This window comes from Polyodon spathula, chromosome 21, assembly GCF_017654505.1.
Source record: "Polyodon spathula isolate WHYD16114869_AA chromosome 21, ASM1765450v1, whole genome shotgun sequence".
Taxonomy (NCBI): Eukaryota; Metazoa; Chordata; class Actinopteri; order Acipenseriformes; family Polyodontidae; genus Polyodon; species Polyodon spathula.
This window is the reverse complement of record NC_054554.1, coordinates 15,302,139-15,374,227: the sequence shown is the minus strand read 5'-3', so window position 1 is coordinate 15,374,227 and position 72,089 is coordinate 15,302,139. Positions and strand designations below refer to the sequence as shown.

General features: G+C 40.4%; 1 pseudogene; it reads right to left on the bottom strand.

Moving 5' to 3' along the window:
- Nucleotides 1–25,683: 25,683 nt before the first annotated feature.
- LOC121296704 lies at nucleotides 25,684–47,083 on the bottom strand (annotated as a pseudogene).
- Between the last annotated feature and the right edge of the window lie 25,006 nt (nucleotides 47,084–72,089).

The window sequence follows — 72,089 nt, the reverse complement described above, 5'->3', positions numbered from 1 at the left end:
TAAGTGGTGGGTTAATGTGCTATTTTGGTCAGTTGTGGTTGCAGGGGTTTCCATTTGGTGTTGACCCTAATAGTGTTCCATTATGGACGTCAACAGTGGAAACTTAATGTTCCACATTGCATGAACCTCAGTTACTGGTTTCTATTAGTATCAACCTGGAATAATTAACAAATGATTCCAGTCAATGGTATTAATACAGTGTACTACAGACCTCAAACTCAGTGATGGGAATAAAGTTATATAGATTCTGTGTGACTAGTGATCTGAAGAGAATTTTTGTTACGTATCTTTCAGATGAAAAACAATATTCTGTTGCCTGTCCATATTACAGTTGATAGAAATACCTTTAATTGATGTATGCCTAGGGCTGTCATTTATAATAGCATAATAAATGGCAATCCAGACACTATTTCAAAACCTGAGCTGTAGGACTCTATAATTTTGTAATAGCCACAGTCAATCATATATTACAATGGAAACATAACTCAGCAATATTCCAAACTGGAGTATACAGTATGACATAATACAATGGAATTTGCTTTAATTAATGCTTTAATGTTGAACTGGAACTCAGAAGCACATCACAGAGGTTAAATACCTTTTATCATTGATAACATTGCAACTGGGGGATCTTCACTGTAGCTATGGCCAATGAATTATCCTACAGAATTAACACATTTTGCTTCAGAGAAAGTTGTATAATACCTGTTGAATAATGTTATGTTAACATATTAATTACATACCACTTTGCAGTTTTCCTCATATACTTAACAAAAAACTGACAACAATTAAAAAAAATTACATTTTGAAATCTAATTTGCAATACTGTACTACTATTATGGTTTCCTCTGAATTTTAAGTGATGTAAAATGTGTGGCCATAGCTGTATATCTATCAAAAAATTATATATATAAACACAGTGCCTATAGAAAGTCTATACCCCCTTTCAAATTTTTCACCTTTTGTTGCCTTATAGCCTGGAATTAAAATGCATTTAAATTGTTTTTTCTTTCATTTATCTACACACCCTACCCCACAACTTCCAAGTGAAAAAAATATTCTAGAAATTTGTAGAAAATCAATTCAAAATAAAAACTGAAATAGCTTTGTTGGATAAGTGTTCACCCCCCTTGTAATAGCAATCCTAAATTTCTCAGATGTAACCAATCTCTTTCAAAATCACACACCAAGTTAAGTGGCCTCCAATGGTGTTAAATTGTAGTGATTCACATGATTTCAGGATAAGTTCAACAGTTCCTGTAGGTTCTCTCTGCTGGGTAGTGCATTTCAAAGCAAAGACTCAACCATGAGCACCAAGGTGCTTTCAAACAAACTCTGGGACAAAGTTATTGAAAGTTACATATCTGGGGATGGGTATACAAAAATATCAAAGGCCTTGAATATCCCTTGGAGCATGGTCAAGATGATTATTAAGAAGTGGAAGGTGTATGGCACCACCAAGACACTGCCTAGATCAGGCCGTCCTTTCAAACTGGATGTCTGAGCAAGAAGGAGACTGATCAGAGAGGCTATCAAGAGGCCAATGACAACTTTGCAAGAGATACAGGCTTTTATGGCCAAGATTGGTCAAAGTGTGCATGTGACAACAATATCCCAAGCACTCCACAAATCTGGCCTGTATGCAAGATGGAGGCAATTGCTGAAGAAAGCCCACCTTGAATCCTGTTTGAAGTATGCAAAAAAACACTCAGGAGATTCTGTAGCCATGTGGCAAAAAGTTTTCTGGTCTGACAAAACTAAAATGGAACTTTTTGGCCTAAATGCAAAGCGTTATGTTTGGCTCAAACCCAACACAGCGCATCACCCAAAGAACACCATCCCTACTGTGAAGCATGGTGGTGGCAGCATCATGTTATGGGGATGTTTCTCATCAGCAGGGACTGGGGCACTTGTCAGGATAGAAGGAAAAATGAATGGAACAAAGTACAGAGAAGTTCTTGAGGAAAACCTGATGCCCTCTGTGAGAAAGCTGAAACTAGGACAGAAGTTCACCTTTCAGCATGACAATGACCCAAAGCACACAGCCAAAGCTACACTGGAGTGGCTAAGGAACAAAAAGATAAATGTCCTTGAGTGGCCCAGTCAGAGCCCCGACCTAAATCCAATCGGAAATTTGTGGCATGACTTAAAGATTGCTGTCCATTAACGCTCCCCAAGGAACTTGACAGAGTTTGAACAGTTTTGTAAAGAACAATGGTCAAATATGGCCAAATCTAGGTGTGCAAAGTTGGTAGAGACCTATCCCAACAGACTCACAGCTGTAATTGCTGCCAAAGGTGTATCCACCAAGTATTAACACAGGGTGGTGGAGACTTATCCAATTATGATCTTTCAGTTTTGTATTTTTAATATATAATTTTTTTCTCAATAAAAACGTTTTTTTCCCCTTAACAGTGTGGACTATGATGTGTAGATAAGTGGAAAAAATCCTCATTTAAATACATGAAACTCTGAGGCACTGACACTACAAATTGTGAATAAAGTTCAAGGGTATGTAGACTTTCTATAGGCACTGTGTGTATATATATATATATATATATACACACACTAAGTGTACAAAACATTAGGGACACCTTCCTAATATTGAGTTGCACCCTCTTTTGCCCTCAGAACAGCTTCAATTCGTCGGGGCATGGACTCTACATGGTGTCGAAAGTATTCCACAGGGATGCTCGCCCATGTTGACTCCAATTCTTCCCACAGTTGTGTCAAGTTGTCTGGTAGTGGATCTCTACTCCAAATAGCTCATTCCATCTTATCCCACAGATGCTCAATTGGATTGAGATCTGGGCAGGACACTGCAGTAAGCTGAATTCATGTTCGTGGAACCATTCCTGGACAATCCTAACCTTGAGGGATGGGGCATTTTCCTGCTGAAAAAAAAGCATTAGCAGATGGATACACTGCTGCCAAGAAGGGATGCACCTGATTGGCCGTGATGTTCAGATATCCTGTGGCATTAAAATGTTACTCCACTTTTATTAAGGTTCCCAATGTGTGCCATGAAAACACCCCCACACCATTACACCACCACAACCAGCCTGCAATGTTGACAAGCGACATGATGAGGCATGTACTCTTCTGGTTTTCTCCATCAGCTTGAAACAGCAGGAACCAGGATTCATCAGGCCAGAAAATGTTTTTCTAATCCTCCAGTGTCCAGTGTTTTTGTTCCTTATCCCACTGCAACCACAGTTTATTGTGTTTTGCTGAAAGAAGTGGAACTCTGTTAGGTCATGGGCTTCCATACCCCATTCCTGTCAAGGTACTACATGTTGTGCATTCTTTTATGGGTCTTTCGACAACAATGTTGTACTGGACTGTCATTTGTCTAACTGTAGCCTGTCTGTTGCTCTGCACAATTCATGTAAGCCTCCTTTGGCCTCTTTCATCAATGGGTCGTTTTCGCCACTGGCCGGCTGTTGGCTGGATGTCCTTTGGGTGGTGGACCATCCTTGATACACATGGGAAACTGTTGAGCATGAAAAACCCAGCAGCATTGGAGTTCTTGACACACTGAAACCGGCACGCCTGGCACCTACTACCATACCCTTTTCAAAGGCACTTAAATCTTTTTACCCTCTGAATGGCACACATACACAATCCATGTCTCCCCTTCATCTACACTGATTGAAGTAGATTTAACAGGTTACAAGGGATCATAGCTTTCACCTGGATTCACCTTGTCAGTTTATTTCATGGAAAGAGCAGGTGTTCCTAATGTTTTGTACACTCAGTGTATATATATATACCTTCTGTGTTAGTATTGAAATAAGAAAACTCAATACAGATAAGAGGCTAGCATGAAAACGTGTTCCAGAGGTAAGATTTCAAAGTAATGTGAACAAGGACTACCCTAAGGCTTACTACAAAGCTTAACATTGCATAATTTGAAAAGAATGAACATAAACTGCATTTTTAAAATTTTACCAGTTAGCAAAAGAAGTCGGATTTGTTTTCTTCAGTTCCTCTTGAGGTCTGCAATGAGGAATCCAATAGAATTTATTTTTTAGCTATGAATGAAACTGCAGTCAATTTAGATCACCTATTTTCAGTACTGAAATGACTGAAGACTGCTGCCTCTTAAGACCAATTAACACAGATTGACAAGGACATTCTCATTCTGTCATTGGAGCTACAGTGCAATAGCTGAAAGCCTTGAGCACCTGGACACACCTCTTCTAATGAGCCATTCATTATTGATTGACAACCCCGAACCATTAGCATGTAGCGGGTCACTACAGAAGTTGACATGGAGCTTTTCCTAAGAGCTAACCAGACAAGAACAGTCTAACAGTCAGACAAGTTGAGTCTTAATCAAGTACTTTCAGCATCAAGCACACCTCTCCGTTTCAAGCCACCAGATGAATGAATTAATGACTGTGTCTGAATGATGGAGGCGAGGCAGTTGGCAGATGTGTTCCTCTAAGTTGTTTCAGACATGACTAGCATTCACAGGAAAGCAACAAGGCTACAAGTATTTCAGGGGAAAAAAATGTGAAGTGTAAACATCTTGAAATGGCCAATGAGCCTTGTAGAATAGGGTTACCAGATTTCCAGAGTAAACAACCGAGTCCTTAGATTAACTCTTACCAATTAAGCATGTGAGACATCTTATATAAAATATGTAAAGTTTATTTTTATTTTTTTAATTACGGTAAACATTATTGGAAATTGAAACATTTCAGCATGAACAAGAAATGCATTTTATTTTAAAATATACTGATGTTTTATTAGACTGTCATCTTTATAAATCACTACTTATCATCACAATATCATTATGATTTAATGTCAATATTAATATATTATCTATATATATATATATATATATATATATATATATATATATATATATATATATATATATATATACACACACACACACACACACACACACACACACACACATACTCTGGCAGGGTAGCCAAAGTGAGGAAACTCAGACTCGGAAAGTGCAGCAAATAAAATACTTTTAATTAAATAATAATCACACAGAACAAAAGGGCACGATGGCCAATTAAAAAGACACACAAAACAATCTATACAATAACTAATAAACAACTTACAACAACAAAAACACTGCTAACACACTCTCACTCACTGCTACCAAACAGGTACACTCACTATCTCACTCACTGCTACCAAACAGGTACACTCACTATCACAAACATTCATCAACTAACACTCCCAACCACTCTCCGTTTATACAGGTGCCTGGACTAATTGATTAATTAACACCTCATTAGTCCAGGCACATTCCATGCATTCCTCACACAAACTCATTTACTCACAGATCCACCCTGTGAGACTCTGTTGCAATAACGCATTGACCCGGAATGGAAACAACGTGGCAGCCGCAGACTGGAGAGGCAGTTGCACTCATTTACTAAGGGGTCATGTCCCCCATCCAGCATAAAAGGGGATGGATAATCGTAATCTGTTCCTTCAGATTGGTTTGTGTTTATGAACGAGAAGGACTGTGAGAGACCCTGTGTAGCAGGGCGGTAGGAAAGTCCCGCTTAAATGTATTGTTTGTTTATTTTTAGAACAGGGTTTCCCCCTCTGCCCCTGTACTGTGTTATTTTGTATTTGTTATTGTTTTGACTGTGGAAACCATGGTTATTGTTTTTGTATTTATTTAGTGTACTTATTGTATATGATGCCGTGTTTTTGTATATGAAACTCATCCTCTGCCAGGAATGATTTAAAACCTTGTGTAGAAGGTGGCCATCTCTCGAATAAATTAAGTGATTAATTTGTTGCTAAATTGGACAGGGTCACCTGTATAAAAAGCTTGCAGCTCTTCATGTTCGGGGTGGTGTGTTCAGAGGAGGAACGGAAGAGTGAGAGGAGAGATGATTTAAAAACCAAAGTGAAACTTAAAGGATTAGTGAAGCGATTGCCCAGCCTGACCTGGTTTTTATTATTTTGTTTTTGTGTCTGTGATTATTTTTTTTCACCGTTTTCTTTTCTGTGCTCTTTGAGCGTTTATTTTTGTTAAACCTTTTTATTTATTTTTGCTCTTAAATAACGACACACAGCGCGTCTTTTTGAACTGCAGTTACCTGACCTGAGCGTGCTTCCTCATTCTGGCCTGACGTCACCGCAACGCCATTTCCTGTCACACCCCATAGACCACTTTTTCAGATCGTGATTATGTTGTTTGTTTGTCTGTGTGTAATTTGTCTTGTTTGTAAATAACTAGATGGCTAACACGATTCCGGAGCTGTCGCTGAGGGCCAGCACAAGCCGGAACAACATTGCACTACTGTCACTAAATAAACTGTATCACCCACCACGAGCCCTACTGCACACATCCAGGACTGGTGACCATGTTGGTATTATTGATGGGCAGATACCTTATTGTTTATTGCTTAGGGTCTAGAAGCACATTATTGTGTACCCCGTGCAGTACACATTGCTGTGTATTGCCGGGGGATTATTATTATTGGTCACCTGGACCTGGGTAAAACTAAAGTGTACTTTCCAAACTGGATTACATGGCTCTGTGTGATTAATTACTGCACTGCATCAATCTTGCACCTGTTCCACTCAGCCACTTTGTCATAAGGAATTATGACAGGAATAAAGCTGCCTGAATGGTAGTGCAGCAAAGTGGTTAACTTGTGTAGGTAAAAGTAATGCAGAGGTGATTAATAGATAGATTGACAATTATAATCCAGGTGCAATGTTGTTTAATGTTTTTTTTTTTTAAATCCAATGGCCAGATGGCAAAACAACAGTAAATGAAGCAATACATCAGCATGTATTGCTTATTGGTAATCCGCGGGTTGGCCCCAAAACAAGAACAGTCCCATTTTTAGTTCACCCACACGTAACACATACACAAACAATTTTTAGTGCTGGACTTTGGCGACAGCTCCAGATTGTGTTAACCGTCCAAATAATTACAAACTGCATTATTAACGGCAAACAAAAACAAACAAAACACTCACATTTCACAATGCAGGTTCATCTTCTGATCATATATAACCATTCACAAAGGAACAGATCAAATCACTACGTCCTCTTTTTATAACGTCACCCATTATCCCTTGGTCAATGAGCGCATCTGCTCCTCCAATCAGCTTATGCCTCGCCATTTTCCGTCCGAGTCACTGAGTTTGTAAACCATAGCTCTGCCCCCTTTTTAGATGGCCAACTTCCACCTCACCCTGGGAACATACTGTTGTGCCATTTAGTCCAGGGTACTCTGTTCGCTTTACACAGTGCCCTTGCAGGTCGGGAGGGAGCTCTAACACCCAGAATCATTCGAGCTCTGTCACATATACCATCGCTTAGAGTGGAGCCAAAGAAACAATTGGCTAAATTTGCTTTTCCAATTACTCCCCCCTCCTGGGAAAAATAATACGCATTTTGGTGGTCTTTCCCTGCACGGTGTACCATGTGGTACATGAAGGGCTGCAATGCCAGATTCTATAGAGTTATCTGGGCATTGCTGTCCTTCATTGTGCTTAACCACTTGAGTGGGGCATGGTCAGTGACAAAATCAAATGAGTGTGCCAGCAGGTAGTATCATAAAGAGTGAGTAGCCAATTTAATGGCCAAACACTCCTTTTCAACCATGGAGTAGATGCGCTCCCAAGGGAGCATCTTTTTATTGAGGTACAGGATGGGTGTTCTACTCCATCTATCATTTGGGACAAGACTGCACCCAAACTAACATCCGACGCATCGGTGTGGAGGATGAATCTCTTAGTGAAGTCTGGAGTGATGAGAGCGGAGTCTCTGCTTAACAGTATCAAACACCCCCTGACATTGTAATGATCACTTAATTGAATTTGGTGCGCTCTTTTTGGTGAGGTCAACTAAGGGATTGACTACTGTGGCATACTTGGGGATGAATCTTCAGTAATAACCGGCTAACCCCAGTAGAGACCTCACCTGAGCCTTGGTTTTGGAGATTGCTGCATACACCAAAGCCTGGACCTTGGTGAGAACGGGTTTCGCCCTTTTATTCCCCATTATAAATCCCAAATAGTGTTTCTCTGTTTTGGCAAATGCACATTTTCTCAAGTTAGCTGTCAGCTGAGCTACCCTTAGAGACTGATGGATGACTGTGACCCTAGCCAAATGCTCTCACCAGGTGGAACTGTAAATAACCATATCATCAATATACGTTGCCACGTATTCATGATGTGGGTATAAAACCTGGTCCATCAGTCTCTGAAAGGCAGCAGGTGCACCATGATGCCTAAACGGCATGGTTGTGAAATCGAACAGACCTTCTGGTGTTGAAAATACATTTTTCTCTTTAGAACTACGGTTTAATGGGATCTGCCGGTGTCCCTTCTTCAGGTCGAGAGTGGAGATAAACCTAGCTGTTCCCAGTCTATTGAGAAGCAATAGCGTTTACCTTACGTAATCAACGCAGAAGCGGTTGGTGCCATCCTTTTTGACCACTATCACAATTGGACTGCACCAGTCACTCCTGGAAGGCTCAATCAACCCAAGTTCGAGCCTTAAGAACATAAGAACATAAGAACATAATAACATAAGAAAGTTTACAAACGAGAGGAGGCCATTCGGCCCATCTTGCTCGTTTGGTTGTTAGTAGCTTATTGATCCCAAAATCTCATCAAGCAGCTTCTTGAAGGATCCCAGGGTGTCAGCTTCAACAACATTACTGGGGAGTTGATTCCAGACCCTCACAATTCTCTATGTAAAAAAGTGTCTCCTATTTTCTGTTCTGAATGCCCCTTTTTCTAAACTCCATTTGTGACCCCTGGTCCTTGTTTCTTTTTTCAGGCTGAAAAAGTCCCTTGGGTCGACACTGTCAATACCTTTTAGAATTTTGAATGCTTGAATTAGGTCGCCACGTAGTCTTCTTTGTTCAAGACTGAACAGATTCAATTCTTTTAGCCTGTCTGCATATGACATGCCTTTTAAGAACGGAATAATTCTGGTCGCTCTTCTTTGCACTCTTTCTAGAGCAGCAATATCTTTTTTAGAGCGAGGTGACCAGAACTGAACACAATATTCAAGATGAGGTCTTACTAGTGCATTGTACAGTTTTAACATTACTTCCCTTGATTTAAATTCAACACTTTTCACAATGTATCCGAGCATCTTGTTAGCCTTTTTTATAGCTTCCCCACATTGTCTAGATGAAGACATTTCTGATTCAACAAAAACTCCTAGGTCTTTTTCATAGATTCCTTCTCCAATTTCAATATCTCCCATATGATATTTATAATGTACATTTTTATTTCCTGCATGCAGTACCTTACACTTTTCTCTATTAAATGTCATTTGCCATGTGTCTGCCCAGTTCTGAATCTTGTCTAGATCATTTTGAATGACCTTTGCTGCTGCAACAGTGTTTGCCACTCCTCCTACTTTTGTGTCATCTGCAAATTTAACAAGTTTGCTTACTATACCAGAATCTAAATCATTAATGTAGATTAGGAATAGCAGAGGACCTAATACTGATCCCTGTGGTACACCGCTGGTTACCACACTCCATTCTGAGGTTTTTCCTCTAATCAGTACTTTCTGTTTTCTACATGTTAACCACTCCCTAATCCATGTACATGTGTTTCCTTGAATCCCAACTGCGTTCAGTTTGAGAATTAATCTTTTGTGCGGGACTTTGTCAAAAGCTTTCTGGAAATCTAAATAAACCATGTCATATGCTTTGCAATTATCCATTATCGATGTTGCATCCTCAAAAAAATCAAGCAAGTTAGTTAGGCACGATCTCCCTTTCCTAAAACCATGCTGACTGTCTCCCAGTACCCTGTTACCATATAGGTAATTTTCCATTTTGGATCTTATTATAGTTTCCATAAGTTTGCATATAATAGAAGTCAGGCTTATTGGTCTGTAGTTACCTGGTTTAGTTTTGTTACCCTTTTTTGTGGATCGGTATTACGTTTGCAATTTTCCAGTCTGTCGGTACCACCCCTGTGTCAAGAGACTGCTGCATGATCTTGGTTAGCGGTTTGTAAATTACTTCTTTCATTTCTTTGAGTACTACTGGGAGGATCTCATCCGGCCCAGGGGATTTGTTTATTTTAAGAGCTCCTAGTCCCTTTAACACTTCTGCCTCAGTTATGCTAAAGTTATTTAAAACTGGACAGGAACTGGATGACATGTGGGGCATGTTGTCAGTATCTTCCTTTGTAAAAACTTGTGAAAAGTAATCATTTAATATATTTGCTATTTTTTTTTCTTCATCTACGATTTTGCCATTTGTATCTCTTAAACATTTAATCTCCTCTTTGAATGTTCTCTTGCTGTTGTAATATTGGAAAAACATTTTGGAATTGGTTTTAGCTCCCTTAGCAATGTTTATTTCTATTTCTCTCTTGGCCTTTCTAACTTCCTTTTTGACTTGCGTTTGCAGTTCTGTGTACTCTTTCTGCGTACTTTCTTTTTGGTCCTTTTTTAATGCTCTGTAAAGTGCCTTTTTTCGCTGAATATTTTTTTTAATTGATCTATTAAACCATTTTGGCAATTTAGTTTTACATTTAGATTTGTCTACTTTAGGGATATAATTGTTTTGTGCCTCTAGTACTACATTTTTGAAGAACAACCATCCTTCTTCTGTGGGTGTTTTCTCTATTTTACTCCAATCTACTTCTGTTAGTCTCTGTTTCATACCTTCATAGTTTGCTTTTCTAAAATTGTAAACCTTAGCTTTAGTCTTTACTTTTGGGGATTTAAAAAACACTTCAAATGAGACCATGTTGTGGTCTGAGTTTGCCAGTGGTTCTCTGACCTCTGTTTTAGTTATTCTATCTTCGTTATTTGAAAAGACTAAATCAAGGCATGCCTCCCCTCTAGTGGGTGCCTTCACAAATTGTGTTAGGAAGCAGTCATTTGTCATTTCCACCATTTCTATTTCATCCTTCGCGCTACCCACCGGGTTTTCCCATTTTATATGGGGGAAGTTGAAATCCCCCATTAGTATGGCTTCTCCTTTGCTACACACATTTCTAATGTCATTGTATAACAGATTATTTTGCTCACCGTCTGAATCTGGCGGTCTATAGCATGCTCCTATTATTATGCCCTTTGAATTTTTGTCCGTTATTCTGACCCATATTGATTCGGTTTTATTTTCTTTGTCCAGGTTTAACACCTGGGCTTCAAGACTGTTTCTTATGTATAGCGCTACCCCTCCTCCTCTTCTGTCCTGCCTGTCTTTCCTATACAGTGTATACCCACAAATATTATATTCGTCCCCATCACTCTCAGACAACCACGTTTCTGTAACACCTTTCATATCATAGTTACCTGTTAGTGCAGTAGCTTCTAGTTCTAGAATTTTGTTTCTGATACTTCTAACATTTAGATAAATACATTTAATGGTTGTCTTACCTGAGTTGTTGTTCTTGTTTTGATGCGGTCTCCCTTCTGTTTTTTTGTTGATTTCTCCCCCCTTCCTTTCTAGTTTAAATGCTTCTGAACCTGCTCGAGGATCTTTTCTCCAAGTAGACTAGTTCCCTTGTTATTTAAATGCAGTCCATCCCGTCTATACAGATAGTCCTCGTTGTAGAATGTGGTCCAATGATCAAGATAGGTGAAGCCTTCCCGTGTGCACCACGTCTTCAGCCATGCGTTTTGATTAATTATTTCCAGCTGTCCATATGGTCCTTTGCAAGGTGCCGGTATTATACCAGAAAATACCACAGTTTTGGTTTTCTCTTTTAATTTCCTTCCTAGCTCTCTGAATTTGTTTTGCAGGGATTTTGGTCTGTCTCTTCCAATGTTGTTTGTACCGATGTGGACGACTACTACCGGGTCATCTCCTGTTCGTTCTAGGAGCCTGTCCACGTTTTCAGTGATGTGCTTGACCGTGGCTCCCGGAAGGCAGCACACTGTTGTAGTAAGGGGGTCCAAACTGCGAATTGAACTTGCTGTGTTTCCAACAATCCAGGTATTGAAGGTAAGGATGTTGAAGATGTTGGGCTGCTAGTATTTCCACATTTCATTATCGAGAGGCAATTACTGTATAGGGAAAACCTTGTCATGGGCACAGGACAGCCTGTAATACAATTATTGGTTCCCCTGTCTTGTCAGCCTGAGGTCATGAAGTCCCCAACAATCATGACCTCCCTTCTTTTTGCTGTCTGGTCACCACTGTCAATAGGGTCCTGGATGTTGTTCCTTTCATTCTCTTGTTGATGGTTCTGTTCATCAAAATTCTGAAGTGACTCAAATCTGTTGGTTGTTTTGATTTCTGGTGGTTGTGTTTGACGAAGTTTCTTTTTTTCCCTGCTTCTGCCTACCTGAACCCAGCTGTTCTGACCTTCTATCTCCCTGGTGGCTTTCAGTCTGTTAGGGGTGATGCAGACTTCCATGAATTGTGGGTGTGCCAGTTCCTCAAGATCCTGTTGCTGTCTCACTTCTTCCAGCTCCATTTCTAGCATACTTACTAGTTTATGCAAATCCTGGATCGCACGGCACTTTACCCACACTTGGTTTAGCTCCGCTGGGTTTTCTCGGATTTCCCACATCAAGCAGGTGTCACAGATTACTGGCTTGAAGACCATGTTGAGGTTTTTTTTTTTTTTTTTAAGTTTAGTTTCTTCTGCAGCCGTCAACCTGCTTTCAAACTGCTTCGAAACCTTGCCCATACCTCTTTGCTAACACCACGTTGTTGACTTTCTGGGATCCTGTAAGGTATCTCTCGCACTGTGCTAATGGGAGTGAGATAATGGCATATTCAACAAGATTAGGTCTACCGGACACATCAGACAAAACATAATTGAACTCCTCAATTAACTTACACAGCTCTGGTTGCTGATCAGGAAGTAACTGTTCCCCCATCAAAATGTTTTTTGTGCTAGAGGTCTCTAGACTGGGGCTTAAATCATCCTCTACTTCGCCTGGGGCTATAAAAAAGGCCTCCATTGCCTGCCAGGTCTTTAATAAATTGATATTATAAATTTCTCTTTCGTTACGGCTCTGTCTAATTTCATTACTCACCTTTCTTATAGCCCGAATCACTTCATATGGCCCCTGCCATTTAGCACATAGTTTCAATTCGGAGGAGAATCGAAAGGTTCAAATCCATGCATTTTTGTTGTAATGCCGCTGTTGCCAGTGCTGAGCCGATTTGAGATTGTCCTGGGCCAAACAACCAACGAAATACAGGCGATCTCTTAGTAAGAGCACATGCTGCACCTCATTCTTGGATGAGCCTTTGTGCTCCTCCCACTCCTCTCTCAACAGATTAAGATGCCGCGAGGCTGTCAGCCGTACTTGAAGGGTGATAAACTGCCGAACTCTGCGGCACCTCTCTCACTGCAAAAAGGAGGTATGGGAAAAGTGATTTCCCAGTGCTTTTGCTCTTGGTTCACAAATTGTCTCAGCATCTGCTTTAAGGTATGATTGAAACATTCACCAAAACCATCCGTCTGTGGGTGATAAACAGATGTCCTGATGGGATGTATTTTTAGTATTTTGTTAACTTGCTGTAACATGTTAGACAGAAAGTTAGTTCCATGATCTGTCAGAATTTCCTTGGGGATCCCTACTCTAGCCATAATCTGCAATAATTATTTGGCAATCGCATCTGAGCTAGTGGACCTCAATAGAACCTGGCGCTACTTACATGTGGCTACATATTTTGACACATCATTATGAAGTTCTACCCGATAAAATCAATATTCATTCCCCTGTTTTGTCAACTCCGAGGTGCCCTGCAATATGGATATCATGCGCCAACTTCATGACCTCAGGCTGACAAGACAGGGGAACCAATAATTGTATTACAGGCTGTCCTGTGCCCATGACAAGGTTTTCCCTATACAGTAATTGCCTCTCGATAATGAAATGTGGAAATACTAGCAGCCCAACATCTTCAACATCCTTACCTTCAATACCTGGACCTGTCCCCAAGCGTGTACAGGTGAGGGGTCATTGTTTTGGCCCCACACTACGTCTACGCTTGAGTGCTACATGTCCTGTATATTGAGATGGGCGGGAGTAACATCTGCCCTAGATGAACTAGTAACCTCCCCCTCTCGGTCACACTGCTTTCCGACCCACTTTGACAGGCGTTTGTTACCACTGGAGCATTCTCCCTCCAAACCGTAGTCTTGTCTCATTAATGCTCCACATTTTTGTATCTGTCTCTCTTTATTGCTTTTTTTTGGATGAAAAAGGGGGGAAAACATTTCAGTTTGAAAGGGAAAAATATTACCAATTATTTCCCTTTCTTACTTCTCTGCCACGTTTATGTGTTCAGTTGAGACTGCCATTATTTTGACCAATTCTTTATAATTTGGCCAGTCTCGACCCAGAATTATTGGGTGCGGTAGGCTTTCCGCCACCCCAACTATTAGGTGCCGTTTTATTGGTCCTACCAACAAATATACTTTTAGGATGGGATATGTCGTCATATCTCCATGGACGCAAGAGATCGTCACCTGGCCTCGTGGATGCATCAACACACCACTCAAAAGAGCTGCCTTAATTAAGGTCTGCCCACACCTGATGTCCACTAATGCATGGGTTTTCACCTTTCTTAAAAATGTATTAACAATACAAGGCCCCTTCTGACCATTTTCCCCTCAATTACCCGCTTCAGATGCTCAATTGCATGTTGCCACGTCACACTCCATTGCCGATGAGCATGGCCAGGCCTGGTGTCCCTGTTGGCTCCATCTAAAACAGATGGGAGGAAGGAGGGAACATTGATTATTTGTCTGTCCTGTTGCTGGTATAACAACAAGCTGGGGCAGCAGCTCTACTCACGCTGGGGGCCAACCTTGACTTACATGAAGAGGAAGCAAAGTTGCCCATTGGGGCTTTAGATTTAGGAGGTCTCGGTCCTGGTATTGCAGGTGGAGTGGAGAGAGGGAGTGGTATTTGGTTGATCCATTGCGCTGGAGCAGTGAGCAGGCCATTCTGTGCAGACACCAAGGAGTCCTCGAAGTCCTCAACGAGTTTCACTGCCTCCTCCAGGGTGTTGGAATTGTGGCCCATATCCACGTTTGGCGCCGACCACATGGCAAAACTGCTCAACCACAATAGCTTCTCCCAACTGTAGGCTTGTTTTCTGGGTGGGTTTGAGCCAGTGCACCATGTGATCATGCAGTTTTTGCGCAACAACCCTGGGGCGTGAATCTGGGGACCTTTCGTACTCCCAGAGCCGTACACGGTGTGTTTCCCCCATGATTTTTAGATGGCACAGAATGGCTTGCTTTACCAGGTCGTACTGAGTGGCTTCCTGATAGGCTGCCTGCGTCTCCCTGATCAGGCTGAGTCCCAGCTTGCTTGCCAGAATTCCTTGGACTATGACGTAATGGTAGCCAGCCACTCAAAAGCAACCAGGTAAGTCTCTGGGTCATCCTCCGGCATCATTTTCTGGGCCCTTTCCTTTGGGGTCATCATCACTGGTCCTGTCATTGCCATGGATGGTATCGCCAGCCCGATCCTCTCGATCAGTGCTGCGTACCGCTTTTCATTTTCCACTTTCCATGATCTGTAGTCTGCTGTCCAGCTGCTCCAGAAGTGCTAACAATGATGCGTGATCCATCCCTGTACTGACACCACATGTGGCAAAGTTATTAACTGCGTGCAGGTGAAAGTAATTCAGCAGTGATTAATAAACAGATAGACAATTATAGTTCAGGTGCAATGTTGTTTAATGGTTTCTAAATCCAATGGCCTGATGACAAAACAACAGTAAATTATAACAGTGGTAATGAAGCAATACAGCGGCGTGTATTGCTTATTTGTAATCCGCGGGTTGGCCCCGAAATAATAACAGTCCTGTTTCAGTTCACCCATATGTAACACAATCACAAACACCAGTCCACAGTGCATGCTCTAGTGCTTGTGATGAATACAGTTCATTAGTGTAAACAAAAATGCAATGTTGTTGATCTGGATTTAGTGCTGGCCTTTTGCGACAGCTCCGGATCATGTTAGCGTCCAAATAATAACAAACAATATAATGGAATTTAAGTTGTGAGTGTAAATGAAATAAAACCAAACTAGATCAGGCCTATATATTTTAACACAGTTTACGTTGGTGGATTTGCTATGCACAGATACTGTAGAATATAAATTATGTTGAAAGATATCAGATTAATGTATTTAGTATCTCCAGGGTTAAACCAGTGCACTCACATAACCATTGACTACTGTATTTTTTTTAAATACACCTTTTACCCAAATGTAAAAACATCTATTTTTAAATTATCTTTTAAGTGTTGTTAAAGTTAAGCAGTTCTTTGAAAACGAAGAATAACGTTCTCTAAAATGTGAAGTTTTATGAGCAGTAAACTGGATTTCATTGAATAAAGTGCCCTTTAAAAAAAGTTATTAACAAAATGTTCCTTAAAACAGTCCTTTATAGTTTTGGAATAGGATGATGATAAAAGTTTGGAGAAGATATTGTGTTCACTGTAGAGCTACAGCTATGGCCAAAATATTTGCATCACCTAGAATTCTAGGAATCAGACATACTAATAAAATAAAAATACCTATATGAACATAATTTATATGTTTCATTTAACATCATGTAATCATAGAAACGAGAACATTATATTTCAAGTCTACCAGAAGCCATAATAGTAGTACAATCATTTTTTTGTTAAGTGTATGGAGAACTACAAAGCGGTATGCAATTCAACATGTTAATTTAGCATTATTTAGCAGGTTTCATTCCACTTATTAGTTCATTTTATAAGATGATGCAAAACATTTGGTCATAGCTGTATGTTGTGTGATAGAAAGACAGAGGACCAAAAAAAAAAAAAAAAAAAAGCAGGGAAGCACGTAATTTTTTTACTTTTGGATTTGCAGAAAGGCAATCCTTGATATTGAGCAGAACTCAATCCTACAGAACAGTATTTGTTTGATTTAATGCTGGGCAGCAGTTTGTTCTCACTTTAAAATAAGTGCCTGCTTGTGATGAGTTAATGTCAGGGAAAGGGTTTAATAAATACGCTTTGTATCGTGAATGGATGTTTACCAGTGATTTAAATTATTAGTTATTAGTACATAATAATATTTAATCAGTAACCCGTTTAAACTGATTGCTTTACAGCAATACTAAATAATTCTGAACTGAGGTTTAAAAGCAGGGTTTTCGTGGGGGAAATGGCTGTTTTCCTGGATTTCTTACATTTATTTCTATTATTTTACCACCACGTCCTTCTGTGGTTGCACAGCAGAAGGTCCAGTGGAAATACGAGTTGTCATGATCATGTGTTGCTACTATTCAGCGGGTATTAATTGCTTCTCTGTCCATTCCTGTTCCTTTTTGTTAAACAGTTAAAGGGAACAGCCTGTCAGTGCCAATCAGCCGCAGCTTGCTCTTAGCCCTGTGAGCACACAGAGGAAAGCTTTTGGATTTCTGTAACACTGTCCATTGACTTGCAGTGGTGTGTGCTATGAGTGAAAGCCTGTCCCGTCACTTAGATCATACTCACTAAGCTCCCACCTATCATGGAAAGAATGTTCAGGAAATGCCAGGGAGCTAAAGACTGAGTTTGTCTGTGTGGACTGAGACAGCCGATACAAAAGGCTGTGGAAAGATATCTATAACAGATCCAGTTAAAGCTGGTCCTGGGTAAACGCTGCTGCTCTTTGTATGGGCTTAAGCACAAAATTGATTACAATACAGATGGACTGAAGCAAAGAGCTGATTGCGTTTGCGTTTGACACGTTTAGGATTTTTTTTGAAAACTGAAATGTTTTTAGGTTTATCGATTTACCCCCCTATCTTTTGCATATATGACTTGAATATTCATAAAAGTTGAGGACTGCTTTAGGAATGTTTTTAGGGACTGGAGGTTTTTAGCAAGTTTATTTAACAGTGCGTTGATAAATCTAAAAAAAATAATAAATCAATAAACCCTGAATGTAATATCTCTAGGGTTTCAGGGACTGGAATACTGATTTAATCAAAAGGTCCTTTAAAAAACAGTTAATCAAAGATACTTTAAAACATTTTTAAGAATAAGTCCCAATAAGAGTTTCTTCTTAACAAGCTTAAATATAGAAAGAAGTTAATTAAAGACAGTTTGTGTGTTAATGCTTTTGTGAGTACTGCCTGAGGATTGTGATTCAAACTAAATTTAAAGAGCACAAGTTATAGTAATGTACAGCTATGACCAATAGTTTAGCATTAGCTAGAATTTTAGGATTGAGACATGACAATAAATACATAAATACATAAATGCATAAATGCATAAATAAATAAAATCTATATGAACCTAATTTAGGTCTTTTAGTTAACATCATGTAGTCAAAGAAACTACAAAATGATATGGAAAACTGCAAAGGGGTATGTAATTTACTATGTTAATCTACCAATATTCAGCAGGTTTCATTCGACTTTATGAAGCAACATTTGTTAATTCCCTGGAGTGATGCAAAGCTTTTGGCAGTAGCTCAGGCTAATAAAGAAAATAGGACAGTATCTTAAAGTACTAAAGAGTGTACAACGGAGGGTTAAAAAAAAGCTCTATGCTGTAATGCTAGAGCCTGTGAGTGAGTCACAGTGTTTTTAAGGTGAAGGGCCATCGTTCTGAGTCATGTTTTTAATCACGTATCTCGCAGAAAGATCGCTGGCATGTTGAGGGCCTTCCTGAAGAAAAGACAAAGAGGCTGATGCAGCAGCACTGAAACGATTCAGTGCACTGCTTGTAACTCCTGTCAAAGACAGTTCAGAAATCAAAACGAATGGCTTGAAAGTCAGGACTGATAAGAGCAGGTTTACTCATGTTGTTACAAGAGGTCTTTCCACCTGTCTTGACAGGAAAGCCAGTGTCAGCTTTGGAACCCTGCATTGTGTTCTGTGTTCATTTACAGGCCTTGGCTGAGGGGGAACCTATCCAGTGTATATGTTAGTCGAGACCAGGGGCCAGGAAAACAAATATACAAACTATTTTCTAAAACGGCAGGACATATTGTGTGCTGGCTTAAAAAGATCTGTATATAATGACCTAGACAGCCCTTACTGAGTTGTGTTGAAATGCCCATGTATTTGTCCCAGTTTAAGGGACATGCAATATAAAAATGAATGTAATTTAAGAGTGAAAGAAAATATGAAATTAGTTACAGAAATTGTGATTAAAGCATAATGTTTTGATTTTACTAAATTAAATAAGTCGTGTTTTATCATTACAGCACAGCCCATTGACAATCTTATATAAAATATGTAAAGTTTATTTTTATTTTTTTAAATTACAGTAAACATTATTGGAAACTGAAACATTTCAGCATGAACAAGAAATGCATTTTATTTTAAAACACACTGATGTTTTATTAGACTGTCATCTTTATAAATCACTACTTATCATCACAATATCATTATGATTTAATGTGTTATAGTTATATAAATGTCAATATATATAATATATATATATATATATATATATATATATATATATATATATATATATATATATATATATATATAAGTATTTCAACTTTCTTTTTTTCCTTCTGACGACACATGTGTTTTCTAGTTATTCTTTTTTCTTTCCTATAAAATCTATGAATTTTTCAATCTTATTAACTAATGTTACAAATGTTAGTTAATAGTCCGGAAAGCCGGGACCCCCCCCCCAAAAAAATAAATAAATAAAAAAAACAATACTTTAAGAGGTTGATAAAAAAAAAAAATAGTAGTCTTTTAAACAAAATTCCAGAATGTTGATGATGTTAATGATCTCAGAATAGAATGTTCATTCCAAATGAACTATTCCTTTACTAATGCAAGTAAAAGTATCATGGATGGTAAATGATGGTAAATGAAGCAAACTGAAGAATGCTAAAATTTCTTTGTATGATGTGTTGTACTTTTTTGGTCATAGGATGATAAGTAAGTACATGTAAGTAAAATAAGTATGTACAAATAAGATGTGCACAATTATTTGACCTTTTTAAGTACCTTATATATATATATATATATATATATATATATATATATATATATATATATATATATATATATATATATATATATTATGTATTTTGCACGTGAATTGTATACAAAACGAAGACGACCTGCTGATTGTGCTAAAAAATTACGTTTTTAATAATGATAAAATTACCTAGTTGTTACTAAAAAATTTTGAGAGGGGGGATCAGACATGACAATCTGGTACAAACTGTGACCATGTGAAAAGAGCTTAAACAGCACCCCATACAGGAAGACTATAGTTATATCACAGGACATTGTGAATAAAATTCATATGGGGCATGTCGTAAATTAAATCCACATAACTGTAGTTAGCACAGACATATAAATAATTGTATCTTAGGCCTGGATTGCTTCTTTCAAAAATAGGAGTTCATTTAAGACTGGAGTAAATATGTCCAGAATGAGTATCCTTAAGTGTATTTATAAACCATATCTGATAAATGTAAAGTAGAAGAATACATGTAATGTATTCAGAATGTTTTTGGCATTAAGTATTGTACTTAATGCAATATACTGAAAATATTTTTCAGGTTTTTTTTTAATTTTTTATATGGTTTAAGCCTCAAATTCAAGTCTGCTTTCATTCACAAATAATATTGTTACTAAGGTTACCAAACAACTCACGATATGACATTAGGAACTATGAATTAAAAGACATCCACTTGACTACATTATCACTTGTGGTCAGTGCGGTATGTGGGGGTCTGACACTGCATTCCCCCGGTGTAGTCTGGCGTTCATAAAGACTCAGTTAAACAACAGGCGTGGAAAGAGGCAGCCTGTTGTTTTGAGTAGAGAACATGCTAATAGAGTATAATTAGGTTTTCCACAAAGCATGATTATACAGGAATCTCAATCCACATTGCCAGATATGCAAGCTTTGGGTGGCCTATTGGTGCTTTCCAGAATCAGTAAAAAAAAAAAAATAGAAATATCTTCATCTGCTTGAAACTATTTACAGAATTGCTTTAAAAATAATATGTCCATTGTGAATGCCATTACTGGCAATTGAAAATAGATTAACTGTAAACCATAATAATAAAATGGCTTTACTCAAGTTACGTTCAAAAGACTAACATAATTTTAAACAAATTCTGTTCATTTATTAAATTCATGTACAGTCAAAGTAATTAATGCGATGCCTTGTAATATTTAAAAATATTAAAATAAAATGAAATACATTAAATGACATTTAGAATCTAAAAACTTTCATGTAATTTATTAAGTTTATTTTTGGTATTTCTAAATTAAGTGAGTGTTTTAAAGTTTTATAGTCTGAATGGATTTTTTTAAATTTTTTAATTTTTTAAAACATATATTTCCAGTTAAAACATCCTTCTTCGAGTCAGGAGTCAAATTAGTAACACATTCTCAGTATATTTTCACATAATTCAAACATGCAAGTAATTCTTTTTCCCTGAGTTTATTAGCTGTTTGATACCCAGATGAGTGCTGGTGTGACTAGGACTGCTGAGTAACTCAATTCCCTAAAGCCCTTCCCTACGAATTGAGTATGTCAGCCCTGATATGAAAACTACCAACCCAATTATATGAACACCTACCCATCTGGAAAAACACAGTGCTGGAGAAAATTGGTTTGAATGGAGCCAGTGAGAGAGGTCTGAAAATGGAAATATGAACCTTTCTGAGATTTCAACCAAAAAATGTACTGCAGAGCCAGGGCTGTCTGAACTACTGTCTGGAGAGCGAGCACTTTTCAAAGAAAGTAGTAATAAGTAATCATATCCAATGTAATGACATGAATAATTCTAAGTCATTATTATAAAAAACTTACAGTTTTGTATCAGTTTTCATTCCGTTGGCCTCCATTTTTAGGAGAGGACATAAATAACGGTATAAACTAGAAAGAAAGAATAATGTATATGTTTCTGATTAGTTTTGTAACATTAATGTAGTTTAAATATTTCTATGAATTTGGGGTGTTAATTGTTGGTTTTTTAGCCAAGTGTTAAACTTTTTTGAAATGGTTTAACCACTGTCATAAATATCCATAATATATGTGTCACCCTAAACTGTCTTCTCCATGTACACTAGAGTGCTGTACACACATGCAGTCTTTTACACAAATACATATTGCAGCAATTTATAAAAAGTGACAGAGAGCTTCTTTTGAAGGCTTTTCTGATTGGTTATGAACATCCACAATGTGTTCAGGTTTAAAAGTGTTTATCCTAATGTCTCAGAAATGAAAGAACCATACTGTAAACACATCTTTTGATCTATTAAAATGTGAAATTCTGCGATTAAATTGAAAGCAGTAGATTTATCAAATAACCACAAATTCAGTTGTTATGACCAGCTAATTGTTTTATTTCCACTTCAATTGGAACTGTGTTGCTATCTGGAGTGGTGGTGGGGTGGGAGGTCATCCAAATGTTGCCCAGGTGCAAACAAAATTAAAGTACCTCATCTGCACTTCAAAAAGCTGATGCAAAAATACCCAAACCCCCACAGAACCAAAACAGTGCTCCCAGCTGCATCACAGTACAGATCAGTCCGGGTTTATCTTCACAAGCTGTCAGAAATCTGAGTTGGGGGTTGTCACCATCAAGGGCTTGCTACCCAAGAATGCAAAGAAACTCTGGGAAAGGATTAACTTATCAGCACTGACTTGAACAGAGCCAGAGAGACACATACCTGACATTGAGCTATGGTATTTTTTAAGTTGTCAAGCTTTATACTGTCAGGGAGCAGAGACATGGACTTGGGTCACGGTTAGAGGTATCCGTCAAAGTTAATACCCTTACCGCAAATTCACAAATGAAAAGAAGAAGTGAAATTAGGGGGCACTTAGGAGCAGACATGTTTTGCTTTCTCATCATGTTGTTAACTGAATAGACAGCTTTTATGAATTCAGAACACAACCAATTTGACTCACATTTGTGAATCAAATTCCAAAGAAAACTGGAATTCTGACTTTAAAGCAAACAGATAAAAAAATAAAAATCTATTCTTTTTATAAACATTTGTCCATAATTTCAGTGCAAACACTGACATGTTGGAAGTCTGGCACCAGCTGTGTTAAGATAACTCTTGGTTTTTTTAGCACACAATTCTCAATCACAATTCTCTTCGTATTAGATGAGAACAATCAACACAAGCATGGTTCACATCAATTTTAGCTTGCTTGGTTTTGGCACTCGGCCTTGCCTTTAGGGGCACCCATGCTCCCTCAAAATCTTTCAGCCTGCACTGAGATAGGGAGGGGGGAGGCCAAAAATGAGTTGGAGGTGGAAGAGGAGATAAATTGTATAGCACGACACAGACTGCAAAGGGGTTACATTTATCTGGCTTATTGATAACTGCTAATGAAAGTTTTCAAGAGTTACACCCTTAGTTCAATGCTTTTTTTTTTTAGATGTACTTTGTTTCCTGCCTGAAATTCTGCATAGCTTTACAGTCCTAGTTTGTGTTGCCAGTTGCTAAATAATCTGTGTATGAGGGGAGATTGAAAACAGAAGTGCTTGAGTTTCCCACCAGTGTGAAGACAGCCAATCTGATAAGGAGGAAACAACTGGCAACCAAATGTTAAAGGAGACTTTTCACACCTTTCTTTTAAAGTAATTGATGACTATTCCCTCTTAATGTGTGGGTGCGAGGCACACATTGGGAGAATTCACATTTGAAAGATGCTTTTGGAAACAGTGGCTTAATTGTCCACATAAAATGCAGGTAGCAGTGTTGACACACTTTAAATTGAGTTTCCTAAATAAACAAAATAATTCACATATTGTCATTTGCTATCTTGTAACACATACCCTCCACCCCCCCACCCCCCCATTCAAGTTATCTATTTCCATTGTAATACTAATAACAACAAAATAATTCCATAAATCATGAACTTATATTAGCTATACATTATAGGTCTCAAATGTGCAGTTTTGAGAGAAACACATTATAGACTACAAGACATTCTGCTACATGAAGAAGAGACTCTTACTACACTTTGCATCCATTTTTCAGTGAGCACCATCTTTAAACAATCAGTCTTCAGCATGTTGTTTAGCATCATGCGATGTGATAAATACTAAAAGATGTTGTTTAAACATGCCACTGACATTAACATTTCCAAATTCTGCTTTGTTGCTTTGATAAAGTTCTACAAAAAACACATTTCCAATATGAAAATAAATAAACTTTCATAAAATAAATACAACTGTAGTGCACCTGTTTGTCATGCTTTTTACCTAAACAGACCAATGCATTTCTAAGCAATTGTCTTTTGTTTCCCAGTATTTATTTATTTGTGTTTAAATTTTTTGGAGTGTTTACAAGAACACCAGAAACGACAGGCCAGCGTAATAGTTGTGGGCATGACATATTATAGTGACATATTTTGATGGTAACACATTGCAGCCTAGATCCACAAAAAAGACAACAGCATTTTTAATAACTTCATGTAAAAAAAAAAGAAAAAAAAGAAAAAGGTGGATCAGCACAAATCATTCAGTGCAACAGGTTGATCAATCATCAGTCCAAATCTTATCACAGTTTAATGAGAGGGACACCGCTTGCTTCCCCCTGATTATTTCTCTTGACAAGATAACAGGAAGGAGCCCCACTGAGCAGATCTGTAATGTCCCATAAAATTGAGAAGAAAATATGGAGAAGAAAAAAAGGGAGTGCCCCTCCCCTTAACCTGCCCAGTCAGCAGCACAGGATTGTGTGCAGTGTGAAATGTGTTTGCGTTGTTTGGCATTAGCTCCCAGAGGGACTATCATTACACAATATTTTTACAAATACTTTCACAGTGTTTTAATTGGCGATGAGTAGTATTCCCTTGTGACTGTTTCTCATGAAACTGGCACTTGTATTAGTTATGTTGGGAATTGAGCACAGTTATTTTGGTTGGGTTAGCCTCACAGAACTAGAATTATCTGGGGACCTACTCTAATAAGGCATTAAACAGTTTAATTAATTCATTTTAAAAGAAAATCATTGATGAAAAAGACAACCACTTCTTCACAAAAATAATTTATTTTAACAAATTATTTTCATTATTCTTATTTTTTATTTTCTCCACATATTTTTTAGAAAATAAAAAAGCACAAACAAAATCTCAAAGTGTTTCGACAGTCTTAATCATAAGTAGACTTAATTTGATACAGAGTGTATAAAAAAGGGGTGTTTTTCTGTATCAAATTAAGTTTACTCATGATTAAGACTCTGTCAAAACATGTTGAGATTTTGTTTGTGCTTTTTTTATTTTCTAGATATGCGCAGAGAAAAGCTAAAAAATAAAATAAAAAATATATAAGCGGTCTTTATTGTCTCAAATTGAAAAACATTCACAGCCAAAAAGTCAATCGATACAAGTATAATATGGTATCCTCCCATCAGAATGTTCAAAAGCAGATCAGTTATCACTTTATCATTGTAGAGTAGAACTTGTAATATTCAGAATCAATTATTTTTTTTGTTTTAAAAAGTTCCTGAAGATACACAACACATTAGATTAGCCCTCTCTTCCACATTGGTGAGTTTCCAATATGGTATTTATTGAATGTACAATAACTTCTCTGTCTGTAAGGGAAGCGTGTGTAGTGTATTTAAACCACTAGAGGGCTCTCTCAGCAAGCTGGATCTCTGATGACAGGATGTCAGGACTGTAACTTGTTAGATTGCTTATAAGCAAATCGTGTTCCGGGTCTTTGACCATTTACAAAATCCAGACATAATTCTTCAGTAAATGTTACAAAATATATTTTATTTAGAAAATTTATTTAATTCATGTTTAAACTGTATTCAGCACCTTCATTCAGATTGCCAATGACCGCTTGCTTCTTCAAAAAATTGTTGCAGAGCTTCCAACTGAGTCCGAAGGCCAGCATGTTGTGTGTGAAGGTTCTGCAGGAAAAAAAAAACAACAATGCTTGCATGTTACTTGTGCTTATACTTTGGATATGCAGATATTTCACAGACAATGCTTCCAAAACAATGACCTAATGTCAGGTGTGTAGTTCCCCCCCAAGATCAATGTGACAAGGTGCTACTTTGGAAAACGTTTGAAATTACTACTCACCCCAGTTGTCCAAATGCAATATTTTCATTGAACCTCAGGCTGTCATGCTTTTCTTCCTGGTTCATGTGACACTACTTCTCCCTGGCAAAGGCACAATCCACAGCTTAGAGCTTAGCTGGGCCACCTACATGGCTACTTTTACTAAGGAGGTGGTGTGGTACAGAGTAAACTGCTAGTAGACAAAGTAGCTGTCGTAGCAAATTCAATCTTTCATCTAAGTTAGCAGTGACTAACAGTAATCTTACACTATTAAGACAGTGGGTGGAGAATATTACAAATATGATTACTTTAAAGCAAACAAAACAACGTACTATTAGGTTAGTCTCCCAGTCAAGAGAAAGAGAGGGAGACAGAGAAAGAAAAAAAAAGAAAAAGAATGATAGAGATTGATAGAGAGCAAACAAACACAGTAGTTAATGTTAGAGGCAAGGTCCCACACAAACAGCTAAATTACATAACCAAATTGAACAAAATGTAGACAAAATAACAGGTATTATTATTATACTTATATAAATATAAGTATTTATTTTGAATGCCTTAAGCTAATTCAAATTCAAGAGATGCATGTCACAGTTACAAAAATCCTCTAAGTGACAGTCTGGAAGTTTTTTTCAGTGGGAGTTAGATTTGAGATAGTTAAAAAAAGAAGGTGGTTAAAATTAAGCAAAGATGTGCTGGTCAGTTTTCAACAAGAGCTTTTATTTCCGGATGATCCTCTAAAGCCATTCATTTTGCCAAAGCAAACAGTCTGTGCCAAAGCCTGCAGCTGCTCGGATATACAAGTTAATTTTGAATTAAAATTAATTTCATATTAATTAGATGTTTTTCACGCCACTCTCAACTAAAGCCAAGCATGATACACTAGATCAGTCATGTTTATCGATATACTTTTATTAGTACTTTGAGATCTAAGGGTAGGTTTTGAAGATACCTTTGTCAACATAGCTCCGCAGAAATAACCATCATAATATATAAACAGTTTATTTATGTTGTGGCCAAATTAGCAAATGGGGACAATATTGTTCAGTGCAAGGGAGATATAATAACCCTGACTAGTTATTATGTTTGTACTATAGCCACAAATACATTTTGTTGATGGTTTTCCAAAAAAAAAAAAAAAAAAAAAAAAAAAAAAAAACAGGCCAACAATGATTCCAAATTATTTTGGAACACCCTCTATAGCATTGAACTACTCAGCTACTGCAAATAAATGTACTACTGCTGCTCCCAATACATTTCAATTAAGATGTAACATATGCTTTGATCATGGTTTTAATGGTGCCACCTTAATTAAAAATAAAATGTAATCCCGGGTCGATTTAACACTGCTAGGCAACGGTAAATGGCAAATGCCACTTTGTATACTTGGTGCTATGAAATCAAGTAGTCATGATTTCAGTGTAGCATATATAGCTTAGTCTTTGAACCACAAACTAAAAACCCCTCTGGTATCAAGTAGAGCTTTTTGTAATGGTCGAAAGAAAGTGAGAGAAAGAGAAAGAGAATTGGTTGAAAAGACTGACCTCTTTTCCTTTTCCTCCCCAGCATATCTCCTGGAGAGCAGCAGGGCACAAGGAAACAAAGGGTTAAAAGATGCATGCAAGAGATGAAAAAAAAGAAAATGGAGGGAGAAGGAGAAAAGAAGCTAATGACAAACACAAGATAGACAGTTCATGCAAAAAGCAAAGCAAAGCATGTCGTATGTGTGATCACTTTACAAGGACAACTTTTCCATAGCAACCTACATCTGGAGCACAACTGGTTTATATTCCACAGACAATGCAGTGCAATGCAATGTTACAGTAAGTACTGTAACGTACTTTAGAGACAAATGTGCCTAAAGGTAGCATAACCCCACCACTGGTTGACCATATACACAGGCTTACTTCTGGGAAAGAACAGATGTATAACTTCCAGCTCCCCAGGCAGCCTATCAGTCTCTCTCAGAGGAATCTCACAGGAAAAGGACTTAATAAAGTGAAAACCAGATGGTGGAATAAACCCAGGGAAAAGCTAGACTTGGTCTCTGGAATAAAGAGCCGAAGACCAGGTAGTTGTAAACTGCCATACAAAAAGATAAGGATATACTGTATACGTATATTACTGTCAAAAAATCAATAAATCCTGACAAAATAGGAAAGATATTGAAAAAAAAACAGGTTACACTAAGACATGTGTGTGCTACATGTTTAGAATTACACAGCACAAAACAATGAATATTTAAACAGTTTACACTCCAGAGAATATGTTAAAATTTAAGGTTATAGAATTGTGTTGTTTATTTAGTGGTGGTAATCAGCAGACAGAAGCAGATGTTTGGTTGAAGCTTCAAAAAGAGCAAAAAAAATCACTCTTCTGATGATCCAGAATGACAGAGGAAAAAATAAATAAAAAAATCAGTAAAAGCACTGAACCTTCTGCTTCTGCAAATATGTTGGTGGCATCGGATGTTAGTACAGTACTACTGCATGATTTGAATTCTGCTGCTCTTCCATGATCGAGCACGGTAAGTGCACATTTCAAGTTTCATTTGTATTTGAATTCTATTAGTGTCTTATATTAAAATGAATGAATTCCATTACATGAGAGTAGCTGTTAAAAATTCATGCTGAGTTTAGAATCGGCTCTTGCCAAGATAAGCACCAACTAAGACATAGTTTTACAGTAAACTAATGTGATCCATTTGCGTCTCCATCCGTTCCGATGACGTAGATGTCCTTATGCCTGTTGTTGATGGCTAAAGTGTAATCCTGGCTCCAGGGATCAGCTTATTTTGCTTCCCTGGTGCATAAGCACACACAACGGCTGTGATGCTGGCTCCAGGGATCAACCACAGTGTGGTCTCCCCAGCACCTCAGCATGACAACTGTCTGGATTGAACTGAGTAGGGTACATCTTAGTGGTCTTCAAGTGGGCATCTTCCATCCTTGGTGTTTCGTCGACTAGCCCACAATACCTCAAAGGGCTTTCTTTCTATTGTGCTTGAAATCCCCAAACAGAATCTTTCTGTCAACCACAGCCAGTTGCTGATCCTCTCTGCTGCTTCAGATAAGTTCTTCACTATGAAACTTATTACCACTGAATCCGACATCTCTGGGAAACTGGGTTTTACTGTGTGCCACAAATCCTCGATAACTTACCTCCACTGGGTAAACCCAGACTCTCCATCCACTTCAGCAGCTAGTTGAACATACCAAAGTCTCTTCCTCTCATACGCCTCATTCACAACATCATCTCATGGCACTGTTAACTCTACAAGATGAACAAGGCATGCTGATCCAGACCACAAGACAATATCTGGTTGAAGGTTAGTTGTGGCAATCTCAGGTTTAAAAATAAGCTGTTGACCAACATCTACCAGCATTTTCCAGTAGCAGCTTCCAGTTGTCCTAAACAAGGCTTGAGTTTAATACCTTTTCTTGGTGGTTGCTCCCCTGGACGGAGGAATGTTGTCCTTTGTGTGTAATGTTTTGATGGAACTGGTGGCAACTTATTGGCCATGTTATGTTTGTCTTCCAATCCTAAGGCCAAACAAGGCAGCACCTGGTCATGGCACCACGCAAACCATCCTTTACTAAGACCCACCTTACATCCTGTCAAAATGTGCCTTAAAGATGATGGTTTAGGTTCTGTGGTGATGGGAGAACATCATATGTTGACCTGATAAGGAAACTGATCCTGTCTTCTTCCATTATCCATAGGTCTCGCCAGCCGATCTTGTGTTGTTCCACACTCTCCCATCTCATCCTTTCTACCTGTTTGCCCTGAGAAACTGCCTTTAAGCACCTCATCCTCTCCTCCTGCTTTTGCACATCATTGACTACCAGCTTCCTCTGTTGAGCTGGGGTTGCCTTGTGCCATGTAGGAGGAGCTGAACTAAGACCAAGACCCCCCTCTTCTATGCTGAACTTGCCCCATGATATCACCAATTCGAAGGGCAGCCTTTGCATCTTCCACGGTTTCATTTGCCGCCCACTTCCTTCCAGTTTTCAACACAGGTGCTGCCTCCCTTATGCATTTATCTCATGACTCTATTAATGTCATTTCCAGTTGGATCTTGGCATACTTAAAGTCCTCTGTCATAGCAGACACTGATAGCTGCATCATTCCTTTACCATAAAGCCCCACTCTGCTGAGGCAACGTGGAACTCCCAACCAGTTCCTGACGTATGAACTGATTAAAACTTCCAGCTTCTTTACTATTGTCAAGGAAACCTCATACACAGTCTGTGGTTACAGCAGCCTTGGCAGTAGACCAAACTGAAAGCACCAGAGTTTCAGTTTGCCCAGTAAAGCGCTGCTGTCTATGCTCTTCAACACTTCTACTGCTTGTTGTCTCACTTCTCTCACACAAGCTGTGTCCTTTAGGTCCCTATCATAACATCTCCTAAGACTTTTCGTTGGCTTCTCAGAGATGCTCCTTGATTTAGTGGGCTTGAATTGCATTCGTGCCCACTCAATGTTATTAGTTAATTTGCCCAATAACCGATTAGTGCAGGCTACTGTTGTAGTCATTGTTGTCATGTCATCCATGTATGCTCGAATTGGTGGTAGTCGCATTCCAGAAGCCAAGCTCTCTCCTCCCACTACCCATTTTGATGCCCTAATAATCACTTCCATTGCCATGGTAAAATCCAGTGGAAAAATGGTGCATCCTGCCATTAACTTCTAGGCATTGTCACGTAGTGCTGAATTCTGAAGTTGAAAAACAAAATTGCAAATCTCCAAAGTAAGCTTTTAGTAAATGTGTTATTGTCATTGGTACACTGAAAAAATCAAATGCAGCCCAAAGTTGTTCATATGGCACTGAACCGTATGCGTTAGCCAAATCCAGGAATGTGACATGGAGCTCCTTCCTCTCCTTTTCAGCTGATTTGTTGCCAGATCACACTGATGTGTTCTAAGCATCCCGGGAAACCTGGAATGCCGGCCTTTTGTACTGAAGTGTCAATGAAACAGTTCTTAATAGGTAAATAGACAATCTCTGAGCAATAATGCTGAAGAAAATCTTGCCTTCCACATTTAACAGGTAAATAGGGCAAAACTGACTGATGCTTGTAGAATCTTTTTCTTTTGGTACAAAGACATCATCTGCTCTGCGCCATTCTCTTGGCACAATATGTTTGTCCCATGCTACTTTCATAAAGTTCCACAGGATTCATAGAACTCCAGAAGCATTCTTGTACACTTTGCACATTACTCCATTAGGCCCTGGAGATGAAGCCTTTGCTTTTTTCACAGCTTACTCTACTTCTTTCCACTTGGGTGAAGGAATCATAAGAACATAAGAACATAAGAAAGTTTACAAACGAGAGGAGGCCATTCGGCCCATCTTGCTCGTTTGGTTGTTAGTAGCTTATTGATCCCAAAATCTCATCAAGCAGCTTCTTGAAGGATCCCAGGGTGTCAGCTTCAACAACATTACTGGGGAGTTGATTCCAGACCCTCACAATTCTCTGTGTAAAAAAGTGTCTCCTATTTTCTGTTCTGAATGCCCCTTTTTCTAAACTCCATTTGTGACCCCTGGTCCTTGTTTCTTTTTTCAGGCTGAAAAAGTCCCTTGCGTCGACACTGTCAATACCTTTTAGAATTTTGAATGCTTGAATTAGGTCGCCACGTAGTCTTCTTTGTTCAAGACTGAACAGATTCAATTCTTTTAGCCTGTCTGCATATGACATGCCTTTTAAGCCCGGAATAATTCTGGTCGCTCTTCTTTGCACTCTTTCTAGAGCAGCAATATCTTTTTATAGCGAGGTGACCAGAACTGCACACAATATTCAAGATGAGGTCTTACAAGGGCATTGTACAGTTTTAACATTACTTCCCTTGATTTAAATTCAACACTTTTCACAATGTATCCGAGTATCTTGTTAGCCTTTTTTATAGCTTCCCCACATTGCCTAGATGAAGACATTTCTGAGTCAACAAAAACTCCTAGGTCTTTTTCATAGATTCCTTCTCCAATTTCAATATCTCCCATATGATATTTATAATGTACATTTTTATTTCCTGCGTGCAGTACCTTACACTTTTCTCTATTAAATGTCATTTGCCATGTATCTGCCCAGTTCTGAATCTTGTCTAGATCATTTTGAATGACCTTTGCTGCTGCAACAGTGTTTGCCACTCCTCCTACTTTTGTGTCGTCTGCAAATTTAACAAGTTTGCTTACTATACCAGAATCTAAATCATTAATGTAGATTAGGAATAGCAGAGGACCTAATACTGATCCCTGTGGTACACCGCTGGTTACCACACTCCATTCTGAGGTTTTTCCTCTAATAAGTACTTTCTGTTTTCTACATGTTAACCACTCCCTAATCCATGTACATGTGTTTCCTTGAATCCCAACTGCGTTCAGTTTGAGAATTAATCTTTTGTGCGGGACTTTGTCAAAAGCTTTCTGGAAATCTAAATAAACCATGTCATATGCTTTGCAATTATCCATTATCGATGTTGCATCCTCAAAAAAATCAAGCAAGTTAGTTAGGCACGATCTCCCTTTCCTAAAACCATGTTGACTGTCTCCCAGTACCCTGTTACCATATAGGTAATTTTCCATTTTGGATCTTATTATAGTTTCCATAAGTTTGCATATAATAGAAGTCAGGCTTACTGGTCTGTAGTTACCTGGTTCAGTTTTGTTTCCCTTTTTGTGGATCGGTATTACGTTTGCAATTTTCCAGTCTGTCGGTACCACCCCTGTGTCAAGAGACTGCTGCATGATCTCGGTTAGCGGTTTGTAAATTACTTCTTTCATTTCTTTGAGTACTACTGGGAGGATCTCATCCGGCCCAGGGGATTTGACATAGGCTCCTGCTTTTTTGAATCTGTATTTCCTCAAAATATCTCTACAGCTCAAACATAGATTCTTTTAATGTATATTTTTCTCACTGGTGAATAACTTTTTTACAAATTTGAATGGGTCTTTATAAAAGTTAGTTCTCGTACACTCCTTTTTGCAACATTTCTCTAGGCACTCAGCTCTGCGCAATGTTGCTACCTTATCTTTTATGACCCTTTTTAACAGATTGAGTGCCTCCTTCTGACTTTGCTCCGCTCTTCTCCATTGCTTCCTCAGCTGCTTCCTTTTTCTAACTATGCGTTCAATCTCCTGCTGTCGTCTAGACTTTCCAGGAATAGTTTGTGCTTTTTCCTTCCTTTTTTCAACTCCAAACCTCTTGCTTCCATATGCATAGATGATGTCCCCAAATTTATTCAGCTTCTTTTCAAATGTTCCACTTAACCTTTCCAAAGTAAAACAGAGATCTGTATTTACTGTGTCCCACGCAGTTTTCTTACTAGCTCTTGGCCATTTTACTCCAGGCTTGTGCCCGTTGAGGTTCTTTTCTCTCTTACGCTGGTTTGTCTGACCAGGTTCACAAGGACCATTAGGTTGATCACTAGTTGGATTCTTGCAAGTCCTCCTCACGTCTATGGCAGAGGTGCTGATATCCTGCGAACAGTGGTTTGCTTCCTGTCGCTGGATTTCATTCGACTGACTTTGTAAGAAGTACTGATCAATGCGAGGCAGTTGTCCCTTCTCCCTCAAGCATTTAATTCTCCCTTGATGAATCTTCAAACCCCTGACCATTGTCGCCTTGCTCCAGACGCAAACACAAACCTGGAGTTCCATGTCTTTGCTAACTGCAAATCTTGAGCTAGTCCTTTGTGAAGTGTTCTCCATTCTCATACCCGTTTCCTTTCCTAAGTCATTAACCATGTTGTCTAACATTGTGTCATCTTCTGCCCCCGCTCTCGCAGACTCTAGGGGTATTTTTCTCTTTCATTTCTTAGAAGCCTTGGGTGGGTGTCTCCAGCATCCTGTAAACACAGAGCTGGATACTGCCGACAAGGGTAGCTAACCCCTGCCAGCCCCAGTGGGGTTTCTTTCCCCCTGTCTGGTGTCTCTCCAGGCTGTCACAAGATCTTCCCCTTGTTGCCAGCTGCACATTCACAGCAGTCAGTGGACATGTCCAGATGTTCATGATTTCCATTACATGAGAGTAGATGTTAAAACTTCATGCTGATTTTAGACTCGGCTCTCATCAAGAGAAGCACCAACTAAGATGCAGGTTTACAGTAAAGTAATGTGATCCATCTGCGTTTCCATCCATTCTGATTATGTAGATAGCCTTCTGCCTGGTGTTGATGGCTAAAGTCTAATGCTGGCTCCAGGGATCAGCTTATTTTACCTCCTTGGTGCATCAGTACACAGAAAATAATACATTTTCCTAATCATTAGCATGTAATTGGCAAGTTATTATTATATTATAATAATCCGTAGTAGCCATTTACAGCCATAAAGATTATATCAGAACTCCCAGAGTTTACAGTCTTATTATGTAAAGCTGTAAGGTTATAAGGTTTGTTATGTACAGGTCACGTGGACATCTTAACTGACTTCACCACAGCACACAAACTGTCAGTTTAATGAAAATGACGGCCAGATTTCAAAATGTTACTGATGAAAACAGACGTGTTAGTTGAAAATCAGGGGTTATATGTGCTACTTTTTCAAGCTATTGTAAACGGTTACAACTAATAACAAATAAAGTACACCAAAGTGTGAAATAAAAAGCCTGTAATTGTATTCCAGATCTCCAGGTAACATGGATACTCCACCTTTGGTCTCATCATGTATCTTGTCACAAGAGTTTATTATTATTATTATTATTATTATTATTATTATTATATGTTTCTTTTTTAACTGCCTGTTTTGTCACATGTGACGTAAAAAGTTATACCCTGCTTAGGGGAGGAGTAATGATTAGCTGTAGTGATTGTGAGAGTAATATGATTAGAAATTAAACCAACATAAAAGATCTGTAAGCCAGTTTTTCTCCTAGTTTAAGTCTGTATTTCAGATTTATTTATTTGTAGCTTTTATTGTTGTTGTGGACTATTTGGCTGTCACTGTTGTTGCTGTTCCGTCTTGATGGCAGTACACTGTGTTTATTCATTATTAGAAAAGGGATTGATTGCAGTCTTCTTATGTGACAGTCAGCACTCTGATTGGCTGACTGGCTGGTGATGCAGTCGTTATCGGCATGAGAAGGGTGTTGGTTCAGTTATACATACCATAATGAAAGATTTCTGGGGGTGCTCCTGCCAAGCACTATATATTAAGTAAAATATAATTATACTATACACTACAGCATAAATGAAATGGGGGGGGGGGGGGGGGGGGGGGGGGGGGGGGGATGACTATATAACATATATATTTTTAAAAAGCCAAGGTGGTACCTACATGGTTTCTTGCAGCTCATCAAACACATTTCAATGTAAAATCAAAATGTAAAGGCTGTAATGAACAGAGATTGAAAGCTGTGTTCCACCCCCAGGTTCATTATGGCAGCTTATCTATCTTGTAGTGGGAGATCTCTTCCTTCTCTCACTGTGGACTACATCAAAGAAGGCAGCGTTCTAGAAACGCAGTGTGTGCCTGTATCGACCAGAGCAGAGCAGTGTGAAATGAGTTTCAATTAAACCAGTGGTTTTCAACCTCGATCCTCTGGGACCCCTGTGTCTGCAGGTTTTCATTCTAGCCGAACTTTCAATTACTTAACTAAACCCTTAATTTAACTAATTAGCTTAACTTGTCCTTTTTAATTGCTTTCAGCTTTTAAACAGTTGGAGATTTCAACTAAACTATAACATGTTGCAAACAACTTGAAATCTGCAACTTCGTAGGTGCTAAGAACAATCAAAAAGGCCTTTTTAAGCTAATTATTAGTTCAATTAAGGGCTTAGTTAACTAATAGAGAGCTCAGTTGGAATGAAAACAAGAAGACACAGGGGTCCCTGCGGAACGTGGTTGAAACGCAACTCAGTTACACCAATACATACATTCTAATAACCATGGCTTTAAAACACAGCATCCTGCATTTAAACAAGTAACAGGTTTTAGAGCAATGCTGTTCTGAATCTCATCAACTGTTCATCCACTGTACAGTGTCCTCATCATATAATAAAGTTAAAGTAACACTGTGCCAGGGCAGAAGCCCTACTGCTATAAATAGTGTGTGTGTGGGTGTAAATGCAAGGTTGTCAGGGATGAGGTTAAATCTGTCCCTGCCAGTAATCACAGGTGTGGCCATTTATTGGGCAATTGTGGCCATGTATTTATTACCATCATTATACAGGTCTCATATTGCCCTATGTAAAATTAAAACTTATTACAGGGATGGAAATAACCCATTCCAGGTTTCAATACAAGCTTGATTAGCCCCAGTGTATAGATAACAAGCTCAGGTGTGTCTGATTAAATTCATCGTGAAACCAGGAATGGATCAAGCCGTTATGCAATGGCAATCTTTTTTCCAGCTCTACATTATGATAAATGTGCATGTGATTTTTTTTTTAATGGTAATTTTCTATTTACTGCATCAGCCACTGAAAATAAGTTAGTCATTGGAAAAGCAGAGCCATAACATAAGGATTTTCATGCGACCTCTAGAAGTAGAGATGTCACACTGTCACAAAGAACCTGGAGTGGGGGACGTCAGACCAGAAACAGGAACCAGGAAATAAACAAAGAGAGGTGGAGTTTGATGGAGCTGAGCGAATGGTCTCGCTCAGCATTTAATAGTGCACAGACAGACAGAAAATAAAAGGTTGCAAGACAAACAAAACACAGGACAAGGCATTGGTAGCCAAAACAAAGAGATGAAACAAAACGGACTAACACTAAACAAACACAGTGAACTTCTATTTGAACTATTATTATTACAATTATTATTACCTCCGTCTCCAATCCCATTCTCCACTCACCAAACACACAACCCAGAGAGAGTGAAAACATGCAGCTTTTATGCAGCTGTACAGAGACTCGATTGCTAATCAATCATTCAATTGGAGTCGCGGTACAACTGCATGTGAATTAATAAAGTGCAATTCACCGTGCTCATATATTATTACTTTTTACTTGCACAAGAAGGGCTGTGCAATCCTCGTGCCTAAATACAAATATACATTTTAAACACTTGTGTTACACAGACCGGTTAATATCCCGTGTACCAATGACTATACACCAACATTAACACACAACAAACAACACAAAAGACACACAGGGGCGGGCACTTTGCCACACACACATTGTCTCATTCAATCAGCTTTTAAGAAGAGAGATCATTGTCCCCGTGTAGATGCCTCTAAAGCTAATGGGGCTCCCTTTAAACCGTGATACACATTTGAAGCAGCCTAAGTTTGTTTGGTTTATAAACAGCAGGAATATGCTTTGGACACTACTGTTGAATTATTACCTATCATCTAAAAATTACACATTTACAATAATCAATGCATCTTTTATGTATGACAATGTATTGTATGAAATGAATAATACTAGGCAAGATTTAGTGGAATTATGTTGTACTTTAACCCAATATATATATATTGGGCTTGGTGGTCTAGTGATTAAAGAAATGGGCTTGCTACCACAGACTCACTGTGTGACCTCGAGCAAGTCACTTAACGTCCTTGTACTCCATCCTTTGGATAAGACATAAAACCGAGGAAGTATTGTAAGTGACTCTGCAGCAGCAGTTGCGATACATAATTCACCCCCTAGTCTCTGTAAGACGCTTTGGAAAAAAGAATCTTTTCTTAATGAATTTATAAATTATATATATATATATATATATATATATATATATATATATATATATATATATATATGTCATATATAATTATTCTGGTGCACTTGAACAAGACCAACTGTACACAGTACTGTCCACCACAGTAATTACTCTCGGTATAGTAGCGATATATTAAAATGGCTGCACAGTGAACTTCATGAACATTTTTTAATGCCGCTTTAAAAGAAAAGTCATTTTGTTTGATGAAGAAAAGAGAAACTGCGGCATCTATGTGTCAGAAGATGGAGACGCAATTGAAAGGCTATGTAATACTATAATATTACCAGTATAGTACTTGTTAAAATTATCAACGTGGGTACGGCTTCAAAATGAACAATCATTTATTTATGTCTTTCTTTCTCTATCTGGAGAAGCACAAGAAACAGGAACACTAAGGTATGTACTGCTTAATGCCATATTCTCCATCACTCTCTGATTCTTTAACTTACTCACTGTTATTATGGTCTGTGTCTGGTTTAACTACGGGAACCCTAGTAGTGTAAACTCCAAAGTCCTAACTCAAACCTAAAATAAACAACACAATTATGTAACACATTTCTTGCACTAATTTTGCTTGAGAACGTGACAGTCACATTGGTCTGGGAAAACAACAAAGTAGACTGAAATAACGTTCAAGGTAATTTACCCTTTCCCAGCTACCATAAACTGCAATGACTGTCACTCAATACTGAAAGAACATATTGTCTTTTCCCATTTGCATTTGCAATATAGTAGGTGATGTAATCTGATGTTTTAGTGTACAGTAATACAGTGTTCCCTGCTGACACCTAAAAATTAAAAAGTAATTTAACTGTTAATTATTGTGTTTTTTTTTCATTAAGAGTTAAATTGAATGGAGGGGCGACTTAAATTCAAGTAAACACAGGGTGTGTGAAAAATTCTAGAAATTTGTAGAAAATTAAAAATAAAAACTGAAATAGCTTGGTGGGATAAGTGTCCCCCCCCCCCCCCCCCCCCCCCCCCTTTTGTAATAGCAATCCTAAATTAGCTCAGGTGTAACCAATCACTTTCAAAATCACACACCAAGTAAGTGGCCTCCACCGATGTTAAATTGTAGTGATCAGGGGATGGGTATAGAAAAATTTCCCTTGAATATCTCTTGGAGCACGGTCAAGACAATTATTAAGATGTGGAAGGTGTATGGCACCACCAAGACCCTGCCTAGATCATGTTGTCCCTCCAAACTGGATGACCGAGCAAGAAGACTGATCAGAGAGGCTACCAAGAGGCCAATGGCAACTTTGCAATAGCTACAGACTTTTATGGCCAAGACTGGTCAAAGTGTGCATGTACGAACAATATCCCAAGCACTCCACAAATAAGGCCTGTATTTTACTGAAGAAAGCCCACCTTGAATCCCTTTTGAAGTATGCAAAAAAATACGCAGGAGATTTTGTAGCCATGTGGCAAAAAGTTTTGTGGTCTGACAAAACTAAAATGCAACTTTTTGGCTAAATGCAAAGCGGTATGTTTGACGCAAACCCAATACAGCACATGACCAAAGAACACCATCCCTACTGTGAAGCATGGTGGTGGCAGCATCACGTTATGGGGATGTTTCTCATGGGCAGGGACTGGGGCACTTGTCAGGATAGAAGAAAAAATGAATAGAGCAAAGTACAGAGAAGTCCTTGAGGAAAACCTGCTGCCCTCTGCAAGAAAGCTGAAACTGGGACGGAAATTCACCTTTCAGCATGACAATGACCCAAAGCACACAGCCAAAGCTACACAGGAGTGGCTAAGGATCAAAAAAGTAAATGTCCTTGAGTGGCCCAGTCAGAGCCCCGACCTAAATCCTATCGGAAATTTGTGGCATGACTTAAAGATTGCTGTCCATCAACGCTCCCCAAGGAACTTGACAGAGCTTGAACAGTTTTGTAAAGATAAATGGTCAAATATTGCCAAATCTAGGTGTGCAAAGTTGGTAGAGACCTATCCCAAAAGATTCACAGCTGTAATTGCTGCCAAAGATGCTTCCACCAAGTATTAACGCAGCGGGGTAGAGACTTATCCAATTATAGTCGTTCAGTTTTGTATTTTAAAACTTTCTTTTCTCAATAAAAAACTTTTTTTATATATAGCTATTTGGTTTAATGGATTTACCTTTTTAACAAAATGATAAGCATCTCATATCTGCAAGATATTTCTAGTTGCTAGTTTTCTAGATTCTTTCAAGAGACTGGATGACACCAGTTAAAAGGAAGATAATTTAGCAATACCTACCAGATCGGCTGCTGTGTTAAATGTGTGTGTGGCAGGCTGGTGAGTGGATAGAGGCCCAGAGACAGTCTGGAGTTCAAAAAAATAACTATTATTATAAACACAAAAATGAAAGGGCACAAGGGCCAAAACAAAGCAATTTAAACACAAATAAAGCAAAAATACACTCACAAAAATAAAGGTTTCCAGGCTATCCAGCCTTCACTAGATCCAAAACACCAAAACACCAAAACACCAAAACACCAAAACACCAAAACACCAAAACACCAAAACACCAATCTACTTCCTCAGCTCCCTCCTCCTAAATGAGAAGCAGAGGCCTCCTTTTATGTCAGGTGGCTGGGCGCTGATTGATCGTTAATTAAACTAATCATCTAATCAACCCCAGCCACCTGAACACAATTAACCCAGGCAGGTAGGGGAATTTAACCCCATCCCTGCCAATTTCTAAAGAGCAGAGCTGTGCTCTGCCACAGTGTGTAAAGTTAGATCTTCTCTCCTTTCTTTTCTTCAGGGAAATGCAGCACCACTGTAAAAACAAGGTGGAAGGTTTAAGCATGTATAAAGAGAGCTGACCTGTCTTAAAGGACATAGCCGCTTCCCTCCCATGCACAGCTACACCCCAAGGGAGCTTCGCAGCTATGCACACACACGCACACACAGAGGATTATGGAGTTAAAAAGATGGACATACCAGCCTTTCTTGGTTTCTTTTCAGGCTGATTCTCACCATCTCTGTTAAAGAAAAAAAAAAACATCAAAACCTCACCTATATGATCTACAACTGTGGCCAAAAGTTTTCCATCAACCTACAGAATTAACAAATTTTGCTTCATAAAGTCAAATGAAACTTGCTGAATAATGTTATGTTAAGATAATGAATTACATAAAGCTTTGTAGTATTCTGTATACTAAAGGAAAAATTGACAAAAATTGAAAAATGTGACATTTCGAAATCTAACATGAAATAGTGTACTACTATTATGGCTTCCAATAGACTTTTGCAATATCAAGTTGTAGTTTATTTGATTACATGATGTTAAATAAAATGTCAAAAGTATGTTCATAAATACACAATGATTTGCAGAAGTCTTCACCAATAATGTGACATTTTGTTGAATTACAGATAATGTATGCACAGTTTTTCAAACAAACTTTTTTTTTTTATTCAAAGCTGCAGTGGTTAAACTGAACACTGTTATATGAGGAGAAGGTTAAATGTCAGCAAAACTTGCAAAGAAAATGTACAAAATGAAATTTACTGGTTGCATAAGTATTCAGCCCTTTAAGTCAGTACTTGGTAGAAGCACCTTTTGCATCAATTGCTGTCTTTTGATTCTTTTTGGATAGGTCTCTACTAACTTTGCACAGTAGGATGGTGAGATTTTTGCCCATTATTCACAGGGGAACTGCTCCAGTTCCAATAAATGTGTTGGGGATTGTCGATGAACTGTAATCTTCAAGTCTTGCCATAAATTTTGATTGGATTCAAGTCAGGACTTTGACTGGGCCACTCAAGAATATGAACTCTCTTCTTGTTCAACCACTCCAGTGTGTCATTGTCCTGCTGAAATGTGAATTTCCTCCACATAGTTTCAGTGTCTTGGCTGACTCAAATAGGATTTCCTCAAGGATTAGCCTGTACTATGCACCATCCATACTCCCCTCTGTCCTGACAAGCTTCCCAGTCCCTGCTGAAGAGAAGCATCCCTACAACATGATGCTACCACCATGCTTGAAGTTGGGATGGTGTTGACTGAATGATGTGCAATGTTAGGCTTGCACCAGATGTAATGCTTGGAATTTAGAATGAAAAGTACAATTTTTGTCTCGTCTGACCACAAAACCTTATTCCATATGTCTGCAATATCATCTACATGCTTTAAGATGAGGCTTTTTTAATGTCTCCTTTCTTGTCACCCATCCATACTGGCCAGCTTTGTGTAGGGACTGGCTTATTGTTGATGTGTCAACGATAACTCTCATCTCAGACACAGAACTTTGCAGATCTTTCAAGGTAATTGTTGGCTTCAGAGTGACATCCTGAACCAGTTTCCTGCTTGCCAGCTGCTCAGTTTGGGAGGGAGACCTGATCTGGGTTGTGTCTGTGTGGCATGATGCATCTTCCATTTCTTAATGATGGACTTCACTGTGCTGAGAGGGATAATCAGCACCTTTTAAATGTTCTTGTACCCTGCTCTGTGCATCTCTAGCACTTTATGCCTGACTTGTTTCGAAAGCTCCTTGGTCTTCATGGTTGCTTTGTTGGATCTCTATGTGAGTTGCAGCTTGAATGTTTTTATATACCTACAAGTTAAACCACTTTGAGTACACACAGTCTGAAATCATTTCACTAATTGTGTTACCTTTCAAACAAATCATTTGCACCTGAGCTGATTTAGGGCTGCAGTAGCAAAGGGGTTGAATATGTATGCAACTGAGATTAATCTGTTTTTCTCTGTAAATCTTATTTATATTCTATATGCATTTTTTAACTTTATCAATGTGGATTAGTTTGTGTAGACTCTACATGTAAAGTCTAATTTGAAAGAGTTGTGGAGTACTCAGGTGCCAACAAAATGTGAACTCTTTGCAGAACACTTCTGCAAACCATTGTATGTATGTATAGATAGATAGATAGATAGATAGATAGATAGATAGATAGATAGATAGATAGATAGATAGATAGATAGACAGATAGATAGATAGATAGATAGATAGATGTCTCAATCCTAAAATTGTAGTTGATTCAAAACTATAGCTATAGCTGTACTGATACGTACCTATAAAAACTATGTAGATAAAATAGGCGTTTATGTTTTTAATGAATTCCTAATTTAAAAAAAAATTAAATACACAAACACATGCCTCTATAAACCCAGTCTCACTAGTATTCTTGATTCAGATACCTACTCCTCTAATAACTTTATTCTTTTACACAACAACGCCACCTGTTGGTACAGTCACTTCTCTCCTATCTAATTACAGTTTACATCGCTCCCTTGACAATCAAACAGCAACATTCAAGTAAAGAATTAGCCCTCTGTTTTCACAAAGTATTTGTTATTGAGTCTATAAAGTGGAGGTTCCTGGAACTACAGCAATTACACAGAACTGCTTGTGACCAGCTGGTTTTTACACTTCTGTTTTAGAGTATGTTTGACATTACCATCTGATTTTTGCCGATGATGCCTGGGGAATGTTTTTTTTTTTGATTGTCTGAAAATCAGACAAACAACAAATATGGCAAACCTGGAAAATGCACAGTAGAAGCATGAAACAATGTTTTGTAGGGCTATGTGGCAAAGTGCCCGCCCGTGTGTATTTTCTGTTATATGTTGTGTGTTAATGTTGGTGTATAGTCATTGGTACACGGGATATAAACGGGTCTGTGTAACACAAGTGTTTAAAATGTATATTTGTATTTAGGCACAAGGATTGCACAGCACTTCACGTGCAAATAAAAAGTAATAATATGTGAGCACAGGGAATTGCACTTTATTAATTCACGTGCAGTTGTACCTTGACTCCAATTGAATGATTGATTAGCAATCAAGTCACGGTACAGCTGCATAAAAGCTACATGTTTTCACATACTTGGGGTTGTGTGTTCGGTGAGTGGAGAACGGGATAGGAGACGGAGGTAATACTTGTGATAAGAATATTAGTTATTAATGTTAGTATTTTTGTATGTTACAACCGTTTATTTTCTGTCTGTTCTGTTCACTCATTAAATGCTGAGTGAAGCCATTCGCTCAGCTCCACCAAACTCCACCTCTCTCTGTTGCTTATTTCCTGGCTCTGGTCTGACGTCACCCACTCCGGCCGTCTTTGTGACACATGGTGTCAGAACCGGGATTACCAGCACCCCCTAGGCGCAGACCAGAGCAGGAACTGCAATTTCTTGTTTAAAAAAAAAAAAAATGTCAGAAGACGCCGTCAGGCTGAGAGACTGGATCCGGGACAATGCTGGGCTGGAAGCACTGTCCATGCCTATAGCCATCCGGGTCCTGTGGCTGATGGACAGAGAGTTATGTGAGGCAAATGAGAGGGAACACACCCCAAACTCCCCGGAGGAAGGTGTGGAGTTGGTCCTCTGCTACCTGGAGGTAGCTATAAATAGAACAGCAGCCCAGGTAGCAGGGTCTCCAGCGCCCTGGTGGGGGGACCTCGAGTGACCAGTGCCCAGACGGGGGAACAGCAAGTGTCCAGCACCCAGACAAGGGGACCACGAGAGTCCAGCGCCCAGACAGGGGGACCGCGGGGATCCAAAGCCCGAGAGGGAGCTGTTCCCATCTCCACCAGCAGAGGGTGAGTGCCTGCTGGTATCACTTCGACTACTGTCACCACCTGGAGGAGAGGAGCAGGTGCTTCATCTGCCGCCATCACCTTCCCCTGCAAGTGAGGGAGAGCCGCGCCAGTCCCCTGCAAGTGAGGGAGAGCCACACCAGTCCCCTGCAAGTGAGGGAGAGAAGAGGGCCAACACCTGCACCCCAGCTTGTCCTGACTCCCTGCCTTGCTTCGCCCAAGTATGCCTGCCTCGCTTTGCCTAAGGATGCCTGCTACGCTTCTCCCAAGGATGCCTGCCTCGCTTCGCCCAAGGATGCCTGCCTGGCATTGCCTGGGGTTGCCTGTCGCTCCTTATCGCTTGGGGTTGCCTGTCGCTCCGCATCGTCTGGGGTTGCCAGCTGCTTCGCATCGCCTGGGGTTGCCTGTTGCTCCACACTGCACTTTGAGCAAGAATTTGGGTATTTTAAGGGAGGAGGTGGCCATTGAGGCCATGTGTGCTTTTCACAAGGGGGGTATATGTGGCAAAGTGCCCGCCGCTGTGTGTATTTTCTGTTATATGTTGTGTTAATGACTGATTAGCAATCGAGTCATAGTACAGCTGCATAAAAGCAACATGTTTTCACATACTCGGGGTTGTGTGTTCGGTGAGTGGAGAACGGGATAGGAGGCGGTGGTAATACTTGTGATAAGAATATTAGTTAAATATCTGCTCACCGTGTTTGTCTGTATAGTCCATTTTGCTTGTCTTTTTATTTTGGCGACGAGTGCCGTGTCCTGTATTTTTGTATGTTACAACCGTTTATTTTCTGTCTGTTCTGTTCACTCATTAAATGCTGAGCGAAACCATTCGCTCAGCTCCACCAAACTCCACCTCTCTCTCTGTTGCTTATTTTAACTGGTCTGATGTCACCCACTCCGGCCATCTTTGTGACAGGCTGTTATTTTAGGCTGTTATTTTAAGTTTAATTTTCTAAACATCAGCAATTTAGTATAAACCCACTTAAATGTTTGGAGTTTAACATATTGCTAATGTTATTGGATGTGTGCAGCATTTCACTCTCTATGGAAGAGACAAAATATTAAATATGAAATAAATTGGCTTACACTGTAGAGGCTAACACATTTAGTCTGCATATATTTAGATGTCATTTTAAACATTTAACGATTGTCGAACATTTAAACTTTTACCTATTAACACTGTCATATTAACAAGCACCATTATTATTATTATTATTAACCCATTCTTTTTGTAGACTGGTCTTCGTAGCTTGCTCTCCAGGCCTCCGAAGAAGCCCTTGACATTTTCTGTCTTGGACGATGTGTTCTTCAGTAGCCGCTCTGCAATGTCCTTTTTGCCTGCCAGCCAGCTGTTGGCAGTTTTCAGGTAAGAGTCGATACCTGCAGCCGGCTTCTCCATGAAGTCACTAGGAGATAGAAGCGTTTTTCCTACAAGGAGACAGAACGTGCAGAGAAAATGACTTTGCTATGTGCTTGATCTCAAACAAATTACTAGAACCAGTGATTTTAATTATGGTTTTTTTGTTGTTGTTGTTGTTATAGTTATGATTTTTTTAAATTTTAATTACAGTTATTAGTTTAATGTTAGTTATAGTTATTATTACATTTAACTAAATATAATTGTAGTTATTATTTAGTTATTATTACAGTTAACAGAGTTGTGATGACCTTAAAATCTGCTGAGGTAAAAATAATTTGGGTCATGCCAGGCTCTGCACATCTTCACAGTACACTCCTTACGATAGCCAACCACAAAAATGTACTGATCAGAGATTATCATTTACTAGCCAAGGCTTGCTGTACAGCCCTCCACACACTTTAACGCTAGTCAAATAGATTCTGTATGCTAGTAAAAAGTAGGCTGTTCAGTTTGATTTTTACTTAACAATTTACAAAAGCTATATTTAGGTTTTTACACTAAACTAACTTATAGAAAAATAATTAAACCATTTAATTTGCAGTTGTAAATGTTTAAGTAGAACCTCAATACCTGTTGAAAACAAGGCATATAGAAGGGTTAAATATGTAAGCAACTACCTGAATCAATGATAACCATGAACAAAAAAATAAATAAAAAAATAAAAACTATGAATAAAAAATAAAAATAAAACATTTGCCTTTTCTGTACAATGCAAAATGTGCCTGGCTCACCGGCTTTCCAAGACATCTGGAGAAATCATACTGTAGAGCCATATTTATAAAGCATTTATCTTTTTTTCTTATTGGAAAACAACAAAAAGAAGTTGTCGTGTCAGATAAATCTTTCAAGTGCTAATTTAACAGTCCCAATAGGAAGTCCAGATTTACTTTGATTTTTGTTGAAAATGCTTTATGAATATGGACTATACTGAAACAAAAACGGATATCAAATTGTACATTTTCTATAGACTTACATTACCATTCCATATTCATATAACAGCTGTAACGTAATATAGCACTCGTTTTGTTTGATTAACTTTGATTAAATAATTTACTGGGTTTTTTAAATCTATTTTTCCATTCAAACAGAGAATGGGTCTAATCGACCTTTATGCTTAAAAAAAAAAAAAAAAAAAAAAAATCATATTCAACATGCAACAAAGTCACGGTTACCAACATTCTAACTGAAATACGTTTGGTCACAGTGGAGCTATACGTATAGATCCTACACACATTTAAAAATTGTCTCAAATAAACTGCACCACATAAAAAGACTTTTATAGCAGAAATTTACAGGTAAAAATAATATGCATAGAACAGAACTAACTTGCAGTTATTATTTGGAGTCTGAGGTTTACCCCGCTTCTGCTTCAGCACAGCTGGACTCAGAGTCACTAAACGAGACAAACAGACCTGCTTCATCCTGCCGTGGAGACTTCAGCAGTCGGTCAGGGTATTGTGAATAATATTCATTAAGTGTTTCACTCTTGCGCCCCATTCTAATATCAAACTAGTAACTGTCACTGAGTACCTATAGCAAAAACTTACCTACACCTTAATCCAATAATTTAAAAGTAGGTTTTGAATGGTTCTGTAGCTGGCAAATGATTGATTGACAGTCATTTAAACAAATGAAAGCATTCTAGCTCTGCTTCAGTCAACAAGATCTGTCAGAACAGGACTGCCCGTCACTCCCACCACCACCAGCAGGGGAGGAGCACCTGCTGGTGCCACCTTCACCAGTAGGGGAAGAGCGCCTGCTGGTGCCACTTCCGCCATCAGGGGAAGAGTGCCTGCTGGTGCTTCCACCGCCAGTAGAGGGGGAACAGCCGGAGCTGCCTCTCCCTCCAGCTTCAGCAGAGGGGGAACAGCCGGAGCTGCCTCTCCCTCCACCACCAGCAGAGGGGGAACAGCCGGAGCTGCCTCTCCCTCCACCACCAGCAGAGGGGGAACAGCCGGAGCTGCCTCTCCCTCCACCACCAGCAGAGGGGGAACAGCCGGAGCTGCCTCTCCCTCCACCACCAGCAGAGGGGGAACAGCCGGAGCTGCCTCTCCCTCCACCACCAGCAGAGGGGGAACAGCCGGAGCTGCCTCTCCCTCCAACACCAGCAGAGGGGGAACAGCCGGAGCTGTGTCTCCCTCCAACGCCAGCAGAGGGGGGACAGCGGGCGCTGTCTCTTCCTCCACCACCAGCAGAAGATGCTGGAGGTCCCTCCCAGCCTCTGTACCGGCTGCTGAGGGGAGTGCGGAGACAAGCTGCCCAGCGGCTAAGAGGCACAGCACCGCCCAAGGATGCCTGCACAGCACCGCCCAAGGATGCTCCGACCCCTTCACTCTGGGATGCTGGGGTTGCCTGCCTGCCTGCCCGCATCGCCTAGAGAAATTCTCAGTGTGCTTCCTCCTAGGGATGCTGGTCCGCCGGCGCCTAGGGTCACTGTTGGCCCGCCGTCGCCCAGGGGGAAGGTGCTGCCATCCCGAAAGTTAGAGAGGATGGAGCTACCGTCCAGAGCGCCAAAAGGTCCAGCATTGCCAGCGCCACCAGGGGGTCCAGCGTCGCCAGGGGGTCCAGAGGGTCCAGAGGGAGCCAGGCTGCCGTTCCCGCCTCCACCACCAGAGGGAGCCTGGCCACCGTTCCCGCCTCCACCACCAGAGGGTTCAGTCCCGCCGGGAGGACGCCAGATGGGGAACAAGATATTCCACCTTGGCCGCCCCCATGGACCACGGACGTCTCCCCATCCTAGGACCGGACAAAGAACTTTGGGACTTGAGGGGGGAGGTGGCCGTTGGGGCCATGTGTGCTTGGCACAAGGGGGGGCATATGTGACGGGGGACTGCCCCGTCTATATGAATGTGTTTAGAACTGGCAGGGAGGGGGTTAAATTCCTCCCTGCCAGGAAAACATGTGAGAATGTGGCTGGAGCTCTAATTGAATGATTAGTAATTATTGATTAATTGGGCTCCAGCCACAGGGGATAAAAGCCAGGGGAGAGGCGCTGGCTGGAGTGTGTTTTCTATTTGGAAGTTTGCTTTGTGTTGGAGAATTATTTTTTTTGGAAGAAAGGAGTGTCTTGTTTAAAGACTTGGAACCTGACCATTTATTTTTTGTAAGTTCACTTATTATTTTTGTTTGAACCTCTTTCTGTTGGCCCTTGTGTCTATTTATTTGATTATTTTATTTAATAAAGAACTTTATTTTTTTTTTACTTTACATTGTCTCTGAGCCTCAGCCCTCTGTCATCCTGTCACACTGAGACATACAATAAGTGTGGTGACATCAAGTAGAACTCAGATTCCATTGACAACAATTGACATTCACACATGTCAGAAATATAAAACAATCGTTTATTTAAGGAAAAAATGGGGTGCACAACTAATCTAATATTACAGAAAGGAAAGGCTATATAGGTTAAAGATATTCATGAATAGTAATATGCAGTTCATTGATTCCATAGTCAAATGATTACAACGACCATAACAGTATTAGCATACATGGTTAATATACTAATATTGAATATGACTTATAACACAAAGTGTCTACATTGCATTAGTATTTTCAATAGCTGTTTCTCGTTGTAATCGATCATGTCAAAATGCACGAGAATTATTTCAACTTCCCATTCAGAACGGAATCCAACATTTTAGTAACTAATTTAGCAAATTAGTTTTACTGTGTTTATTGAGTTTAGACGTGATGTACCAAACTAATAATATGTTATCAACCTCAGTTGATTATATATTCAAATTAACTCAAATGGGACAATGATGAAATTATCTGCATTTACGAGGCAACTCCTTTTGAGCTGCATATTTCAAACAAACATAGTACATTTCTTACAATCTAAAACAGGAAGTTATATTCTATTCCTAGAACAGTTTCCACTTAACTTGATAGCATTTGCTTCGGTTACTTTCTCGAGCCATAAAGTATTTAATATTAGACATGTTGAATACTTATCGATTTCCATATACAGAAGTCAGTCTGTGTCGATGAATACTGCAGCTCTTCGGATCCACAATTTCAATGTAGACGGCACTTTTCTGTATGCATTATTGCATAAGCTCGCAATACAAATACTGTAGTTCTTTTCAAATGGAGATCAGCTTCTTGATCTCCAAGGCTTGCAGAATTTATAAGTATGCACGTCTATAAAGAGGTATGTGAAAAATATAGCGAACAAGGGGTGAGGCTTGGCTGGAGATGCAGTACTGATGTCCTTTTGCTATGCAGGTCCTTTTAAACCTACTTTACTCTGAAAAACATTTTAAACAGCGTGTGTAAAATAAACAGCACTTGTGAAAATAAATTGGACCTGACGTGCCAGACAAGCGCGAAGGAGACAAGCAGTAAAGAGAAATTACATCTTTAATTGATTTAATCAGTAAACACAGGACATTAGGAAAACACTGCAGCTCACAGTCAAACAGCCGTGTGTATTTCTGATAACAAAAAAGCTGAAACTTGGAGCAGCTGATTCAAATTCAGCGCCGTTCTGAGACACGGGGGAGGGGCGAAACCAACAACACAGCTATAAACGAGGCAACCTTCCCAGCAATAGCGAGTGGAAGCGACAGTGTGGGAGAAGTACAGGCGTGGAAAAGTGCAGAGCAGTTTAGAAGCAGTTTGAAAGCAGGCTGACAGCTGTAGAAGAAACTAAACTTTCAAAATTTTGATGAGCAAAACCAACATCAAGAGAACGAAAGGAACAACATCCAGGGCCCTATTAACAGTGGTGACCCTACAGCAAAAAGAAGGGAGGTCATGATTGTTGTGAACTCCATATTGAAAAACACAGCAAGTTCAGTTCGCAGTTTGGATCCCCTTACTACAACAGTGTGCTGCCTTCCAGACGCCTCTGTCACGCACATCAATGAGAACGTGGACAGGCTCCTAGAACGAACAGGAGATGACCCGGTAGTAGTGATCCAACTGTGTACAAACATCGGAAGAGACAGACCAAAATCCCTGCAAAACAAATTCAGAGAGCTAGGAAGGAAGACCAAAACCATGGTATTTTCTGGGATACTGCAGACACCTTGCTAAGGACCATACGGACAGCTGGAACTAATTAATCTAAATGCATGGCTGAAGACGTGGTGCACACGGAAGGCTTCACCTATCTTGATCATTGGACTACATTCTACAACAAGGACTATCTGTATAGATGGGACGGACTGCACTTAAATAACAAGGGAATGAGTCTACTTGGAGAAAAGATCCTTGAGCAGGTTCAGAAGCATTTAAACTAGAAAGGAAGGGGGGAGAAATCAACAAAAAAACAGAAGTGAGACTGCATGAAAACAAGGACAACAACTCTGGTAAGACAACCATTAAATGTAGTTATATAAATGCTAGAAGTATCAGAAACAGAATTTTAGAACTTGAAGGTACTGCACTAACAAGTAACTATGATGTGATAGGTGTTACAGAAACTTGGTTGTCTGAGAGTGATGGGGACGAATATAATATTTGCGGGTATGCACTGTATAGGAAAGACAGGCAGGACAGAAGAGGAGGAGGGGTAGTGCTATACATAAGAAAGTCTTGAAGCCCAGATGTTAAACCTGGACAAAGAAAATAATGCCGAATCAATATGGGTCAGAATAGCATGCTATAGACTGCCAGATTCAGAATATGAGCAAAATAATCTGTTATACAATGACATTAGAAATGCGTGTAGCAAAGGAGAAGCCATACTAATGGGGGATTTCAACTTCCCCCCCCCATATAAAATGTGAAAACCCGATGGGTAGCACGACGGATGAAATTGAAATGGTGGGAATGACAAAGGACTGCTTCCTAACACAATTTGTCAAGGCACCGACTAGAGGGGAGATCGTGTCTAACTAACCTGCTTGATTTTTTTGAGGATGCAACATCAATAATGGATAATTGCAAAGCATATGACATGGTTTATTTAGATTTCCAGAAAACTTTTGACAAAGTCCCACTATAAAGATTAATTCTCAAACTGAATGCAGTAGGGATTCAAGGAAACACATGTATGTGGATTTGGGAGTGGTTAACATGACATTTGCAATCATTATTGTTCTTAATTCATTATTGTATTGGTCTGTGTTACCAGAGTTCACTAGCTGCTCTCTGCTTCTTGCTGCTTCCATAGACACAGGCTAGATCATCCAAATAGTCTTTATACAAGTAAGTCAGCTAGTGAACAGATAATTTGTTTCCTTTTGTATTGCTGGCATTGCATAGATGTGAAATGGATGGCAGTTGTTGTTAAGAACAACTCAAAACAACTGCAAACATTACAAAAAGGTAAGGAAACAGTACAAGCTATTTGAAATGTAATATATTCATAAAGCTGCTTTTCTATGTTTTGCTTTACTAATACTGTATTACAATACATCACTTGTGATTGGTTGTTAAGGATACAAATATTGATAAAAAAAAAACAAACACAAAGTCAAGATTACAATCCATACATTTAATTAAATCACTTCTTCCTATTAGCTTGCACTGACCCAAGTCTCCAGTCTCCCGTGAACTCTATAACATCCAAGTTCTTTATGTTAAAGAATTTGTTGTGTCCTCAATCTACAATAGTGAAGTACGTCATCAGCATATATTCTGGAAATCTTTCATGCACACGCACACGCACACACAAGAAAATGTAAATTGAAGCTACTTACCCTTTAAAAGTAGGGCATTTAGTCTGTGAATGCAGTATGAGGTATTAGTAGGAAAAGGATTATAAATCTAGTTTTACATGTACAATAATCACGTTCTCGAGAGGAGATTTTGCTGGTCCTAATAAACGAGTTTATCAAGCAAGTTAAGTATTACTAACTAACATTAGGCCTATATTTCATTTGGTTTTTATTACTATGTTCTGTTTCAGTATAAATTGAAAGAAAACTGTCTAATGCATTTAAATTGCTCATTGAGAAGCATATCACCAGATTTCTAAAAAACAAAAGTTTAATAGCTAAGCACATTAAGATATTGCCAGGATTTTTAATAATCCCCATTTTAACACAATGGCAGTAAATATGGTTCACTTTATTAACACAATTAATCTCCTTAAAATAAGGGCCAAGAGTTAATCTTACAGCTGACCTTAATCTGAACCCTGCTTGTCCAAACTAACCTACAATGCTATTAAAATGTCTTCAGACTGCAATGTAATTGTATGGGGAGTGTGTAAAACATTTTCGGTGGTCTGTATATTTCATTAAATTAATTTGATTAAATATAATTATAAGGAAACGTAAAACAAATTAATGGTGTAAAGACACTGTTTAGAAACATCTGTACACCACACAACTCTCAACTATACTGGACTACATACACCCAATTATACCAGTACTTGCATCAGCTTGTACTTGCACTGAACTGCTCCATACCTTGCTGTATTCTACTACTGCTCTTAATTATAACTACTTCCTGTATCTTGTATTTGACTTTACTCTTATAGGTATCCGTATTCATGTTTTGGTTTCCTACAAACTGGTGTCAATAGCATCATTCAATACTACAGTTACTGGAAAGAGTTTATCTATCTGTTAAGCTTAAGAAGGGGACTCTTTTGCGAGGGCAGAATAGTAAAAAGACATTCTCAACGGTTATTGCAACCTCCGGTGGACAAGATATCCAGTCTGCTCTACTCCGCTGTACACATCCAATGCAAGATGTCAGCTTCAGAACATATGAGCCTTGCAACCAGGTCAGAGTGCTCACGTTCATCTAAGTCATCAAGACGCTCCAGCAAATCTGCAGCAAGCTTGGCTGCATTAGAAGCTCGCGCCAAGGCTGAAGCAGCACTAGCAAGAGCATCATATACACAGAGAGAAATAGAAGTGAAAGTGAAGAAGGCCCAGCTTAAAGTGGAGGAGACCCGCCTGGAAGCCACATTAGAGGCTCTTCAGCAGGAGAAAGAGGCGGAGGCCGCCTTAGCTGAGGCTAATGTATTTGAGACAGCGATGGATGCAGCTGATGTGCCACAGCTGTCTGGGGTTGACGACAACAAACAAGGCTCAACCTACCATTCTCTCGAGAGGGCTGAGAAGTATGTGCAAGACCAGCAAGCCTATGTGAACTACCATCAGCCGTCAGCATACAAGGAAGTCTCACAGCCAGACGTCAAGGTTGAATCGCCTCCCCCAGTTGATCACCTGCAACCATGACTACATCCTCTCTCTCGCGCCCCCACTCATACTGGAGTGCCAGCCACCTCAAGACACCCAACGACTCATCTTATCAGAGAGCATGTGGTGAACGTGCCTAACCCCACCTACAGGCTCCACACCTCACAGTCTCCCAGGTGCTACGCAGATGATGACGGCCAGCCACCTGGTGTAGAACGTCATGAGTCCAGTGGGACCCATTCTGATCGTGCCAATGTTGCAGATCTGGTGAAGTTCCTAGCACGCTGCGACCTCCTCACAGCTGGACTCACCAAGTTCAATGACAAGCCAGAGAACTACTGGGCTTGGAAGTCAACATTCTCCAACGCCGTTGAAGGCCTCGACCTAAAGCCCAGTGAGAAACTCGACCTACTAATCAAGTGGCTTGGGCCAGAATCAGCTGAGCATGTGAGAAGAATGAGATCCGTCCATGTCAATCATCCTGCTGCAGCCCTCAGTGTGGTCTGGCAACGGCTAGAGGAGTGCTATGGGTCTGCTGAAGGTATGGAGACAGCCCTCTTCAACAAGCTTGAACGCTTCCCGAAGATTTCCAATAAAGACCCCCAACGTCTGAGAGAGCTGGGTGACCTTCTCCTCGAGTTGGAGGCAGCCAAAGCTGAAGGTTACTTACCCGGCCTGTCCTACCTGGACACTGCAAGAGGCATCAAGCCTATTCTGGAGAAGCTCCCCTTCAGCATGCAGGAGAAGTGGATGTCACAGGGGACCAGATACAAACAGGTGCATGGTGTCAGCTTCCTACCCTTCTCGTTCTTCTCCGGTTTAATTCGTGCAGAAGCAAAAATGAGGAACAACCCAAGCTTCATCACATCAACTTCCAGCGCAGCGCCGCCTAAAGGAGAGAAATTCTCAATGAGAACGGCGAGAGCCCCTATCACAGTGCACAAGACAGAAGTGGACAACGCCATCCAGAAAGATGAATCCAAGAAGGAGGACCCTAACAAAAAATGCCCTATCCACAAAAAGCCGCACCCCCTGCAAAAGTGTAGAGGCTTTAGGGAGAAACCCCTAGAAGAGAGAAAAACCTACCTTAGAGAGAACTGTATATGTTTTAGCTGTGTCTCCTCAACAGCACACCAGGCGAAGAACTGTAAAGCTGTCATCCAGTGCTCTGAGTGCGAAAGCGACAAGCATATTGCAGCTCTTCACGCCGGTCCTGCCCCTTGGTCTCACAAAGATGCCGTCAGCTCCTCCACACAGCATGGCGGGGAGGAAGACAAGTCTCCCTCCTCTCCAGTTGCCACGTCCACCTGTACTGAGGTCTGTGGAGACAGTCCCCCGGGGAAGTCTTGCTCCAAGATCTGTCTTGTTAATGTTTACCCAGAAGGTCATCCTGAGAAGAAGATGAGAACATACGCCATTCTGGATGACCAAAGTATCAAGTCTTTGGCTAGGTCAGCCTTCTTCAAGATATTCAACGTAGCCAATGATGCCTCACCCTACACCCTCAAGACGTGCTCAGGTATCTCGGAGACTGTAGGCCGGCGTGCAAGAGGCTTCATTGTGGAATCAGCTGATGAAAAGACCTGTTTACCTCTTCCCACGCTCAGAGTGCAACGAGCTCCCAGACAATAGGGCCGAAATCCCTACACCAGATGTAACAAGGTACCACCCTCACCTCAAGTTCTTAGTCACCAAGATACCTCCTCTGAACCCCCAAGCAGAGATACTGCTACTTCTAGGGAGAGACATCATCCAGGTGCACAAGGTGCTAGAGCAGCGCAACGGGCCCCTGCACGCTCCCTTCGCACAGCGCCTAGCCCTCGGCTGGGTGATAGTGGGAGATGTCTGTCTCGGAGGGGCACACAAACCTTCACCAGTTAACGCCTTCAAGACAAACATTCTGGAGAACGGACTCCCCAGCTTCATGAGTCCTTGTCTCAGCAGCTTCCATGTTAAGGAGAACTTCAGCCACACACACACCAGCCTCGAAGTTCTGGCACCATGTCCCTGAAGCAGAGATGCACGCCAGCCGACGCGGCAAGCCTCATGGGCGAATCTGTCTTCTGCTACACTAAGGATGATGACAAACCAGCTCCTTCAATGGAGGATCTCGCCTTCCTGAAGATGGTGGAGAAAGAGTTCCATCAGGATGCATCAAACAGCTGGGTTGCTCCGCTCCCTTTCCGTAGCCCAAGGCAACGTCTCCCCAAGAACCGCGATCAGGCCAGCAATCGCCTCGCCTCACTCACACGCACGCTCAAGAAACGTCCAGAGATGAAGGACCACTTCATTGAGTTCATGTGCAAAATCTTTGAGAATGGGCACGCTGAAATCGCTCTACCCCTACAAGCAGAAGAAGAGTGCTGGTATCTTCCGATCTTCGGGGTGTATCATCCACAAAAACCTGGACAGATAAGAGTGGTATTCGACTCCAGTGCCCAGCACCATGGGGTATCTCTGAATGATGTCCTGCTTAATGGTCCCAACATGAACAACAGCCTGCTTGGGGTACTGCTACGGTTCAGAAAGGAACCAGTGGCTGTGACAGCAGACGTGCAGCAGATGTTCCATTGCTTCGTTGTTCATGAAGACCATCGTAACTACCTGCGATTCCTCTGGTATCGCAACAACGACTTGGATGACGAAGTTGTGGAGTACAGGATGCGGGTCCATGTTTTCGGTAATAGCCCATCCCCAGCAGTGGCCATGTATGGCCTCAGGAGAGCCGCCTTAGAGGGCGAGAGGGATTACGGAACAGAGGCAAGGCACTTCGTCGAGAGGAACTTTTACGTCGACGACGGTCTCGTATCCCTCCCCACAGAGAAGGAAGCCATCACTCTTCTTCAGAACACTCAAGAGATTTTGGCCCTCTCCAACTTACGCCTACACAAGATCGCCTCTAACAAGGCAGAGGTCATGAGAGCCTTTCCTCCAGACGACCTAGCTAAGGGGCTGAAGGACCTGGATCTGAGTGTCGACTTCCCTCCCATGCAGAGAAGTCTCGGGGTGAGCTGAGACATCGCAGAGGACGTCTTCACATTTCAGGTGTCTTCAGCAGAGAAACCATACACTAGACGTGGAGTCTTGTCGACGATCAACAGCCTGTTTGACCCGCTTGGATTTGCCGCCCCGGTAAGCATTCGAGGAAGGTCTCTACTCAGAGAGCTCACCGTGGAGGCTTGTGACTGGGATGCCCCTCTCCCAGAAGAGAACCTCAAGGAATGGAAGCTGTGGAGAGACTCACTGAAGGAGCTTGAGCAGGTCAAGATCTCTCGCACATACACCTCTACCTCTCTCAGCCAAGCACACAAGAAAGAGATGTGCGTCTTCTGTGATGCCTCCACGAACGCCATCGCAGCAGTAGCTTACCTGAAGACAACTGATGCCAGTGGGAACATAGATGTTGGCTTCATCTTTGGTAAGGCTAAGCTCGATCCACGTCCTGAGATCACCGTTCCAAGACTTGAGTTGTGCGCTGCTGTTCTAGCTGTGGAAATAGCAGAAGCAATCGTCGATGAGATTGACATCCAACTCGATATGGTCACATTCTACTCTGATAGTAAAGTAGTCCTTGGTTACATTCACAACGACGCCAGACGATTCTACGTATATGTGAATAACAGGGTGCAACGTATCAGGAGATCTACTAGCCCAAAGCAGTGGAAGCATGTCCCTACTGACCAGAACCCTGCTGATCATGCCTCAAGATCAGTCCCAGCAGGCAGCCTGACTCATAGCACATGGTTGACTGGACCAGCTTTCTTGTTCAGGTCAGCAGAGCCAGAAACCCTTCACACACCTTTCGACTTGGTTGATCCCAGATCTGACTATGAGATCCGCCCCCAAGTTGCTTGTCACACCACCAATGTCTCCAGCAACAAGTTAGACCCCAAGCGCTTCGAAAGGTTTTCAAGCTGGCAAGCACTGACACACGCAACAGCAAGGCTTGTGCATGTTGCTCACTCCTTCAAGGTAGGCAGCAGCTGCAAAGGATGGCACATCTGCAAAAAACCCTGCTCCACCGAAGACCTGGATCAAGCCAAGAATATCATAATCCGCAGTCTGCAATACGACGCCTTTCAAGAGGAATTGGAATGCATCAGAGAAGGTAAAGCCATTCCTAAGCAGAGCCCATTCTTCAGTCTGTGCCCCTACATTGATGATTCAGGCCTACTGAGGATTGGAGGACGTCTGTCCCAAGCAAGCCTAGATAAAGATGAAATCAACCCTCTCATCCTGCTTGGACGGAGCCACATCGCGACTCTACTCATCCGTCACCACCACGAGCAGGTCCACCATCAAGGGCGCCACTTCACTGAGGGTTCCTTGAGAGCAGCTGGTCTGTGGGTCATCGGTGGAAAACGTCGCGTCAGCAGCATACTCTATCAATGTGTCATCTGCCGAAGACTACGTGGGAGGATAGAGACTCAGAAAATGTCTGACTTACCTGTGGATCGCCTCAGCACTTGACCCTCCCTTCTCTTTTGTTGGGTTAGATATATCTGGGCCATGGATGGTTACAGCACGTCGCACCAGGGGTGTTCTAGCAAGCAGTAAACGCTGGGCTGTGCTGTTCACATGTGTGAGCACCAGGGCCATACACATTGAAGTCATTGAGTCGATGGATTCCTCAAGTTTCATAAATGCTCTGCGACAGTTCCTTTCCATCAGAGGACCAGCCAAACAAATCAGGTCCGACTGTGGTACAAACTTTATTGGGGCCTGCAGAGAGCTGAAGATGGAGGCCGTTCAGAGTGACAAGGAGGTCTAAGAGTACCTGAGTGACAAAGGGTGTACTTGGGTCTTCAACCCACCACATTCATCTCATATGGGAGGCAGCTGGGAGAGAATGATTGGCATTACGAGGCGCATCCTGGATTCCATGCTGCTGAAGGTGGGTCCATCCAGGCTTACTCACGAAGTCCTGGCTACTTTCATTGCGGAAGTCTCAGCCATCGTGAATGCTCGTCAATTGGTTCCTGTGTCCACGGATCCAGACATCCCCCTCATCTTGACGCCAGCGACACTCCTCACCCAAAAGGTTGCTGTAGTTCCTTCTCCCCAAGGTGAATTCAACGAGAAAGACCTCTTCAGCCGGCAGTGGAGGCAAGTTCAAAGCCTTGCCAACACCTTCTGGCACCGCTGGAGAAAGGAGTATCTTCCTACCCTGCAGAGCCGTAGGAAGTGGCAGAAAGAGAAACTCAACCTTAAGGAGGGAGACATTGTGATGCTGAGAGACAGTCAAGTGTAAAGGAACGACTGGCCCATGGGCATCGTTGTGAAGACCTTTCCTGGCAGAGATGGGAAAGTAAGAAAGGTTGAAGTCAAGACAGCAAGACAGGGGTCATGCAAGACCTTTCTGCGTCCAGTTTCAGAGACTGTCCTACTCTTCTCTCCAGAGACTGATAAGTAACTTTAAGTTCTAGTGTTAATGTTGGCATTTTTACAGATACCAGACAGGGAGTGTTCTGGACCCTTTAGTTGGTTTGAGTTCATTTTTTAAGTCAATTCCATTTGGCCACTAGATGGTGCTGTTTACTGATAAGGTCTGTTGTTTGCTTAAGTTCCTATTTCCTGTAAAGAAGAATCCTTGTTAGCAACGGTGAAAGTCGCTCTGTGGCGCTGCAGATATCATCGAACTCCATCCTTCTTGCAATTATTTGTAGATGCATTGTCTGTAAGTAAAATCAATAATAACATACTCACCTTTCAATTCATGATGATATTTTATATGGATGATCGTTTGCGTGATAGATTTACGTATTTTCTTGATAGTTGCATGGTCAGAGATATCTGTTCTATGTAATTGATTTTGCCATGTTTGGGGAATTATTTTGCATACGGCAGCATATTTCTGAGTTTATGATAATATTATACCATACCTAAAAATACATGCTGTGCTATTAGTGAGAATTAAGCATAGTATTCAGCATACCCGTACTTACGGTTGTTTTCTGTATTTTATTTCAGTTTTATTCAGTTCCTAACACTGTACCTACAAACTGGTGTCAATAAAGCATCATTCAATACTACAGTTACTGGAAAGAGTTTATCTATCTGTTACGTTTAAGAAGGGGACTCTTTTGCGAGGGCAGAATACTGCATATGACATGCCTTTTAAGCCCGGAATAATTCTGGTCGCTCTTCTTTGCACTCTTTCTAGAGCAGCAATATCTTTTTTATAGCGAGGTGACCAGAACTGCACACAATATTCAAGATGAGGTCTTACTAGTGCATTGTACAGTGTTAACATTACTTCCCTTGATTTAAATTCAACACTTTTCACAATGTATCCAAGCATCTTGTTAGCCTTTTTTTATAGCTTCCCCACATTGTCTAGATGAAGACATTTCTGAGTCAACAAAAACTCCTAGGTCTTTTTCATAGATTCCTTCTCCAATTTCAGTATCTCCCATATGATATTTATAATGTACATTTTTATTTCCTGCTCCCATAGAGACCTTGTCTTGAAAGAGCTTTATCTAATCATGCTCCCAGACTCTGGAATTTGCTTTTTTTTTGTTAGCTACCACCACGAGTGTAATTTAAATTTAAGATTGATTTAACCCATCTTACTTGTGTTTTATATTTCAATTTGGAATATATGTTTGTCGACATTTAAAGGTATGATTGAATGCTATTGATAAAGGACTATTGCTCATTCAAATAAGAGGTTAGAGAGTTAATTTTAAAGTCTTGTTGTTCTAGCTACCACTGACTCACTAGTGGGCATACATAGATGGCCACTTTACCCCATTAAGTTCCATTGTCCTCATTTGAGGACAGGCTACTTTATAATTTTTTAGAGCATCTACCTGTTATTTAAATGTTCTCTTTAACTATATTGCTATGATAACTTACTCTCATTTTGTTAATCACAGAAGTTAAGTCTAAATATAATTGTTAATTCTGCAAATACTAGCCCTTCAAGTGGTTTTATGAAGCCTCAATATAAAATAAGAAACTGAAGCCAGTGATACCAAAACTCCATTGTGTATGTGTTGAGCTTCTTAGCCAGCGTGAATGTCACTGGTTTGATTACAGGCACGTCTAACTTGATTGTCCTCAAAATAGAATGCAGCAGTTTGTAACCAAAATGAAGGATTTATGTTTTTTTTTTTTTTTTTTTTCAGTGAAGAAATACTGATTTAGAATGTACCAAAATACATAAATACAGAACATTTTATTTGATACTTAATGGATTAACAGGTTAAAAATCATTACCTAAAGAAAGTTTTGCATAATTTCTCTTGTTATAATTTTTCAATTAGATGTATTTAATGGCAAGACCCTTACTGACGGACTAAAACTTGACAGATGTCTATCAGTCCACACAACATCTCAAACTCTTGAGCAAGCTGTATCGACCAGCATAGTGCATAGTTATAGTCACTTCACAATAAGATATATAACATCTTTCTTAGGAAGTACATGTAAATCTTTAAAAAATAATCATTTAATTTGTGTGCAGTACAAACCACAATATCATTATTACACATTATTATTGTGGCAGATTAGGAGATTACAACTTTTATAAAACAAATGTAATTCTGAGTTGTTTCACTTCACTTCACTGAAAAAATTCCATAAATTCCATAAAACATACAAATTAAACTGGGCAGCACATATATTCAGTGTGATAGCCCTGGGTTGGGTAGAACAAACAATTTGCAAACTATTTGCTCATGCGTGCGCGCCTGTGCTTCTATACTATTCCTACTGGAATTACAATAAAATCCTGTAGTCTATTTTAATACATGATACAAACCTGTAGTATGCTATTGTAGCGACCTGGTGCCTGTGGGGGGTGCCATCACCTTAGACTGTTTATGAGTTGTCTGTCATGAGTTCTTCCAATAATAGGTGCATGTGTTGTAAGACAAGGGGACCATGCTGCCAGGGGAGTTTCTCCAGGGGGTGGGGGGTGGGGCGGGTAGAGAGTTATGGTAGGGGAATGTTGTGAGGAGTAGCAGGAGTACAGGGCTCAGTGGGAGGGAGGTGTGTGTGTGTCGGTATGCAGGTGGGAGTGTGTGAGGAAAGGGTGGAGGGGATATATATACATGGTTTGAGGAAGACCCCTCCAGGTTGGCATATAAAAAAATGGGGAGGGGTTCATGTGCAGGGTTGCCAGATTCGGGGTAAACCTCCATTTGTAGAGGGAAATCAAAGCCGGGGGGAAAAATAGTGGGAAATATGTGGGAAATATTTTTAAAATATGGGACTTCAGCTAAAAATTTGGGATTGTATGTCCTCTGTAGTGAGCTCCTTAGAACATTCCCGCAGTGTTCTCATGATCTTTTAAAAATATTAACCCTGCCTTCTGACAGTGATGGCCTACTGCAATAGCCAATAGTACATGCTTTTTACCATAAGTCCCGCCTTACGCTTGACTCCTCCACCATCCACACACGCACACTCCTAGAGTAGAGCAGAGCAGAGCCGTGTAGAGAAGAGCAGTGTAGAGTAGGGTAGAGCAAAGCAGAACAGAGTAGAGTAGGGCAGAGCAGTGTAGAGTAGAGCAGAGCAGAGAAGAGCAGAGTTGAGCAGAGCAATGTAAAATAGAGCAGAGCAGTGTAGAGTAGAGCTGTAGAATAGAGTAGAGCAGTGTAGAGTAGCAGAGCAGTGTAGAGTGTAACGATCACTGCACAACTGAGAAGCAGTTGTACTGTCCTCCCTAAGGAGATACTACTGGCCCAATATCTATAACTAATTAAGTCAGCAAGAGTGACAGACAGCAAAAGCAGGGACGTCAGAGGTGTCAATTTCACGAACAAACGGTTTATTGTTGTAAACTATAATGTAATAAATGAAATATAAGGACAACAACTTATTGCAGAGAACATTTAGTGGAAGGTACAGGTGAGTAAGAAAGTAACGTGAACTAAACAAACATCCAAACAAACTAACACTAATGCAAAATGAATGTGGTGTCAGATGGGCCTCCAATAAACCCACACACACACAAACACCACACCAATGCAAAACCAACACACTGACAGGCCAAAAAGACAAAGGTGAATGAATAAGTATACGGGGAAAACAATTACAAAGACAGTCTTCATGGCAATGGATGATAAATGAAATTTAGGCCCAACAAGTTCAGTGAAGCAATGCACATGTAATCCAAAGTAACAAAAGAACAAAACCAAAATTACAGGAACCAAAGTATCAAAGTAAAGCAGAAAAAAAAACAGCAAACAGAAAAGGAATAATCTCACCAACAAATAATAAAGTCCCAAATAGAGTCCTGTACTGATGTTGATGGATGAAGATTGATGGAAAAAATAGCGAATGTAGAAAATGATGAGTCTATTGAGTAGAACCGGGTTGAGTGGTGAACAGCCGTTCGGAAAATATCAGGAGAATCAGGAACAAAATGGAGAGTGAACATGCTAACAAAAAAAAACCCTAAACAGACCTTGAACAGCAACTAAACTTAAAAAAGTAACAGTGTAAACAAAAAAGAAAGGTTTAGACAAAGTACAAGATTATCAAAAGAGTAAATGGAGGCACCTGTATTTATCTAAAATAAAGTTAAAGTTACACTGTAATAAAGTAATGTGATGTTTGTAAAATGGATTCCTAAAGAGAAAAGGGAGACTTCTCCTGGCGTAGCCATCCAGCTTTAATAACAGTACTGGCTTCCAAGGAGTTCTGAGATTGGAGACAGGGAACCGGATAGTTAGAGAATAGGGGGGTTTATTCTTTTGGTGTGGTCCTAGCCTATAGAGACTACAGAAATGAAAAAGCAGATATTCCTTTGCACCTGCAATCCCTGAGTCATTTGTCTGCTTAAAGTAAAAAGCAAATGAGACCCTGTGTCACCACGCTGGTGTTACTAGTGGGATTAAACCACGCCGCCGGTTTCTACAATGGATCAGACGGGGCTTACAGAAGTCGAGCTGTCAGAAACGATTCCGAGATGTTGGGTTGAAGGAAAGAGTATAAAAGGAGTCATGGAGGAGCTGCGGCAGCGAGGAGAGAGGTTGGTGAAATGCTGGTTGGAAAGCTCATGGTGCAATGCAAGATGGCTGTTATGCTACATGGCAACATGTACTCTACACTGGAAGTGAAGGATGAGACAGAACCTGACATAACGTCTGTATGGACGGAAGTGGGAATGGCTGGTGCAGAGCGGAAGAGCGGCCATTTTGAGGGGCACCAAAACAACAACAAAGGCACTACAGGGTCAGACATTGGACTGCAAATGTTTAATGTTTCCGGTCCAACGTCTGACCCTGTCCGACATCATCGAAAAGACGTAAAGCACAAGTCTCTAGTTGTTTTTTCTCCGGATAAAGCAGAGAAAACCTTTCAATGGCCGAGTGAGACCAATAGGAGCTAAATGAAACCGAAAAAAAATAAACGTGTTTTTTGAGCCGGCACGCCCTAGCAGCTGCACAACACAGAGTTAAGCAGACATAAGCAAAGGAGGTAGCTGCTTCCGCATCCAGCACTCAAAGAATATCACAGACATTTGCAGAGCTTTTTGAGATGTTATAGTAATAAAATAATGACTTGGATCACATTATTGAGGAGTTTGGCGATAAAACGAGTGATCAGGAGATGATTTATCAGTATGCACGTCTACAAAGGGGTATGTGAAAAATACAGTGAACACGGGGTGGGGCTTGGCTGGACAATTGTGGGGCAATTAGACCTGCAGTCTGGAACAATGAGGTTTCCAGGAGGGCCTCCTTTCATCTTTACCCCACCTGGAAGGGTCACTCCAGGAACGAGCACCCCTGTTAAGCAGCACCTGTGGGGCCCCGACCATACCTGCACTTCTGCCTCCTCGAGATCCACCTGCCCCCGTTGCTCACCCCCAGCCGGTAGGCACGATTCCACATTAGCATGTGACTGGTACTCACTGAAGCGAGAGGGCTGCCGCCGGACCCCGAGCCGTTCACCGGCATACTGCAGAGGCCGTCCTAACACCGAGCCAGCAAGCCTTATCCCCTGGCATCTGTCTTCTTTCCATCGCCTAACTCTCCTTTTGTATCTCTGCAACCCAGGGAGCCAGGTCCCTCAGAAGACCTGACTATCGCCACTGTCCATGCTGTCTGGAAGCAGCGCTGTGAAGGGCTCCGACCAGAGCAGCGATGCCAGATTTGGGACCTGTTTTTCGAGTTCAGCCACAGCTTTGTGGTCTCACCGGAAGATGCAGGAAGAACCCACTTGATTCAGCATCTCATTGACACGGGGGGGAAACAGCGGCCGCACCGCATGCCACTCGGGTGCCAGGAGGCTGCAGACCTGGTCCTGGAGGTGATGAGAGTCGCTGGCGTCATCGAGCCTTCCGACAGCCCCTGGACCTCCCCAGTGGTGATGGTACCGAAGAAGGATGGCAAGTGGAGGTTCTGCATGGAGTACCAAAGCCTGAATGAGGTCACAGTTAAAAACTCCTATCCATGTCCCCGCATTGACAAGGCCCTGGACCTGGTGGCGGGGTCGAAGTGGTTCTCCACGCTGGACCTCAGGAGTGGGTACTGGCAGGTAGCCCTCTCTCCTGAAGCAAGACCCAAGATGGCATTCTCGATAGGCCGTGGGCTGTAGCAGTTCCGAGACATGCCCTGCAGGCTCTGCAACACCCCGGCCACTTTCGAACGCCTAATGAAGAGGGTCCTGTCCGCAGTGTCCCCCACCCGCTGCCTGGTCTATTTGGACGACCTGCTGATCCTCAGAGATACCTTCACTGGAGCCCTCACCAAATTGAGGAAGGTGCTGGGGAGAGTGACCCGGGCCTGCTGCAGAGGGAAGTGTCCTTCTTAGGCCACTGTGTGAGGGCAGAGGGGATCACCACTGAGGAGGAAAATGTCACGTCCCTGAGAGACTGCCTGGTCCCGGTCAGCCCTCTTCAGGTGAGAGGGTTCTTGGGGCTCGCCTCTTACTGTAGGAGGTTTCAGCAGGACTTTGCTACCTTTGCTGCCCCCTTGAACAGCCTCCTCAAGAAGGACGAGCCATTCGAGTGGACCCCCAAAAGACAGGAGGCACTAGACACCTTGAAAATCGCCCTGTGTCTGGCCACTGTGCTAGCCCCACCTGACCTACAACTGCCCTTCGTCCTTGACACCGACGCCAGCGATGACAGGATCGGCGCTGTTCTAGCCCAGCAGTGCCCGGAGGGGGAGAAGGTAGTGGTGTACTACAGTCGGACCTTCAACAGGGCTGAACGCAATTACTGCGTGACCCGACGGGAGCTGTTGGCCGTCGTGGAATCCGTGCACCACTTCCAACACTACTTATGTGGACTGCCCTTCACCATCCACATTGAACATGCGACACTGCATTGGCTGATGTCGTTCAGGGAACCCGAGGGTCATGTGGCCCGGTGGATTGTGCAACTGCGGCCGACCAGTACACAGTGCAGCATCGGGCAGGAGAGAGACATCAGAATGCCGATGCCCTGTCTCGCCAGCCCTGCGCTAAGGAGAGCTTTGGGCGCGGGACCGCCACTTCAATGCGGGGGACCTGGTGTGGGTGTACATCCCAAAGAGGATCCGAGGACGCTGCCCCAAATGTTGTTTGTCTGTTTGTTTTACTGCAGGTGCATGTATTTTTCAGGTAGGGACCATGCCGGGGAGGGTTAGCTTGAGAGAGCAGGGCAGTGGGTGTGTGTGTTCGCGTGTGTGAGGAGGGGTGGAGTCAGGGAGAGTGACGTGCTGCAGTGATTGGAGGAGAGCAAGTTGGGGTGGGGATCATGCCAGATGGGGGGGGGGGGGGGGGGGTATAAGAACAGGAGGGATGTTAGCTTGAGTACGAGCTGTGAGAGAGAGTTGTGAAGGAAAGTAAGAGAAAATGAAAGACAAAGTGAGACTGACCGTGAATAGCAACATAAAAGCTGCAAGGCTAAGAATAGAGGGGTTTATTGTTTTGGCATAGTCCTAGCCCACAGAAACCGAGTGACTACAACAAATTAAAAAGCGGATATTCCTTTGCACCTGCAATCCCTGAATCTGTCCATTTATTTGCTTAAAATAAAAAGCAAAGGAGACCCCATGTCACCACAATTATATATAATTATAATTATATTACTATATTTGGAGCTTTCTTTCATGCTTGGTCGCTTATGTTGAAAATTGTTAACACTGCAAAAGTCTGTTCAATAAAATATCATTCTTATATACAAAAGCAAAACACATTATCTACCAGGTTTTTGTTTTCTCTGTAAGACATAGGGGGTTGATTGCAGCGTACCAAAGCTAGTCCACTTGATGCGTCTAACTAGTGGATTAAGCAGGTTTAGTCCACTTGCTTGGACTAAAATTCCAGCATATCGGACAATAATCACCACAGGTGTATCATCCAATGAATCGAACTAAACAAGATCATGATTGCAACGTACCAAATGGGACGTGAGATAATCCTGTTCAGGTGGACTGATTTATTATTATGAAGTAAAAGATTAACTTAGTATGCTTGGTCATCCTACGATTACACCGTGTAACAGTTTATTTTTTTTTTTTGGTTCCTGGGTAGTAAGTGTTATTTCCTAATTGCTTATGCCTCAAAAGTATAGAAAATGGCTATTATTCCCCACAAACTTTGCTTTTGTGACCAGGACAGTGATATTTTGAAATTTACCTATTTTCCGGAACATTCCAGATAGATTCAGTGCTGAGTAAACTTGGAGTAACTTCTAGAACTTTCTAGAACTTTCCAGTAATATAAATAGTAGTATAAATACAGGGGCCTTAAGCCCACCAGTTCCGTTTAGTTCCAGCTGCCTAAGTGGATACATATCTGCATTTTTCTGAGATGGCATCAAAAGACTGCAAGCATCCGGCAGACACATTTTGCTATGTCTGCGGCCAATTTATCAAAACGAGAGTGAAAAAGTACTCTGTGGAAGCATCTGCTAAGATGTGTGAGGCCTACAAGGCATATTTCGGCATGCCTGTCGGGGATCAAGACAATCCCTGGGCACCTCATTTCACCTGCGAGCACTGCAAAAAAAACTCTGGAAGGTAAGATGGACAATTGTTGCTCGGAATTTTATGTTATAAAATGTGTTAATTTTTAAAATTGTAAAAGTTTTTAATTTTAAAATGTTTCACAATTTTCAATGTTATTGAAAAAATATATCATATATGAAAAATGTTGTGAGAATCTCTTACACATTAGTCATGGGTGAAATAAATGTATTTTTGTAGGATGGTACAGAGGGGAAAAGAGAGCCATGAAGTTCGCTATCCCAAGAATTTGGCGGGAACCCACTGACCACTCAAGCAACTACTACTTCTGCATGGTGGATCCTTCCAAACATTGTACTGGCAAGAATGCACCTGCTATCACGTATCCGGACCTTCCTTCGCAGCACCTCTGATGTAACGAACCCCGACTAAGCACTTTCAGTGAATCAGTATAATTGTAAATCTCGAAAAACTACTCGCTTCTAAATTTTTTGTGGTCATTTTTGTATTACTTTAGTATAAATACGTGTTAATTTGGATTCATATGTTGTTTTTTTCTGACTTTATGTGAACGAAAAGGCACAAATTCGCCCGTTTTCTCATTGGAAATAGGTAAATTTCAAAATATCACTGTCCTGGTCACAAAAGCAAAGTTTGTGGGGAATAATAGCCATTTTCTATACTTTTGAGGCATAAGCAATTAGGAAATAACACTTACTACCCAGGAACAAAAATTGTGTTACATAGTGTTATACAGCACATTTTAAAACAAAGACAACTTCATTATTATCTGAAATGACATCTGAAAATTATTTAAATGAAAAGTGAAGCCTTTGAAGCATTTTGTTCAGTATGGTTCACTCGCCGATGTCGAGTCGAATGAGGAGCTTCATGGTCAGTGCAAGGTACTGTAGACCCGCATAACCCAGTGTCTCAAGTGAAAGGCATCACTAAAATGTAACAGAATACAGAACTATATATAATATTTTAAATTATTATATCAAATTGACAACTGCACTGTGTACGTTGTGTCATTACCTTGTGTGGCTGATACACAATATTAAGCAATTATACATCTTATAGGAAGACTAGAATGTAGCCTTTTTCTTTTTTTCTCATTTATCTCCCTTATTAAAAAAGTAGTATACTGCAAGTATTCCCGGGTCAAAATATTACAGTTTTACTATTACTGCTATAATATTTTACTTTTAGTATACCAATGTTTTTATGAAGGTTGTCACATATTGCCCAGAAATTTGTTTATACGTTTATATATTTTTTTAATTTTCACGGTCGGCTGTGACACAGCCCGGATTCGGACTTGAGATCTCCAGAGTATAGGGCGCATCCCCCACGCCACACGGATCCCAGTATTTTCTTAAAGCCACAAGTTGAATAACGTGATATAAAGAGTTTTCGAATGACCTTTCAAGTCACGTGATCCGTAGGCACGGACGAGACGTTTCATTTCATAGGTTGCCGAGGGTCATTTTAAATTGCTGGGAGAAAAAATAAGATATAACGCACGAAGATTAGGCAAGTGGCTAGGTAATATATCAAGAGCAGAAGGAGGAGTGCAGCTACTTGTCCTCAAGACTATGTTCATGACATTTCATTTTAGGTATGTTACTTTTACCGCATTACTGAATAGTAGTTAATAGTAGTTATATGAAATGTCCTGTTCCAGAAATATAATATAAATAACTTACAGTAATATAAGAATATAAATTGAGCAACATATATATATATATATATATATATAATATATATATATATATATATATATATATATATATATATATATATATATGATTATTTATTATGTAATATAGGCATACATTTTTTTTAAAAAGAAAAATATTTATGTGAATGTTATATAATTTGTAACAAATTAGAATGCATTGTTGTAACAACATTCTACTAATCTTCTCTAATAAGAGATTATTTATTCCTGTATTTAAAATAAATAAATAAATAAATCCCATCCACAAATAAACTGGTTGCATAATTCCAGTCCTATGTAGTGTAACGAGTATTAATATTCATTTGTATTTATTTCACCCAAATCCCTCTGTTAGTTTTTATTTTTACATATCCGTGGAGAGTATCGATTGCTCTGTGGTATATTGCCCTGGCCCGCGGGACTATCCAGTCAGCAGCGCGTGGTTTTTACTCCTCAGTCTGTCTTTGGCTCTAGTGAGGAAAAGTATGTGTTTGCATATGCGCCAATGTACATATAATATAAACGTTTAGAACAAGCGAAATTTTATGTAAATATGTTAGAATGTATTCCAGCATTGTTGTGTTGCTAACGAATTGATTGTGATGAAATAGTAATTTGTTAAGAGTTTTTTTTTTTTTTTTTTTACCGAGTGTTGCAATGTTAGGCTAGCTAGTTTCAGTACCTGCTAGCAGGGTGTCTGTAGCATCCCACGTGTAAGCACTCGCTCACTTTACTTTTCCTCATGTCAGGTGTGCTCTGCGTGCAACATAGAGAAGCTCATCATCATTCATTCCATTGTATTCACTGCATTTATTTCATCTAATTTAGGTATGTTAATCTACAGTTGTATTGTTGTTTATTGCATTTATGTGGCTGAGTTGCCGTTATATACAGTGTAGTCGGTGGTCCTTTAGTGTAATGTGTTTGACACAAAAAAGGTATTTTTATAATCTAGAGCTTTTATCTGAACAATATATTTGTAAATATATTATTATTTGTTATTGATTTTTTAGGGGCAATTAATTTTGTCATAGTTTCCTTTTAAAATGTTAAATCTTTGCGGCAGGAATATATATTTTTCTATACACTGTAAGAATGTTATTAGTTTTGAGTAATGGTCAACGAAGTAACTGTATTATTGTATTATCAATTGAATGCAGCTCAGTCTGTCTTTGGCTCTACTGAGGAGAGGTGTGCTCTGCGTGCAACATAGAGAAGCTCATCACCATTCATTCCATTGTATTCACTGCATTTATTTCATCTAATTTAGAATAAAAGACCAGAAACCGGCAACCAGTGTCCAGAGTCTTGTTCATTATCCATACATAAGAACATAAGAACATAAGAAAGTTTACAAACGAGAGGAGGCCATTCGGCCCATCTTGCTCGTTTGGTTGTTAGTAGCTTCTTGATCCCAAAATCTCATCAAGCAGCTTCTTGAAGGATCCCAGGGTGTCAGCTTCAACAACATTACTGGGGAGTTGATTCCAGACCCTCACAATTCTCTGTGTAAAAAAGTGTCTCCTATTTTCTGTTCTGAATGCCCCTTTTTCTAAACTCCATTTGTGACCCCTGGTCCTTGTTTCTTTTTTCAGGCTGAAAAAGTCCCTTGGGTCGACACTGTCAATACCTTTTAGAATTTTGAATGCTTGAATTAGGTCGCCACGTAGTCTTCTTTGTTCAAGACTGAACAGATTCAATTCTTTTAGCCTGTCTGCATATGACATGCCTTTTAAGCCCGGAATAATTCTGGTCGCTCTTCTTTGCACTCTTTCTAGAGCAGAAATATCTTTTTTATAGCGAGGTGACCAGAACTGCACACAATATTCAAGATGAGGTCTTACAAGTGCATTGTACAGTTTTAACATTACTTCCCTTGATTTAAATTCAACACTTTTCACAATGTATCCAAGCATCTTGTTAGCCTTTTTTTATAGCTTCCCCACATTGCCTAGATGAAGACATTTCTGAGTCAACAAAAACTCCTAGGTCTTTTTCATAGAGTCCTTCTTTAATTTCAGTATCTCCCATATGATATTTATAATGTACATTTTTATTTCCTGCGTGCAGTACCTTACACTTTTCTCTATTAAATGTCATTTGCCATGTGTCTGCCCAGTTCTGAATCTTGTCTAGATCATTTTGAATGACCTTTGCTGCTGCAACAGTGTTTGCCACTCCTCCTACTTTTGTGTCGTCTGCAAATTTAACAAGTTTGCTTACTATACCAGAATCTAAATCATTAATGTAGATTAGGAATAGCAGAGGACCTAATACTGATCCCTGTGGTACACCGCTGGTTACCACACTCCATTCTGAGGTTTTTCCTCTAATAAGTACTTTCTGTTTTCTACATGTTAACCACTCCCTAATCCATGTACATGTGTTTCCTTGAATCCCAACTGCGTTCAGTTTGAGAATTAATCTTTTGTGCGGGACTTTGTCAAAAGCTTTCTGGAAATCTAAATAAACCATGTCATATGCTTTGCAATTATCCATTATCGATGTTGCATCCTCAAAAAAATCAAGCAAGTTAGTTAGGCACGATCTCCCTTTCCTAAAACCATGTTGACTGTCTCCCAGGACTCTGTTACCATATAGGTAATTTTCCATTTTGGATCTTATTATAGTTTCCATAAGTTTGCATATAATAGAAGTCAGGCTTACTGGTCTGTAGTTACCCATTTCAGTTTTGTTTCCCTTTTTGTGGATCGGTATTACGTTTGCAATTTTCCAGTCTGTCGGTACCACCCCTGTGTCAA